The sequence below is a fragment of the Nuphar pumila genome, chromosome 14 (genome assembly GCF_984573655.1).
Source record: "Nuphar pumila chromosome 14, dmNupPumi1.hap1.1, whole genome shotgun sequence".
Lineage (NCBI taxonomy): Eukaryota > Viridiplantae > Streptophyta > Magnoliopsida > Nymphaeales > Nymphaeaceae > Nuphar > Nuphar pumila.
This window is the reverse complement of record NC_143262.1, coordinates 38,403,557-38,475,645: the sequence shown is the minus strand read 5'-3', so window position 1 is coordinate 38,475,645 and position 72,089 is coordinate 38,403,557. Positions and strand designations below refer to the sequence as shown.

The window sequence follows — 72,089 nt, the reverse complement described above, 5'->3', positions numbered from 1 at the left end:
GACTCATCAGTAGAAATGATATGGGGTTCATGAGTCGATTCCTGAGTAGGGTGACACGCCTTCCCATACTGAAGGGATGTAATAGATTTGACTTGCTCATGATGTGAAGTAGTGGGTTGCAAGTCAAATAACATGGAATCCTCTTCCTTGGATGTGACAACAGACTGACTATGAAGGTTCCTCTGACTTTGTCTACTCAATGTCTGAGCTAACTGTCCCATTTGAGTTTCTAGCTTGGCTATTGACTGCGTATGGGAACAAAGAGTGGCCTTGATATCAAAAAAGGCTTCTAACATCTTCTCTTGAAATGATGAACTTGGAATGGGCTCCTGAGGAGAAGGTAGACGATACTGGGGATGAACCTGTGGAAATATAGGATGCGAGTAACCTTGTGAAGGGTTACTAGGTCTATACTGTGTCTGAGAGGGCTGATGGGATGGGGAAATAAACTGGTTTCGCCAACCTGAGTTATATGACGATGTAAATGAATTGGGCATGGGTTTAGCAAAACCTTGGGCAGCATTCACCTGCTCCTGAACGAATTCAAGATATAATGGCACTGCCGGACAATCCGCAACACAGTATGCAGGGCTAGCACATAGCTTGCACACTCTTTCTACTGGATTTCTCGAGGAATTGGCTAGGAATTGATCTAACTTCCTAGTCAATTGGTCAACCTTGGTACGCAATTCTAACTCGGACCCAACTTCGGAAATCCCAACTTTCCTAGGACCACTAAGCAGAGATGTAGTCCTATCGAACCGTGAAGACAAATTATGATGCATCGTGTTTTCACTCAAGGTCTCAAATAGAGACCACGCCTCATCTTCACTCTTGAGCATAAAAGTGCCCCCATAAGAAGAATCAACCATTTGACGATGCTTTTCAGTAAGCCCGTCATAAAAATACTGCACCAACTGCCAACGAGGCACCTGATGATGGGGACACTTGCGGAGAAGATCTTTCAATCTCTCCTAATACTCGTGAAATTGTTCTCCCTCAATTTGAGAAAAACTGGTTATAGCTTTACGAAACTGGTTTGTCTTACCAATTGGGAAATATTTTTTTAAAAATTCTCTTTGCATTCCTTCCCAAGTAGTAATACGAACCGTCTCAAGAGTTTTTAGCCAGTGCTTGGCTTTATCTTTGAGAGAAAACGGAAACAAAGTCAACCTCATAGCATCGTCTCCAAAATTATTGATTCGCACAGTCGAGCAAATCTCAAGGAATTCGTTGAGATGACGATATGGGTCCTCATTACTAAGGCCATAAAACGAGGGTAACATTTGAATCACACTGGCCTTAATCTCAAAATGGCTCGCTCCTACATCAGGTCTCGTGATGCAGGAAGTGGGAGTATACGTATTTGGCATGAAGTACTCCCTCAAAGGACGGATCAATTGATGATCGTCAGCCATTGCGTACACCTTGGAGTAGACCGGTGTAGCACACGTCCTAACTTTGGGTTTTCTACCTAACTAACGCACTAAGCGGCCAAACCACGCAAACCACAAAGCGAGTGAACTAAAAACAACAAAAACTAAACAAACACCACGCCGTTACACATAACAGAGATTATGCATTAAAAATATGAAATCTATGTGTACGGTACCAATCGTACACAGTCACCTCTAAGGGGATCCTAATAGGTGGGCTGTGCAGAAAAGTAAGCTCGTCTCTAAGATATGCACATACGTGGTTCTAGACCTAAATGCACACAAACACTAGGCAATAAAGCGAATACTAATATTATGCCGTTCCCCGGCAATGGCGCCAAAAATTTGATGTCTTCTTTAAAATCGTTGTAATTTTGAAAAGATTTTTATATGAAAAGCATGTGAAAACCAGACATCAAATAATAAAAACCGGTTCTCACTAGTGGATGAGACCGGGTCGAACTCAGGGAACGGGAATATATCGTATTCAAGTACACAAATCTAAACTATTCTTTATTGCCGAATTATTGAAATGTAAAATGTTCAGAAAAGGTAAAAACAACTAACTATTACAACAAATGAATACCCTTCGCAGAGGGCGTAAAGTGCAATATTTACAAACCCAATCAAATTCCTAATTCTAAACTGAAAAGTACAATTCTTCTATTCTTGCACTTCGTGTTTCGTAATCAATTCCACTCCAGTCCTGTGCTATCCGTGAACCAGAAGAGGGATTAGGGAAAGAAGGGCGGCGGCTTCCTCCACCACTGCTGTCACCGGACTGAAGAGTCCACTACCACCGGCATGAAAGAAAGGGAAAGAGGAAGAGGGGAAGAAGATAGGGGAAAAGAGAGGAAAGAGAGTCCGGCGGTAGTGGAGAAGGGAGGAAAGAAGAAGGAAAAGAGGGGGAACGAAAAGAGCTCCAGCCGTGAATGGGGAAGCCCGGAGATTTTCGTTTTTTGGGTTTTTCAAAACATCAAACCGGTTCACCGGTTTGTACAAATTTTTTTTTTTCAACTTTTAAAAAAACTGCAAACCGGCTTGAACCGGTTCAAACAGAATTTTTTTTCAGTTCCAAGTCAAAAACCGTGTAAACCGGTTTAGAAAAATTTTCAAAAAGTTACAAACAAAATTTTCTTTCTTTATTTATTTTTTTTATTTAAAAAGAAACTAAAAATAAAACTATTCTAATAATAATTTTTTTTTCTTCTTTTCTAAAAAAAAAACAAACACTTAAAATGATTTTAAAAACTATTTTCTCTATTTTTTATTTTATTTTTAATTGAAAACTAACACTAGACTACTATGAATATAACAAAAACTAAAATATGTATAAAAATGTAAAATAAAACTATTTTTCATGCATTTTCTATTTTTAAATCATTTTAGCACATTTACTCGAAAACTAACATAAAATTGGGTTTTTGAAACATTATTTTATAAAATCATGCATATTTAAATGTTAATAAACCCTGAATTATATGCATGATCAATAAACAAATCTCTCATTTTACACACTTGTGCATTCATGTGCATCAATTTGCATTCATTTGCATCCAACCGCATCAACATCAATTTAAGCAGTATTGGGATTTCAACAAACAGTCCCATCACAATTCCTAATTGTTATTCAAAATTGAAAAACAATCATTAATACTGAACCAAAATCCAGTGCTCGAACTGGTATTATTTCAAAAAACCTGTGCTCGAACTGGTACATTTCAAAATCCAAATTTTAAGTTGGTCTATACTTTCCTTTAAGAAACCGAGTTCTGACTCGAGTTTTCTCTCAAATTATTTTTCCTTTGAAGATCCGAGTTCCGACTCGGGTTTTCCTTCAAATTATTTTTCCTTTGAAGATCCAAGTTCCAACTCGGGTTTTCCTTCAAATTATGTTCCTTTGAAGATCCGAGTTATGACTTGGGTTTTCCTTTAAATTATTTTTTCCTTGAAGATTCGAGTTCTGGCTCGGGTTTTCCTTCAAGTCATTTTCCTTTGAAAAACCGAGTTCTGACTCGGGTTTTCCTTCAAATTATTTTTCTTTTGTTGATCCGAGTTCCGACTCGTGATCTCTTTACTTTATTCGAGCTCTGACCCGAGCTCTTCATTCTTCTTTTTTGATCTGGGTTCCGACTCGTGATCTCTTTACCTTATTCGAACTCTGACTCGAGTCATTTATGCTCCTATGTTGATCCAAGTCACTTCGATCTTCAGGGTCAGTCAATTTCTCAAATTTGACCTTTTGTTCACCAATTTCCAATTTAAATCTTCGGATCATTCAATTCTCCAATTTTGACCTTCAGGTCACTCAATTTCCAATCTTTCAAATTCAATTTCTAATTTCGACCTTCGGGTCACTCAATTCTCAATTTTGACCTCCTGGTCGCCCAATTCTCATACTCTCAATTTTCAATTCTCAATTTTTGACCTCCGAGTCACACAATTTTGACCTTTTGGTCAACCAATTCTCAATTTCGACCATTAGGTCATACAATTCAAACCTTTGGGTTACCAAGTCTATTTCAATCATTTTCGACCTACGGGTCACATCTGCCAATCTAGGTCGTATTCATTTCGCCTATTGGCTCAATATCCAAATTTCAATCATTTTTTCTTGCGAGAGACACTTTTTAGGGAGAGTTCGAGGGAGCTCGTTCTTTTTGCATGCTATCTAATTCGTTCACTTAGCCCCTTTTTAGGAAGAGTTTGAAGGGACTCGCATCTTCGTGAAATGTTTGAAAAACAATTTTCAATTTCACACAAGGAACCTTTTTATAGGGAGAGGCTCGACGGAGACTCGCTTTTCTTGTGCCCCCCCCCCCCCCCAATTTTCATACTAGGCCATTTTTTTCATGGAGGACCTTCTTTTCAGGGAGAGTGTGATGGACTCGTCCCTTCATGACCCAATTTTCCGACCTCACTACTATCGCCCCCCTTTCCATAAGAGAAGCCTAATATTAGGGAGCTTTGACGAAAGCTTAATTTCTCTTTGAAAGTTCGTTTTGCAAACACCTCCTCTTCAGGGAAGAGAGGAGTATTTTCCATTTCCCATTCAGGTAAGGGCTAAGACTGAGTCTCTCTTTTTGGGGAAAAAGAGAGGAGAATTTTCGTCACAGATGTGTTGAGCCGAACTTTAAAATGCTCTCTTTCACCAAGGATTTCAAGAACATGTCAATTTGGCAATAAATTACTTGTTGATTTCAGAATCTTTATTTCATAATTTTTTACCTCAGTTTACCTTCAGCATTACTTCCAAAAGAGTGAAGCTTTTAAGAATAAAGATTCAAAATTCAAATTCTTTTCATGGGTCAACCAAAAGGATGAAGGATAAATCCTCGATATGGCCAGAAAAGAATGATTCAATGTTATTGCAAAGCCATGAATGATTGGTATTGATCGCAGTTATGGCACATCCCTAAAGATTATTCTTGCAAAGATGAGGCAGTGGAAATATCCTGAGCGCTAGAAAAAGAGAGAATTCACCCAAGCCTTGTCTCCTCAAAATCACCTAAGCTGCAATTAAATATCCGCAAAAGGGATCTCTCAATTGTCGTCGAGATAAAGGTGAATTAAGCGAGTAGACCCCCGGGACCAAAGAAGATTTGAAACATCTCCAAGATGACGGAGTTTGAGACGGATCCTTCCAGGGAAAGTCCAAAGCACTGTCGAGATGAAGGCAGATGCGATGAACACCCCGACAATTCCTAAAAGATATTTAATTTCAGCTATCATCCCAAGATTTCCAACCCATGAGCCAATATCATCAACATCACCTCTGAGGCAAAGAAGGATCGAAACATCTCCAAGTTGAAGGAGTTTGTGACATACTCTTCCAAAAGAGAGCAAGAGAGGGAAAAGAAATAGAGAAAAGTCAGGACATCTCCAAAATGAAGGAGAATGTAACCAAAAGCCCAAAAGAGCCCAAAAAGAGTGCAAAAAGATTATCATGAGAGAAGCTCCTAGGATATCAAACTGCCACGTCTATCAAGAATCTTCTTTAAATTTGTGAAATTCTATTATCAATATTCTTTCATCAATTGCTTTCATAATATCAAATTCTCTTTCTTGTTCCTATCAAGGAAATTGATAGCTTCCTTGAAGAAGGCCAATCACAAGTAATTTGGATTCTCAATCTTGATTCTACGAAGTAATTCTCGTTTGGAGGTAATGCTTCAGGTAAAAAAGGAGGAATAATCTTGCAACAATGCATATCATTTTCAAATACTTTGAATCAACAATAAAATTTTCAACATTTTGACAATATTTTCTAGCTATCTTGACGTGAAGTGAGAGCTTGATGTCCGTTTTTGATACACCCAGACACCAATTTTAAATCCCTCTTAAGGACTTGATTTCTTCCCTTCTTTGAGAGCGTGAGCTCTCAAATTTGCACACTTCCCTCCCCACTGTCCTACCATAGATAGTCCAATTTTGGTTCGAGGTCAAACCACCAATCATTTTCTCGCAAAAGGCAATTTCAAAAGCTAATTTAGTCTCAGCAATGAAACGCCCAAGATCAACCCCTTTTCAAGCTTTAGGGATCCCATTTTCCTTCCTTTTGCAAAACCCCTGTCGGATTTATTGTGCAAAATCCGAAGGTTCTATCATGGTCTCTTCTTTCGAGGATTTCATCCATTTTCTGCCCAATCAGGATAAGGGTACAAACCTGAGCCTCCTTTGATGAGGTATTTCATTTTCTGCCCAATCAGGTTAAGGGTACAAACCTGAGCCTCCTTTGATGAGGTATTTCATTTTTCGCCCAATCAGGATAAGGGTACAAACCTGAGCCTCCTTCGATGAGGTATTTCATTTTCTGCCCAATCAGGTTAAGGGTACAAACCTGAGCCTCATTTTGATGAGGTATTTCATTTTCCGCCCAATCAGGTTAAGGGTACAAATATGAGCCTCATTTTGATGAGGTATTTCATTCCCTAATCAGGTTAAGGGTCAAACCTGAGCTTCATTCCATGTGAAGCATTTTCTGTCCCATCCAGAATAAGGGCAAAACCTGAACTTCATTCTCGCAGAGTGAATCTTTCCTCTTCATTCTCCATTTCATATCTACCATCTTCACCAGGCTAATATCTCTATACCCAGTCAGATTCTTCTAACTGGGGCATTTTCTATAGCCCAAATTTGGTGTGTTTTCTTTGCCACTAAGCTTGGCCACAAGCCGGCTTAGTAGCAAAGAGGGGCATCTGTAAACACCCCAAATTTTCACTCACCTCCCCGACATTTCTACCAAACATCACAACTCTTTCCTTGAGATCGCCGGAGGGCAAAATGGTCATTTCCTGAGCTTAAAACTTGCAAAAGTCCAAACTTTATTTGTAACTCTCAAAATTTCTCTATTTTAGCTCAGATGTTCAAAATTTTATTCCTGACAGGAGACGGGAATCTCAAAATTCTGGTTCAAGATTACACTTTATAAGACATGTCATTGCATATCATAGCATGAGCATTTCATATCACTGCATTGCACAGCATGTCATTTCGAGGTCCAGAATTCTTGATTTCAAAATTTTCAATCCAGATTCGAATTTCAACTCTTTTCAAAATTTATTTCAAGACCTTGGGTCTTCAAATTTGTCAATTATTCTCATTTTACCCCCAGGACTCTGAATTTCAAAATATTTTCTCAGGAAAACGGTCTAGATATTTTCAATATGGATTTTAGCTTTGAATTTAATCATTTTATCTCAGATTTTGCCTTTTCGTCGGCAATTTCAAATATCAGTCTTTTACAAAATTGCCCTACATGGGCCACCTCTTTTCAAAATCTCTGTAATTAGGCCAGGTGTTCCTTATTTGCCAGTTAGTCTAAATTTTATGAAAATTCCAAAAAGCGGTCTCACTTTCTTGCCTTTATTTCAATAAAGAAGCAATGTGGGGTCCACCCTGAGGTGGTACCACATAGGATTTCTTTTTGAAAAAACTGAATTTTGAAAAACCCAAAAATATAGGAGCCTTGTCCCTGAATTAGCGCCATGTGTCACCTTCTCTCTCCTTTCATCCTCTGACACGTGTCAGTGTGAGGGCTATTTAAGATGGCGCCACATGTCATTAGCCACCCTCTTTATTCTATGCCACGTGTCAATGTCTACCACCTTCATCCCTTGCCATGTGTCATTCTAATGCCACCCTGAGATGCCACGTGTCATGTTCTGCCTTGTCTAGAAAAAGTAGATTTTGTCTCCCCTGAGGTGGTGCCATTTGAAGTATTTCTTCTGCAGGTGACACATGTCACTCTCTCCTTCCCTCAAAAAAAGCAGACTGACACATGTCTCTCCCCACTTTTCTCAGAAAATTAAGTGACACATGTCACTCTTTGCTTTTCTCAGAAAAACAAAGGACACGTGTCACTCTTTGCCTTCCTCAGAAAAAACAACAATTCAAAAGTTCAAACCCAGACTGAGGTGGCGCAAATTCTGATTTTCCTCCCTAAATTCATTTTTTTAATCCAATTTGAGGTGGCGCCACATGGCCCCTTTTCCTCCTTCTCTACCCTCCCGCCACGTGGCACTGCAGGGTCTCCCAAAGGTGACGCCACATGGCCACCCTCCATTCTTCCAGAGCCAACCTCATTTAAATTTCAAATTCTTCCCTGAGGTGGCGCCATTTGAAGAGACTCCTCCAACTAGCTGACACTTGTCAGAGGCAGAACCATCCTGAACTGCCACATGTCCAAAGCTCCTTTCATCAGAAAAAGTAGAAACAACTCTCCTATGAGGTGGTGCCTTCTGATTCCTCTGCTCCTGTCCTCTTGCCACATGGCAGTGTGGAGCCACCCTGAGGTGGCGCAACATGTCAGCCTCTGCTTCCTCCAGAAAAAGCAGAAATTTAAACATTCAAACTCCCTCTGAGGTGGCGCCATCTGAATCCACTACTCTGTCATTCTGACACATGTCAGTGTGGAGCCACTCTGAGGTGGCACCACATGGCATTCTCTCCTTCTTCCAGCTTTGAATTTCAAACTCCAAGGTAGCACCCTCTAAGGTGGCGCCATAAGGGATATTCCTGCAGAGAAAATCAAGCAAAATTTCGAAAAATTTCAAACTCCCATGCTGAGGTGTCTCACCCACAAAATTCACATTTTATTTATTTCAAAAAACCAAAATGGCAGGCTCTGAGATGGCGCCACATGGAAGGCTCTAATTAACCCTGTTTGAATTTCAAAATTTTCCAAAACCTCTACAAATGCCAGAGCCCACGCCTAGCTAGAGGGAGGCTTCTTTGGATTTCCAACTTCAATCAAAATTTTTTGTATGACTCAATTTTGGTTTTTTTTTAATTCACGCTCCCCCCTGGGCTCACTTGAGAGAGTGCATTGAAGCACTTACCTTGCTCATATCACTCCAAGCTCGACCTAGGAGCGTGGGTCGATTTTCGTGAATCTTCTGAAACCCGGGTCGAAGGATGAGAGAAGCCATTCATAGCCGCTCATTTCGAGAGTTCCAAAACTGCAAGAGAATGCAAGGTGAACCCCTATTACAATTGATTTTATCATAACAATACCTTGTCTTGATTCACATTGTCGTTTTGAAGAAAGAGCTCATCCGAAGGATGGATCGAGCTATTCTCATAAAATCACATATATCAAAAGAATTTTTTTATGCTTTCTTGATTCAATTTTTTGCATTTCCTCATGATTATGCATTAAAATAGGATAGATTTATATTTTGTTTCATTAAAATAGCATGTTTTATGAATTTATTTGGCGTTTCATGCATTCTACTTCATTTCTGTAATTCCCTATTTTTGTCAGTCAGTTCACTCATCATTTTATGTATTTATTTTTCTTTAAAAATGCTAACAAAATCACAGTATGCGCCCTTAGGTGTTTCTAACAATCTGCAAAAAAATCTGAGTGATTTGAATTCGTTTACTATGTTCAAAGTTCAAAATGCTAAGTCAGGTTTTGTGACCCGGCAAACGTTCTGAAGATTTAGTTCCAGCTTATAAAATCGAGATCTTCCTCATGTGAGATTCGATTTTCGATCCAAAAAATGCCTTGAACTTTAAATGATGTCTAGCATTTAACGTGATTTTATCAAATGTTTATAAATGCTTTTTATGTCTGACAAAAATCCGAGAGTTTGTGACATGTGTCAGAGCCGGCTTTGAGTCTCTGAGACTTTGGATCGACTTAAGTTGACTAGTTCTCTTTGGATATTGCTCTAAATCCGGATTGGTAAAAAGTGAAATTCATGCTCCAAATGTCCTCTGATTGATTCTGAAGTTTTGTGATTTTTGAAATAGTCTTCATACCAGTTTCATAATTTTCATCTCAGGCTTCTGTTTTTGCATTTTCATCTATTCTTCTAATTTAGGCATATATTGTCATATTTTTATTTCTTTTCATGTTGATCAAATGCTAAAGACATATAAATGAAAGTTGTTCCTGCGCATGTCAGTAGTTTCCCATTTAAATTTCAGAAGTTTCTATGGTCGGCTACTATTTTTCATTCAATTTTACATCAGAACAGGTTGGTTTTAGCCCCGTCCGAACCAAATCCCCATTACCGAACTCATCGTAGTTCAAATCCCGGAGCTGTAAAAACCAAAAATGTTCATTTGCATATAATTTAGCAGTCTACAAAATATCAGATGTTTCTATGGTGGAGATTTTGTATTATCACATTAAATGCTATATTTGGTTCGTGCTCGTATGTGAAATTCACCCATTTAGGATTTTCTGTAAATTTTCGCATCTAAACCATGTCATTTCATAAATTTTAGCATTCTAGGTTATTTATAAGAGTATAGGTATGCTTCATACCGAATTTGACATTATTTGAAAATCGTTTGACGCTCAGTTTAGCCGTATCATCAAAACAGGGCCCCGCGGAACCCTGATCCAAGCAAAAAACAAGCAAAATTCAATTTTGGATAAGTTGCAAAAGGTCAAATTCTGATTTTTTTTTTAGTCCCAACATGTTTAGCAGCATGTCATCATGTCTCATCATGCATTTCATCAGCATTTGGTTAAATTCAAATTTCAAAATCTCAAATTTTACCAAAATTTCCTTAAAAAAAACCCTGATTTTAAAGGTATAACTTCAATATTAGGGATATTTTGGTCATTTTGACCACAATTTCGAATTTCAAACTATTTCTTACTGGATTTTCTTGCATTTGCATCATTTTCAAGTATCAAGAAAGTGTGAAAATAGGGTTTATATCCAATTAAATCCAATAATCTCAAGATATTATTGGAAAATCTTGGAAAACCCCACATGTTTGAGCTAACCCCATTTCAAGTTTGGCAGGGACATTCAAAAGAAGGAGATGAAGTCTGCAATTTTCTTTTCTTTCATTTTAATTAGTGATGTAATAATGTAAATTTTGGAATAAGCGATTTAATTTTCTGCTTAGATTAGGATGCATATCATATAGTTTGAATTCATGAAATATCCTGATCATGTGATTCATGCATTTTATTTCCAACCCACTATGGAGGTACACGAATGGCATGTGCACCAACTCTTAGGGAGTTGATGAACTCGGTGGAGTCCATATTTACGGCCCTAGTCAGAATATGGACGAGACCCAGATTCAGCATCTTCTTATTAGTCACACCGAGCCTACACTCTTAGGCTATCTTCCAAATTTTCACCGCATATTTTCAATTTTACAAAATATTTTAGAATTAACTAAGCAAATTATAAATATATTTACGGCCATAGTCGGAATATGTGATAATTCTACTTAGTTTAATCCTAAAATTGCATATTTCCTAAAAAAAATGTGTTTTCTCAAAAGGACATTCATTCATTCAAGTCATTTGCATCATGAAATTATTTGTATTTTCTCAAGAAAATTTCACCCCATGGAAATTGATTTCTCAAGAAACTTCTGAAATTTTCAAAATTGGATTTTCCAAATCAAGTTTCCCATGATTTCCCCTGGAAAATGTTATTTCCTTAAAATTCCTTTCCAAAAGGAGTTTTCAATCTTTCTCCAGAATCAAAATCGATCTTCAAATATTTCAAGTCTAATACTCTCAGGATTTCAGTTTCCTGAGTTTTGCTTTTCTTGCCCCTAAGAGTTTTCCGATGAATTTCGATCATTTTCCAAAAAAAAAAAATCTCAAAGTTAGAATTTTCCTGACAAATATTTTCCTTTTCAAATGTTCATCTTTTCTCAAGAATTCTTTCCATTTTCACAGGATTTTCACCCATTCATGATTTTTTCCAAAATCTTTATAAGTTTTCCTGATATTTTAAATCCTCTTATCAGAATTTCCTGAGAGATCGATTTCCATCTTTTGACTAAGAAAGACTTTTTTTTCAATTCCAAAAGATTTCTAAGCATACACCATGTTTTTCCAACTTGCATTTTACCAAATTTCATAGCACATGCCTGAATTCTCTATGCATTTAGGATAGAACACGATTTTGATGATTTGGCTAAGTCAAGTGCACTTCTGGTCCTTGGTTTGATTACCCATGTTAAAGGTGGTAGGAATGGTCCCCATCCCATGGATTTTTCCGCTATTTTAAAAAATGGAGGCGAGTATTTCAAACAAATTTTCAAAACTCAGGTCAAGTTTGACTCGCGAAAGCATTTTCCCCTCTCTCCCGCAAGGGAAGGTAAGACGGAAAATTTTGCGACGATAACAGATAGCGAGCTGACTTCTGCGAATGCCCCGTACTGTCGGTAGATCTCGTTTAGACTCACATATTCATTCCCATTTTCTTCAATCAGGGGCCAAGACTTACGCCATGTCATGCGAGCTACAACATCTTTAGGGTCCAAACCCTTGACATTAATCAGAAACTATTGCTCTAATGGATCTCCAGGTTGACCGTCTGGCTCTGGCAATCCCATGATCTCTGAAGAATTGTCCATCAACAGGGTCATCTCGCCCCATGGAAACCAAAATGTGCAAGTGCGTGGATTCCAACGCTCTGCCAATGCATGGATTAGATTGTCGTTGACTGTCAACTTTCCCATTGCTGATGCCAGTTCCAACCTACAATTGCTCAAATGGTCCAGAAACATACGAGAGAATTTCTTGAACCAAGTATAGTACCATCGGGGAAAGAAGGGTCCGGTCCTAAGAGCTTGATGCTCGGGAAGACTTTGTCGCACCTCGTAGGAGATGTGACCCTTAGGAAAAATGGAGTCGAGCTAATTGGATGCAATTGAACAAAAAGATAGGAAGATTAGAATTAGACTTTGAAAAAATACAAGAATTTTGAAAATCGCAGGCAGGATAAAATAAAAAGCTAGAAATTTGAAGTCTAGAGGAACGAAAGAATGGAAAATCACCTGGAGTTTTGAAGAAAAGGTGGATAATTTAAAAAAATTGTCCAGGGTTTTTGAGAAAAAGGAGATATTTTACAAAAGATGGAAAATGAGGTATTTTGGAAAATTATCTCGTATTTTGGAAAAATACGAGAAAATAAGATGAAATTCAATCACAAACTATTATGCACATACAACATTCCCTAAGAAGCTGACTCTAAATGCATCAATTTTGAAAGAGCTTTAGGATCCTAATCTTGACTCTAGGCTCAGATCAGTTGTGTCCAATCATGCTATGCCGATATATTTAAGCCGAGGCTCAATGTACGTGGCATAAAAATTCATCTCCGGTTCTAGGCTTGTGTTTTCCCAACATCCTTGAGCACCTGCCGATATGTGTTGGACTATGGCCCTTGGTACGTGGCAAGGAGGGCGTTAGCCCAAATAAGTGGCTCAGTTGTGAGGCTTTGTCCCGAACTATGGTTCTGGAAGAGAGTCCAGCAACATGAAGACCGGGTAGACATAGGTGGGGTGGTTTTTGAAAACATGAGAACATGCAAGCAAACAGAGGGCTCTAAGTCATAAAAAGATAGAATTTTGAAAATTTTGAAGAAGCAAACAGTGTTTTCATACAAGTTCTAGATTGAGGAGTGTTGTATTTCAAACCTAAGTCTAAGTGAGCATGAATAATTCTCCTCAATATGGTCTTACCAAACCATGCCTAGTCTACATGCAATCCATGTCAGCTGGGTTCAAGTCTAGGCTCCTAGGTTCACATGATATCAGAAAAATAAAGCTAACATTTTGTAAAGCACGATTTTGACAATTGAGTTAAGTCAAAGCACATAATTGATCAGACGAAGAGAGGCCTCATCACGGTCACCAAACCTGTTATCATGGCAAAAAAAATTTCCTCTCCCTCTGCGAGAGTGAGTGAAACAATTTCGCTAGTCAAACTTGACCAAAGTTTTTGAAAATTGGTTTTGAAAATTACTCGCCTCCATTTTGAAAATTTGCGGGAAAAATCCGTGGAATGGGATCCATCTGTCGGTACGAGGTTCGAATGTTCCTGACGCCTTTACCAGGGGTAATCGAACCAATGATCAAATGTGTGCTTTGACTAAGTTAAATTATATAAATTATGTTCCATTTTCTAGAATGCATAAAGAATCAGGCTTGTGCTATGAAATTTTGAAAAGATGCAAGTTTGAGAAATATGTTGTTTGCTTTGGAAATTTGAAGATGTCTTTGAAAAATGATTGGAAAAGTACTTGAAAATTGAATTCCTAAGAAAATCATTGAATTTCATTGAAAATCAGAAATTGAATTGGAAAATGAATTCTTAGGAAAACTTGGACTTTGGGAAAATCGATTTGGAGATTTGTATTGCTTTTCTGAGGAATTGGATTTGAGAATTCTAAGAAAATCAGGAAGTTCATTGGAAAATGATTTTTGAAATAGAAAATGAATTCTTAAGAAAATCAAATCTTTGAGAAAATCGACATTGGGATTTGAAAATGAATTTGAGAATGTGGAAATCTTGGAAAATCATAATTTTGGACTTGAGAAACACTTCGGAATCTCATTTGAAAATTCTGAGTTCTGAGAAAATCAAATCCTGAGAAAGACTTAGAAATTCTTGAGAAAACTGATTTTTTTGAAATTGGAATTGGAAAATGAACTTGAAAATTATGGAATTTGAATGAATGAATGAATTTGAAAGAGAATTTCATTGAAGAATTGGGAAAACCTTTTTGAGTTTTGAGAAATGCAGTGCATTTTTTTTTAAGTTAGCCTAAGAGTGTAGGCTGAATGTGGCTAATACGAAGATCATAAATCTTGGTTTTCTTTGTATTCTGACTATGGCCATAAATACAAATCCCACCAAAGTTGTGAACTTCATAAGAGTTTGTGCACGTGCCATTTGTGTCAACCATAGTGATTTTCGAAAATGTGCATATGCATCATACATCAGATATCAAATTTTTCAGAAATCAAACTATATGCAATGCACTCTTATTCTATGCAGGAAATGTAAATTCTTATTCCAAATTATTACATTTGATATTACATTAAATTGAAATGAAATAAGAAAATAAAATCTTCTTCTTGAATGTTCCTGCAAAACTAGAAAACATGTTAGCACAGAAATGTAGGCTTTTCTAAATGTATCCAAAAATATTGGAAATTATCGGATATTATTCAGATATAAACACAAATTCATACCCCCTTTGATATAAACATGATAAATAATGAATAAATTTTGAAAATAAACTTGGAAATTCAAAATTTGGGTCAAAATGACCAAAATGCCCCTAATAACCTTGAAATCAGGGTTTTCTAAAAGAATTTTTATGAAATTTGGAAATTTGAAAATAAAATGAAATAAATCAAACACAATATGATAAAATATGATGATATGCACAAAAATTTATAGAATTATTAATTGAAATTTCAAAATTTATGTCAAAATGACCAAAATGCTCTGATAACAAGACTATGGCCTTAAAACTAGGGTTTTCTGAAACAAATTTTGCAAAAATGAGAAATTAAAATGCAAATGAGATTGAAATTAACTCTAATATGACATGAAATGCTTATTTACATGATAAAAACCCCAAAAGGGTGAAAATATCATAAAATATCAAATTTAATTTGATTTTCGTCTTATTTTCGCTTTTGAATTTTAAGATAAACTAACATATAAAGCAAACAAACTTGGAATTGAGCCAAAATTGGCATGGATACCTAGACTAACCTTAAAGACAGAATGGAGCTCGAAAATATATTTTTTTGTATTTTCTTAATATGGAAAATAGCTAAAAATTTAAAAAAATCAGAATTTTGCCTAAAATGTTGATTCTAAATGGGATTTAGGATATCAAACTTCCCTAAAAATTTCTCAAATTTTATGGGGTGACAAAGGACAGTTAGGCAAAGATTTTTTCCTTTTACACATTCTGATTTTGACCTATGGTCGGAGCTGTACAGCTATGAAAAGTCGGATCAGAATCGGGCGACTCTAGGATTTAGGGCAAACAGAAAGGTTTCGGGAGCAAATGTGGGAAAAATAGCAGACAGATGGGAAAATGGCTGAAATTGTGGGAAAATATCCTTGACAAACAGAGGCAATTTTCATCTTTTTACATCATTGGGATTAGGGTTACCAATTGGAAATGGGCACACTATTATCAAAGACCCAAATCTCTAGAATTTTTGGATATTGAAATCTGTCAGACAGAAAATATAATTTTGAAAAAAGTACTTAGACAATCCCCAAAATTCTCAAATTTTGGTAAATGATAGAGTAATAAGTTAGAAACAACTTTCATGTTGAAAGTTTTTGTGTTCGAGCTACGTGTTGAGAGGGCACAGCATGTTAGGGTCTGTCTATACCCTGACAAGGAAAAATCAAGATTTTCCCAAAGGCCTGGGAAAATCAATTTTTAATAAAGGTCAAATCTATTTATAAAGATCTCGAAATTTTTAGACAATTAGTAGATTCTACCGTGAATGTACTCTGATTTTAAGGGGAAAATCCGGATCTTCCATAGGGGTGAATTCGAGTTGACAAGTCTGCTAAAGCAGAAGTTGGAAATTCTGAAGGGTTCAAAACCCGATTTAGGTTCTGATTTTTTTAAATAAGGTTATAAAACTCGATTTGATTTGGGTTTTTTGAAAAGAATCAGGAACAAGCATACACAATCATCAGGAATTTTCCAAGATTTATAAGCACAAATATTTATATGAAATAACATTTGGATTGAGTGCGCAAATTGAAATTCACGAAACAATAGTAGAACCTTAATAAGACTTGCCTAAGTATATGAAATAAATAAAAAAAAGTGTTGTAAATCTAGATATGATGCTTGAAAACGTAAAAACTATATGAAAACTATAACAAAAATAAAAATGATCAGGGGGATATACAATTTATTTGATATAGGCTATAGGTGAGAGGGATCCGATCCATTTATCGGATGGATCACCTCACACGGTAGCACTTTGATTAGAATATCATACATTCAAAACGAACAAATATTAATGATATGGAACTCTTACCTCGGATTGGCTGAAGGGATATGCTACCAAGGAGGCCAAAGGTGTTGTTTCAAGGTTGATGTTGCAGGAAGGAAGCTTCAAGGGGCGCCGACTGAAGTAGCTTGGAGGTGGTTGATGCTAAATCGATGGAGGAGCTCTTGCTGCCTTGGTGGAAGGATATGGCGGCTGTGGAAGAAGTTGTTGTCTGTTGTGGAGAGGCTGGAAGAGGGTGCTCCAAGGTGGGAGGCTGAAGATGATGGTAAAGGTGAGAGAGAAGAGTTGTTGTTGTATGAGGGAGAGAAAGAGCAAGAGAGGGTTAGAAGGAGAGAGAGATGTGAAAGAGAGAGAGAGGCAGCCATGTATCCCCTTTCTCTCTTTTTTCTTTTTTTTTAAACCCAAAACTTCGGCTGTAATGAATTAGGGCTAAGGTTTTTAAAGAAAGGCTAATGAGAAGGAAAGAAAAACACGTGAATGGGCTGAAGAAGGGAAAGAAGAAAGGGAAGGGAAGAAAGAAAAGGAAGGAAGAAAGAAATGGGGCTGGAGGCTTGGTCGACCCCCTTGTGGGTCCCACCTCCTCTCACAAAAAAATATAAAATACAAAAAAATAACAAAAATAAAAAAGAACGAAAGAAAGCAAAAGATAATTTTTTTTTATTTTAAAATAAAAATGAAGGAGTTTTCAGAGTGGGCTCACTTTCCAAATTTGAAATTCATTTTGACAATTAGAGGGGTAAAATAGTCATTTTTAGAAAATTTCGGACAAAATGAGCTATTTTTGGCAGTTTTTGAAATGAGCTCAGATTTTGAAGTTCAATACCTCGTTGTGAAGCAAATTCAGTGTAAATTTTGAAAATTTGAGTTTGAAAGAAATCCTGATTGTTTTTCTCAAGAAAATATTTCCAAATTTAGACTCCCGTGGGTAAAAATGTTAATTTTGGAAACCTAGGGTTTGAAATTGCTTTCTGAAAACTTTTGAAACTCAATCTGGATTGAAATTTATAAAACTGGAGTTCTGGACTTCGAAAATGAAATAAAATGTGATGAAATGTTATAAAATGCTGAGAAATGATATGAAATGTTGAGGAATGATATGAAATGCTATGCGAAATGCAGACCCTGAATGAAGAATTTTGGATTTTAAACTCTGATTAACAGTTGTACCAGTTCAAAAAGTATTATTAAGTACAAAATTTGCAAAATTGTTCGAGAAACGGTTTTCAGGCCCTACCAAGCTAGAGTGACACTGGAAATTAGGGTTTGAGCTGAATTGAACTGAAATGAACTGGATTGAGCTGGGTTTTTAAGTTTCAAAACTCAACTGGACTAACAAGATACTGACTCAACTGGACTCTTCGACTAAATTTTCAAGAAATACTGCCATTTTTAGAGAAATGGTACGAAATGGTCACTGGAGTGAAGTGAATTACGGACCAGAGCTGGGTTTGAGCTAAAACAAAGATCAATAATACTGACATGAACTAAAATTGAAGCTCAAACACTAGCTCAACTGGCTGAACTCAACTCAATTTCAACTAAAAGAGCCGAAACCGGCTAAAATGGGCTCCTGGACTCTTGGAAATGGTTTTGAACTGAAATTGGAGCACTTGAACTTCTGATGAGCTCAAGCTAGACTCTGGGGAGTATGGTTGACTGGGAATGACTGACTCAGAGACAATTGGCTTGGATTTGAGTGAGAAATGAGCTCATTTCTAAAGAAATGATCCTATTTTGGCAAGAATGGTCAGAAATGAAAATGATATGTTCATTGTGAGCTCGGGTGAGCTTGAAATGACTGATATTCTAACTGTTCTGAACTGACCAATGAGCTTGGTTGACTCTGACTGACTGGGGTCCGGGATGTCCTAGGGGTAAAATGGTAATTTTCCTAATGAAAATGGGTAAAGTGATGATTTTCTGAAATTGACTCAGGGTTTGACTCCTACACTGACCTAACAGGGTTGGCACTACACAAGGAGGGTTGTTTGAGCGTGGGTGAGGAAAATTTGGGGTGTTTACATGCATAAGATGAATAAATCCACGTGACCGACCAAAGGAGGGATAAAAAGCAAAGTCAAAGTAGAAGGTAGCCTTGGCATCCTTCAGCTTGAAGAGTCTTTCTTCTAAGTGGATCATCATGGTCTTAAACCATATAACTTCAAACTAAACATGTTCCTATATGATTCATATTTCGTTATTTTTTGGCTTCACAAAAAAGTATCCTTCTATTTCGTTGCAAGCTCATTAATTTTATGCTTTCTCATAAAGAGTTCTACCTTCAAGTTTCATCTTCACAATAATAGAAAGAAACTAACCACTGCTAATGATGCAAAGAGTGAGATAGTTCATGTGAACTTCTCATAAATACAAATTTCTTTTAAATAAAATCCATTTAAATGATAATATCTTTTAAGAAAAATAATACTTTTTTTATTTTGATTTTTTTATGTTTTCTAAATTTTCTATTTGTTAAGATTTTTTATTTTCCACTTCTTGGGGGGATTTTTCAAATGACTATTTATAAAAGATGACCAAACAAGTCACTCACATTCTTAAAATGTGCGACAATGATAAATGCATGAGTTCAGGGTGCAAGAGGCTGAGGGCAAACCTGATCCTAATGGTACAATTTTACCTCGGGTCATTTTCTCATCACTTGGAAGAACTCTCCAACTTGGTGTGAAGAACATGGTGAACTTTGAATTTGCTTTGATAATAGACTTCAGATGTTGTGGGAATAGGTTTATGATATTTTTTTCTTGAGGTATAATGTGAACCATATTTCAATTTTGTCCTCCTCCTTTCTAACCTCGATCTTTTAAAAGATTAGGATTTTGACTTCTATTTTAATGTTTTTCTATATATAGCTCTATAAAATGGCAGATGATGTTAATCTCCCATGTGATTGAGAAATATTGTTGGTCTTTTGGTTCTTTGGACCAACATAAACTGGCTCTGCATATTGCATGTCACAAATGACTCTTCCATCAACCTCAACATTAGAGGTAGAAATTTTGATTGAACTTGTAAAGATGTTGGTTCTTCCTTGGATTTTATCCATGATTCGAGCCAAGATCACAAGATTGAGGACCAACATGAGCATAAGTATGATGAAGTTGCATTTTTCTTTTGCAAATTTTGAGTTGTCTGAAGGAATCTCATTAACAAAACTTTTATCTTCTTCAAAAGAGATATAAGGAATTTTGATCTTTGAATTTTTTAAGACATCATCTAGACAATTCATCTCAGTAAAGTTATAGCCCTCTGCCAAATTGGGTGAGCTAAAATTTTCTACACCGTCAACATATTCAAGCTCTTCTTCTTCTACAGAAATTTCAAACACCTCATCTTTTGTAAAAAAAATGGGAGTTACAATGGTTTATTCTAGCATAGTAGAAGTTTCAGTTTCTAGAACCTTGGCAGGACCTTCCTCTCTCTTTTATAATGATAGCCTTATTAGATGACTCAAGTACAATCTCTCTTTTCTTAGGATTTAGGTAAAAGCATTATGTTCTTTGTCCTTGACTTGAGTGTGAGCTGACTCTGGTGACTCAGACATTTGTAAAGTCGATTTCTTATCAACAAGGCCAATATAAGCTCTAAGAATTATGATAAAATTTATCAATACTAGTTTAACTTTACTAATTATGTGGACGTCCTCATTTTGAATGCAACTTAGTTTCTCTTGAACTTCTTCATTTTTCATGGTCAGTTCACCTTTATCAAGATAGTCGTGAATTATGTGCTTGAGAGGAATGCACTCTTCATAGTCATGACCTAATACCTGATAATATTTGCAATACTTTGTTTATTTATTTCCTCTCATTTGAGAAGGATTTGTGGCTTTAGGAAATCTAAGGTCATAACTTTACAACAAAACATCAAAAACTTGAGATTGGGTTTGCTGGATCTCGGTGAATTCTCTTTCTTGGGGTCAACTATGATTTTGTGTTTACCCCTGATTATGCATGGAAGACTTAAACATTTTCTTTGCTCTTTGAGAAGTAGTCACACTAACCTAGCTCTTGGGTGATTCTTTCTTATTAGACTTATCTTTTTCAAACCCACTATAAGTCAAAATCCCATTATACATGCATCTTTAAGGTTGCTTTTCATCAAGGTTGCAACATCAATTAGATCACTAAAGGTCTCACACCTTTGAGTAGCTAGGAAGCCCTTGAGAGGTTAATTGAAATTTTTCAAAATGATAATCTGTGTATGACATTCACGTATTGGGTCCTTCATGCGATGGCACATGACTTTCCATCTATTGATGAAGTCTTGGGCATTTCATCCTTCTTCTACATGAGGTCATACAAATGATTAATCATTGATAAGGCATATATCAATACCGCTTTATGAATAAATTTATTAGGGTATGGAAGTCCTTGATTTGTTGGATATCCAAGCAGATAACCAAGACAAAACCTCTCTTTCTTGATGAGAACCATCAGATCAAGGTCTCATCATTATTTAGACAATCCTCACAAACATCTAAGAATAGAGCCTTTTGTTTATGTAATCGTGCTTGCTAGATATTTCTAAACTTGGCTTTATGTTTAATGAACCTCCATTGAATTTCTCTCGTCAATATCCTTAGAGCAGTGTTCTCATTCTCCAAATCCTCATATGTGGATCTACTTGTAGACACTTGGGCTACCTCTTTTCCCTTATCTGGTGTTTGATGAACCAGCTGAATTTCATCTTCCTCATCATCTGGATTTGTTTTCACCCGTTCTAGTTGTTCAAAAGGATCCACTCTGGACAGAAGTGTCACCAACCCTTGATTGGAATTATCCCCTAGTTGCAGGTTTTGAAGATCCAAGGCAGCCTTGAGCTTCCTAGTAAGACACGTAGATAGTTCTTGGACTTGGAACTTAGGTTGCAAGTTTTGATCCAGGTTATCATAACTCTGACCCAATTTCGATTGACTAGAATTCATAGGAGTTTTTTCATGAGAATCTATCTTCATATCCTTGGCCATAGGTCTAGGTTCTACCCACAAACAAGAGTCCAAATAAAACACCTTGCACATAATTTAGATTTTCAAAATAATGGATTTCCTAGATCTCCTTGAATGCTCTGTGTGTAAAACTCAGAAAAAAAAATTAATGACCTTGGATTCGGGTCGGACCCGGACCCGACCCGAACCCAACTGAGACACCGCCTCCCTCGCTGTCTATTAAAGATAGTGATGAAAAGGGGCGGAGGTTCTTGAAACCTCCCTTTCCCCTCTCTCGCTCTCACAACTCTCTCTCTCCCTCATCGACTCTCTCTCGCTCGTCCACGGTCACCGCCATCGACAATCCTCTCGGGTGAGCCATCCCGGAGACCCCTGTCAACCCGACACCACCTGCGACCTCCCATCCGACCGTCGACAGCCCGAAGCTCCTTCGACGACCACTAGGTACGCCTTTTCTTCCCTTTTTCTTTTTCCTTCCGCCACCTCCTCTTTCCCTTTTCTCTTCTTCTCCTTGTCGTAGACAGACGAGGGAAAAACGCCCCTTCCCGTCAGTCGTTTACGACAAGGAAGGGTCATGCAGCATGGGCTTTAGCCCCTACCAGTTGTCGACGGATCGACAGGGGTAAAACCCCTGCCGCCTGTGAGAAGGGTTCCGGCAGGAGGTTGTGGGGCCTCTGTCTGCCCTTTAGTATCTACCAGGGAGGGTCGGGACCCCTCCCTGCCTCCTTTTTCCTCTCAGAAACGACAAGGGCCTTTGGCCCCTGTCTCGTTTTCCTGTTAAGCAAGTAGACAGGGGCAATCACACATCCATTCAACTCAAGTAAATGCATTGACCACTCAGGGTCGCAGTTCGCAATAATGACACTCAAGTTTCTATGACTTAGCGTATATCGCAAGAGCCTCCTCAGGGCTATGAGTTCAACATCTGCTCAAGTCTTCATTACTTAGTGCAAGCCTCTTCAGAGTTGAATACCGTGCTCAAGTCTTTATACTTGATACATTTGTATCCTACACACCTAAGGACAACTCCTCGAGCTTCGCATAGTAGTGTGAATACAACATGGGTATTTGCCCAGTCGGTCCAGTCGTATACCGATCATGACACCATCACAAAGGTTATGCAGGACTAACTCAACAACGTCCATCCACTCATACATTCAAGCATCGTTCAAACCTAGAGCTAATGCATTGTTTTGATATTTAACCTCTTCCACCCTTTGTACACGAGCAAAACATTGTCTGGGCATCAACTCGACGTTCTAGGAGTTGATTATTCTATGTATTTTAGATGCCCCAGAGGCCTGTTGACCTTATCCATAGTAGGGCAGTGTGTTTCAACCGGGAGAACCCTACTAGGCCCATATTCGGATGCATCCTCTACTTGTAGTAGTTGGGTTCAATCCTTAGATCTTAAGGATAACCACGACCCCAAAACCCATGAGTGACGGAGGTCATCGTGGACTCTATCAGGTCTAAAGTAAATATATGTCACTCAAGGTTGTACCATCACTAGGGGTGGCAATCGGGTCGGGTTGGCAGGTTGGCGTGTCAGCATACCTCAACCCGAACCCGACCCGTTTATTAAACGGGTCGGCTGTGGCAAACACGAACCCGACCCGTTTAATAAACGGGTAACCTGACACGACCCGCCAACCCATTTAATAAATGGGTTGGGTCGGGTAAACGGGTTTTCAGGTTCGCGGGTCAGGTTGGCGGGTTGACGGATCGAGTTGGCAGGTAGTCAGGTTGGCGGGTCGGGTTGACGGGTCGGGTTGACGGGTCGGGTTGGCGGGTCGGGTTAGCGGGTTGGCAGACGGGTTGGAGGGTTGGCGGGTTGACCCACCCGCCTAACCCGTTTATTAAACGGGTCAGCCGGGTTGGCGGGTTGGCATACCCCCAACCCGAACACCGGCCTGTTTAATAAACAGGTTACGCGGGTCGACCCGTTTATTAAACTGGTTGGCTTAAGCCCAACCCGAACCCGCCTAATTGGCGGGTTAGCGGGTTGTGTCAGAAATTGCCACCCCTAACCATCACTATCATTCCACAGTGAGCATAATTCTTGAAAGGGTCTGCTAGTCTTACGATTACTTTGTCAGATATTGCATGCCATTTAGGCAGCCCGTGCCTCAGTACTACGAGAATATGTACCCGGTCTCATTCAGTATGCCCCAATCACGGTCATCAACCGAGGGGGATACCCCTAACACGATCATCAATCGTGGGGTATGTGCGACCTTAAGTTTTATTCATATGCATGATTAACTCTGCTCTCGGCACTGCTGCCATCACGAGCATATCACCTCTTTCAGGTGGAAACAACACTCTGGCTCTGCAAACCTTACGAGTCTGGTTGTGTAACAGTTCTCAATGAGCATGCATATGACTCGATCTCAATAAATCGGTTGCTCGACGTATTTTTACGCAACGAGTCCAAACCTTGTCAAGGCGCAACCTCTACTCTGGCTCAGCGGCCCTTACGAGTAAGGTGCCCTTATAGGTATCTGGGAGATGAGTCAGTCTGGCATCGTTCCAACAACGGGCATCATTATGTCATTTAACCGGTTTCGGCAGCTCTTATGTCAACCATTTCGTCAGCACCTCTCATGCTCTATAGGCAGTGGTGTGATGATCCTTTCTATATTGTGGAAAGTGTTTCATGAACTGGGTAGCACTCTGCTATATGATGAAGTATCCTGCTACATTCTTTCTGAGCTACTTTTAGCTTCTTCAGAAATTTCTACAACACTTTCTCTCTTTGATGGAGAAAGTATGCATTTCTTTTATCCATTTTAGCGACATCTCCCCTCTTTGGCAGGAAATCGCTACGCTTAACTCGGGAAATGAATGCGCAACGTTGTGCATACCTTGCATCTATCAAGGTTGTTTGAAACCCTAAGTCATAGCTAGGCCATACGTAAATGACTTAGTCTTTACGTAAAGAGCAGTTTTTCCAAAAAGTGAAGCATTTTCAATAGAGGCTTCATTCGTCAAGTAGAATCTTGAACGAAAAGCGGTAAGGGAATCACATTGGCGATTTGGAGTTTGATCTCCATTTGAATGCTCACTTATGCGCCATATATTTAGTATAAGCAAAAGCTTGTGCCTTATACAGCGGTGTAAAGAAAATGCATATAATTAGTGTTCAGGGTGTGTAACTGAACGAAATATTTTACATATATATTTGCAAAAAGCAGAAGCCTTGGCCTTATTCAATGCGATGGCATAATGTAAATGCATAATCGGAAGTGCATAATTGGAAATTGCAGAAAGTAGGGAGCTTTAGCATCATACGACGCGACAACAAAGGTAAATTATATGAGCCTTGGCGATATAAGACGCGAGGGCCAATTCCAGACGATATACACCAAGATCTGTATCCAACAATAGTTATGAGGCGAGCGAGTGAACACTGAAGTGTCCTAGAGGGCTCAACCAAAAACTAGGGCGAGATACCATTTTTAAGAACGCATATACTGCGTACTCAAATATATATATCTAACAATAGTTATGAGGTGAGCACGTGAACACCGAAGTGTCCTAGAGGGCTCAACCAAGAACTAGGATCAGATACTACTTCAGAAAGTATATGCTATATACAAACAAGCAAATACTTGAGAGAGATGGATCAACGAAGCAAACTTACTTCAAATCATGGAAGAAACAACTCCAACTGCTTCAAACGGAGTTTGATCCTTCCTTCGAGAGGTCAGACTAGGTCTGGGTTTAGAAAAATCAAACCAGAATCTGGGACCAAAAATGACCTTGACTTTGACTTCAAACCCAACTAGGTTCAAGTCAAGTCAACTAGGTTTGGACCAGGTCAGGTGAGCTAGGACCAGATCAGGCTGACTCAGACCTGGTCAGGCAGGCTCAGGTGGGCTAGGCTAGGTAAGGGAGGTTTGGAAAAGGAGGAGAGAGAGAGGGCTAGACAATTTTTTCAAAGGGGAGGGCTCCTCTATTTATAGATTCTGAAACTTGAGCCCCAAGTTTAAGAATTTCTTTTTTGCCCTTGGCTTTTCTAAAAATTTCATGTTGATCTTATCGAGATGACTCACTGATCTTATCTAGATGACTCACTGATCTTATCCAGATGACATATTTGATCTTCAAATGACATATTTGATCTTATCTTGTGGGTCCCATCAAATATTTTTATAGAATATTTTGTGGGTCCCACCGATATTTTCTGACGAATATTTTTGTGGGTCCCACCAACATTTCCGTTGGTCTCATAAAAAATTTGAGTTTTCGATAATTTTTTTTTTAAAAGTTCTGAGTACGTCATTCCCTTCGTATTGACGTAACTAAGAAAGTTGGCTCGTGGAAATCTCTTGATTTCATTCAGGTAGAAAGTTATGACTTCTAGAGTGTTTGAGCATATATTCACGAAAATACGAATATTTTAAGTATATCTGGCTCGCAGAAATTAGTTTGATTCACATTTTGAGTATAAATACTATTTTCTTCTGAAAATGCCCCGTGAATTTTATTTAGAAGTTATCTAAAAAAATTGTGGGTCTTACATCCTTCCCCCCTTAAAGGAATTTCGTCCCAAAATTCAGTTAAGAATACTAAGTGCGTAACTCGGGATATTTCTCCCACGTGTTAGATTCATAATGTTATTCACTTAGTTCAACATCGTATTTGTTTCAATCATAACCTCATATTATGATTCATGATCGATGAGGTATGCTTCTCATATCTGAGTTCAAATTACGCCACTGTCGTGACAGTTTTGTTGAATCAATGTTCTTTCAATTGGCTATCAACATAGCCATCTTGTGTAACTATTTCGTACATACAGATCATTCTTATTAGGATTTAAGTATTTTAGAATAAGTCCCCCATCAGACTACCTGGTATTGGAAACGTACCTTCTCAGAGGTTCGCCCTCGTCAGACTTACTTGATATTGAATCAGTACACCCTCACAGAATCATACTAGTCATGCTACTGGTTTTAAAACATATACACTGGCACAAAGCTGTATACCCTCACAGGCTTGCCTTGGCTAAATTATCTGATCTTGAATATGTAAAACCTCACAGGACTCTCTTCTTGGGAACATTTCCTTAATGGTTTATTTTATTAAGTGACTTTTAGCGTTCTAATTACGCAAACTTACTTTCTCAATCATGAGATCTATAGCCATCAATTTTGGGCATAAGCACTTAAGATTTAATTTGACAAATCCAAAATTACTTTAGAGAGCAAGGATACATATCGATCCAGATGACCATACACAAGGTCATAAGCCTCTTGTATCATGCATTCACTGGATCTTGTCTTTTGATCGCTTTTTACCCATTACAACTCTATCTATCAAGGTATTTAGATTCCTTGATACGATCATTATCCGTGAGTTGTTCGGTTGTCACTGCATAGACACGACCTGCCACAGGTTTCTGCTTTGCCTTAGGTAGTGGCAGTCATTGTTGTTGTGTTTGTTGAGAGGGTCCTCCAGATCTCATATTTTTTCACTGAAGATCTGAGGCCTTCTTATGACATTCACTTATACGATGCCCTGGTTTGCCGCAATATAGGCAATCTCCCGTATCGCGAGGACAAACCCCTCTGGGGTGATCTAAGCTACACCTCGAGCATCAGATATTAGACTGTTGGTAGGGTTGATTGGCTTCTACCATCTGCAATGGCCACTCGGCCTGTGGAGTAAAGTTTTTTTCTTGAAAATCCCTCTTATAAAATGGTGGTCGTGATTTCTGGCCATTGGGGAATGTCCTCTTGTTGTTCCCATTACTTGTTACCAGTCTCTTTATTATGACCCCTTTGAATCGCTCCCAGTCTGCGCTAATCTTTGAAGCTACCGCCACAGCGGGCATGCTAGTTATCACACGAGACCGTAGCTCTTCCCGAAATTCGTTGATATATTTATCGGACCTCTCCTGGTCAATATCAAACAACATGAAGCAGTATCGCTCAAGGTTCTGGAACTTGGTAGTATAGTCGATGAGACTCATACCACCCTACTCTAGTTCCAGAAACTCCATCTTATTTTTATTCCTGAAGTGTATCAAGAAGTAATTATCCAAAAATGCTCTCTAAAAATCATTCCAAGGGATGACTTTGTGATGTGAGAACTGAATAATGTTAGTGGTATCCCACCACTTTCGTGCATTATCCATCAGCCTATATGTGCCAAAGTTGGTCTTTTTATCCTCTGGTACTCCCAATACTAGGAATGCATGCTCTGTTTCCTCGATCCAGCTTTCTGCAAGCTCTGGATCGGCACTGCCAAAGAAAATCGGTGGGTCGAGTTTGATGAACTTTCATAAGTTATTCCTTCAAGGTTCTCGTTGCGAGGCGATGGTGGTTCTTGCCTTGATTCATGAATGGCAGACACAAGCCTGTTGAGTGGCTCTAGTAGGAACCCCTGTGTATGGGACTCCTCGCTCGGCATGGTTCTCCTTATCGTAGGAGTCATTTATCTATTCACACAGATGCACCCAAATTAGAAAAAAAATATAAAATTTATACTTATAGTGCGATACCGTGGACATGACAGATCTTGAACTAGGTTTCTTAGACACATGCTCTGATACCAATTCAGTAATGCCCCAGATTTTCAAAACAAAACTAAGTTAAAATTTTTATGAATTTCTTTTTTTTTTCTTTGCAGCGGAACTTAGAAAAGCTTTTAGCAGCAAAATCAAATGATAATGACTGGTTAGTTTTAGAAAACTCTGAGCACATTACAGGTATGTGGTCAAGCAACTCATTGACCACCAAAGTGTTTCATTTTATTGAAAATCACATGTTTATTACAACATCACTGCTTGGAAAAGCAACATAAGTTCAATAAAAGGAAGCGATACAACTCTGTCTAGAAAAATCCTGAAACTCGATGTCGCCTTGCTCTACATATCGCAACGCAGGTCCAACACCTAAAATCTCCATAAAATGGGGTCAGAACCACTAATGGTCTGGTAAGCAAGCAATCACACATCCATTCAACTCAAGTAAATGTGTTGACCACTCAAGGTCGCAGTTCGCAATAACGACGCTCAAGTCTCCATGACTTAGCGTATATCGTAAGAGCCTCCTCAGAGTTATGAGTTGAACATTCGTTCAAGTCTTCATGACTTTGTACAAGCCTCTTCAGGGCTGAATATCGTGCTCAAGTCTTTATACTTGATACATCCGTATCTCACGCACCTAAGGACAACTCCTCGAGCTTCGCTTAGTCATGCAAATACAACATGGGTCTTTGCCCAGTCGGTCCAGTCGTATACCGATCATGACACCTTCACAAAGGTTATGCATGACTGACTCAACAACGTCCATCCACTCATACATTTCAGCATCGCTGAACCTAGAGCTAATGCATTGTTTCGATATTTAACCTCTTCCACCCTTGGTACGCGAGCGAAGCATTGTCCGGGCATCAACTTGATATTCTAGGGGTTGATTATTCTATGTATTTTAGATGCCTAGAGGCCTGTTGACCCTATCCATAGTAGAGCAATGTGTTTCAACTGGGAGAACCCTACTAGGCCCATATTTGGATACATCCTCTACTTGCAGTAGTTGGGTTCAATCCTTAGATCTTAAGGATAACCACGACCCCAAAACCCATGAGTGACTGAGGTCATTGTAGACTCTATCAGGTCCAAAGTAAATACATGTCACTCAAGGTTGTACCATCACTGTCATTCCACAGTGAGCATAATTCCTGAAGGGGTCTGTCAGTCTTACAATTACTTGGCCAGATATTGCATGCCATTTCGGCAGCCCGTGCCTCAGCACTACGAAAATATGTACCCGACCCAATTCATTATGCCCCAAGCACGGTCATCAATCGAGTGAGATACCCCTAACGCGATCATCAATCACGGGGTATGTGCGACCTTAAGTTTTATTCATATGCATGCTTAACTCTGCTCTCGGCACTACGACCATCACGAGCATCTCACCTCTTCCAGGTGGAAACAACACACTCTGACTCTGCGGCCCTTACGAGTCTGATTGTGTAACAGTTCTCAATGAGCATGCATATGAATCGATCTAAATAGATCGGTTGCTCGACATATTTTTACGCAACGAGTTCAAACCTTGTCAAGGCACAACCTCTACTCTGGCTCAGCGGCCCTTACAAGTAAGGTGCCCTTACAGGTATCTAGGAGATGAGTCAGTCTGGCATCGTTCCAACAACGGACATCATTATGCCATTTAACTGGTTCTGGCAGCTCTTCTGCCAACCATTTTGTCAGCACATCTCTTATTCTATCGGCAGTGGTGCGACGATCCTTTCTACATTGTAGAAAGTGTTCCATGAATTGGGTAGCACTCCGCTATATGACGGAGTATCCTGCTACATTCTTTCTGAAATACTTTTAGCTTTTTTAGAAATTTCTGCAGCACTTTCTCTCTTTGACGGAGAAAGTGTGTGTTTCTTTTATCCATTTCAGCGGCATCTCCCCTATTTGGCGAGAAATCGCTACGCTTAAGTGAGAAAATGGATGCACACCGTTGTGCATACCTTACATCCATCAAGGTTGTTTGGAACCCTGAGCCATAGTCAGGCCATACGTAAATAACTTAGTCTTTACGTAAAGAGCAGTTTTGCTAAAAAGCAAAGTCGTTCCAATAGGGGCTTCATTCGTTAAGCAGAATCTTGAAAGAGGAGCGGTAAAGGAATCGCATTGAAAATTTGGAGTTTGATCTCCATTTGAATGCTAGCTTACGCGCCATATATTTAGTATAAGCAGAAGTTTGTGCCTTATATAGCGGCGGCGTAAAGGAAATGCATATAATTAGTGTTCAGAGTGTGTAACTGAACAAAATATTCTACATATATATTTGTATAAAGCAGAAGCCTTGGCGTCATTCAACGCGATGGCATAATGTAAATGCATAATCGAAAGTGCATAATTAGAAATTGCAGAAAGCAGGGAGCTTTAGCATCATACGACGCGACGACAAAGGTAAATTATATGAGCCTTGACGAAATAAGACGCGAGGGCCAATTCCAGACGATATACACCAAGATCCGTATCCAACAATAGTTATGAGGCGAGTGAACACCGAAGTGTCCTAGAGGGCTCAACCAAAAACTAGGGTGAGATACCATTTTTAAGAACGCATATATTGCGTACTCAAACATATATATCTAACGATAGTTTTGAGGTGAGCGCGTGAACATCGAAGTGTCCTATAAGGCTCAACAAAGAACTAGGATTAGATACTACTTTAGGAAGTATATGCTATATATAAACAAGCAAATACTTGAGAGAGATGGATCAACAAAGCGAACTTACTTCAAATCGTGGAAGAAACAACTCCATTTGCTTCAAACGGAGTTCAATCCTTCCTTCGAGAGGTCAGACTAGGTCTGGGTTCAGAAAAATCAAACCAGAATCTGGGACCAAAAATGACCTTGACTTTGACTTCAAACCCAACTAGGTTCAAGTCAAGTCAACTAGGTTTGGACCAGGTCAAGTGAGCTAGGACCAGGTCAGGCAGGCTCAAGTGGGCTAGGCTAGGTAGGGAAGGTTTGGAAAAGGAGAAGAGAGAGAGGACTAGACAATTTTTTCAAAGGGGAGGGCTCATCTATTTATAGATTCTGAAACTTGAGCCCCAAGTTTCAGAATTTCCTTTTTGCCCTTGGCTTTTCCAAAAATTTCATGTTGATCTTATCCAGATGAGTCACTGATCTTATCCAGATGAGTCACTGATCTTATCCAGATGACATATTTGATCTTATCCTATGGGTCCCACCAAATATTTCCATGGGATATTTTGTGAGTCCCACCGAATATTTTCTAAGGAATATTTTTGTGGGTCCCACAAAATTTTTGAGTTTTCGGTGTTTTTTTTCTGAAAAATTCTAAGTACGCCATTTCTTTCGTATTGACGTAACTAAGAAAGTTGGCTCATGAAAATCTCTTGATTTCGTTTAGGTAGGAAGTTATGATTTTCAGAGTGTTTGAGCATATATTCGCGAAGATACGAATATCCTAAGTATATTTGGCTCGCAGGAATCGCCGATTCGCATTTTGAGTATAAATGCTATTTTCATCTGGAAATGCCCCATGAATTTTATTTAGAAGTAATCTAAAAAAATTACGGGTCTTACACGCGGTTTCACGATCCTTGTCCATTACTTTCTGTCATGTCTTTACTTTGTCGTCGTGCATTGCGTCCAGGTTTTGCGTTGCACTTCTGCTTACAGTCTTTACTTTGTCATCACGCTTTGCACTCAGGCTCTTGCTTTTGCAAATGCTTTGTTACTGCCTTGCTATTGCAGATGACGCTCAGGTTTTCGCTCATTGCATACGCTTTAGAGGCATCCTCATGAAGGATGCAAAAAGGCATTTATCACTCTCCCCCTTGCGATGAGAGTTGAGTCGGGAGCTAGCGATACATCCTTGTCTAAGGAGAGGGATACATCACACGGATCCTTGCTCTTCGAGTACGCAGTCCTGCAGACGAGTTGGGGTTTGAGCGAACTTCTTAGCAAGGGTTCTATTGCGAAATATGTATCCCATCTATCGAGACCGGTATCGAGTCATGTGAGGCATGTAGATACCCCGATAGCGGATAAGATTCTAGAATGTCGCATGCCAAATGTTATCAAAAGCTATTGGTTGTTTCAAAAGATAAAGAATGTCAAAAGTAAAGTTTGAGAAACGTTACATCTTTGTGAAACATTCTGTTGAGGCTAATATTGAGGAGCTATACCCCCTTCATCTTAGAGTATTTATAGTTGTGCACTACACGTTGGTACTACGATGATCGGATGAGACGGTCGTGCGACCTCGAATAGTGCTAAATGCATAATGTTGTAATCACTTAAATGGTGACTGATCGCCTTCACAGGCTAGATGCTCGAGTGGTTTAAGGACCACAGCATAGGATGGGTCCTTAGTTAAGCAACCCCTAACACACCCATTCGCTTCATGTTGTTTGTCAAGGAAGACGACAGAGCGGTACAAAACTCCAATAGACAGGTTGTTAACAACCACCCCACATGCAATGATTCGGCCTCCCCAGTCATTGGAGTTAGGGGAAACGAGCTACAATAGTTAGCTCAACACTTCTGTAGAAGTTGGATGCATCCGTGGCACTGCTTACCTGCCTTTGGAGAATCCTCTCTTGGCTATAGTCGTCCTCTTAGGAGCGGACTCAACTAGCTATTCAAGTTATTGAAAATACATAGAATAACGGATGTCGAAACTAGTCTCAGTTGTTTCTACGTTTTGCTTGCGCGTACCCACATGCCAGTAATATCGAAACATAAAGTCTATTCACATTGGTTGATTGCTCGCTTGGTCGATAGTTCAGTATGCTACTCGTTGAGCTATGCACGCTTGTCAAGGCATTACTCTATTCGGTTAAACTGCTTACGCAGGTTTTTTGCTGAGTAAAGACGGTGAACTCCTGTGATGAAGTGTACGATCTAAGACCAGGTATACCATCTAGGGCGGTGTTTCCTTGTGAGGTTGTACTTTTCCAAGATCAAGTAACCTGCTAGAGCGGTAGATTCTCTATAAGGATGTACACTGTCCACGAACGGGTAGCCGCAAAGACGGTGAACTCCTGAGAGGAAGTGTACGATCTAAGACCAGGTATAGCATCTAGGGCAGTAATTTCCTTGTGAGGTCATACTTTTTCCTAGACCTAGTGATTCGACGTGAAACTTGTGTTTTTTATTACCATAAAAGGTTATGGTGAGCTGTGATGATCTTCTAAGATTGTGCTATGGTTTTAGCTTTGTGCTTTAGCATGATTACATGCTGAACCCTGATGTGAGAATCAAAACTTTAGGGATTTTAGATCATAATCATGTTTTCGACCTTTTATGGAAGGGTGGGTTTTTTTGAGAAAGTATGACGCTTTAGGTGAGTCATAATAGGTGATAGTTGGTCGCGTAAGGCCTTAAGAGATTGGAATAAATTAAGGTTGTTCAGGACAAAGAGTTTGTTAGAAATAGTGAGAGCGACAAATAATGTCCTGATAATGATTAAATGTAGAGACCCTGTTCTAGGAATGAAAACAAACTTGTTGCATGGTAGTTTACAACTTATGATCAAATGAATCATCATGCTGCGTTTGACAGTTGTGTTGCTTACTTGCTTTGAACTGCTTACCGCTTGCACCGCTTACCTACTTGCAATTCTTACCTGCTTGCACTGCTTACCTGCTTGCACTGCTTACCTGTTTAACTGCATATCTGCTTTAAACTTCTTAGCATATTGAATTAAATGTACTTAATTCGGTTTTTTGTAGTCTCTCTTGTGCACCGCACCTACTAGTTTTTTGTGAAACTAACCCATTCTACGGGTATAGGTGATGATTAGGTACACCACGGGCGATGGCGCGATGGCAAGATGGCTTCAAGACTTTCTTCTTCCTGCTCTTAGCTTGCATCCTGGACATTTTGGGTTTGTAACAAATTTTCTTTATGATATCCGAATTTTGTGATTTTTGGTTCTTTTAGCTAACGTGCCCAAAGTTGTCAGCTTGCCTTCTGAATTAACAAAAGAATAGTTTTTCGCTGATTTTATGAACAAACTCTGGCGAAAAGAGATTTTTTCTAGTCTCTTGCCTGTTTTGTGAAAGGTTCGCAAGTTTAAAATTTTGGGGCATTGCAGATTGGTATCAAAGATAAGGGAAACAAGGATTCTTGACCATTGAGCATTCGCATCGTGTTGTGAGTATATAATGTTTTTTGCTTTATAGATGTTTTTAACATTGTTAAGCTAAGTGGTTTGACATATTCCGCTTATCTACCAACATTGCTCGATTTTTGTAAACTACTCATGTTACGCATGAGTAGTACAGATGTTTTTAGCTTCTATGCCGAGTTTTCTGAAGTTTCTGATATTTTGTATTCTTTGTTTACTTCAAAGATGGTAAGAAACTCGAACGACGATTCTGCTGACGAATGGTCAGATATCAGGGACAAATACCCTGACTTGTATTTTGACTAATGAATGCTATAGAAATTTCATGGACGAAATTATTTTTAAGGAGGGTAGGATGTAAAAGTCAGAAAAAAAAAATTTATGACCTTGGATTCGGGGGACCCAGACCCGACCCAGATCCAGTTGAGGCGCCTCCCTCATTGTCTCTTAAAGATAGTGAGGAAAAGGGGGGGAGGTTCTCAAAACCTCCCTTTCCCCTCTCTCGCTCTCACGACTCTCTCTCTCTCCCTCACCGACTCTCTCTCGCTCATCCACGGTCACTGCCACTAGCGATCCTCTCCGATGAGCCATCCCGAAGACCCCTGTCAACCCGACACCACCTACGACCTTCCATCCGACAGTCGACAGCCCGAAGCTCCTCCGATGACCACCAGGTATGCCTTTTCTTCCCCCTTTATTTTTCCTTCCATCCCTCCTCTTTCCCTTTTCTCTTCTTAACCTTGTCGTCGACAGACGGGGCAAAAAGCCCCTTCCCATAGGTTGTTTACGACGAGGAAGGGTCGTGCAGCAGGGGAATTAGCCCCTATCAGTTGCCGATGGATCGGTAGGGGTAAAACCTCTGCCCCCTGTGAGGAGGGTTCCGGCAGAGGGTTGTGGGGCCCTTGCCTGCCCTTTTGTCTCTACCAGGGAGGGTCGGGACCCCTCCCTGCCTCATTTTTTCTCTCAGAAAAGATAGGGGCCTTTAGCCCCTATCTCGTTTCCCTGTTAAGCAAGCCGACAGGGGACTTTGGCTCATGCCTCCTCTCCCAAGAGCCGCAAGGGGGCTGTTGGCCCCTGTGCCTCTCTCTTTCTGCTCATTTTCTAGCAGGGGCCATCGGCCCCTACCCTTTTTATTATTCTAGCAGGGGCTGAAGGCCCCTGCCCCTTTTAAAATTTCCTGCAGGGGGCGAAGGCCCCTGCCCTTTTTGTTGTTCCAACAAGGGCCGAAGGCCCCTGCCTTTTTAAATAACTAGTGGGGGCCGATGGGCCCTGCACCTATTCTTTTGGCGGCAAGAGTCGTTCGGCCCTACCCCAGCCCTATGTATCAGAGAAGTTTAGTCTTCTCCTTGTTTTTGCTTTAGTCTTGGTCGCATGTTAATATCACATATTTGCAGTTACGGCAGATCTCGCTCCTGCTTCGCAACCTGAGCCGTCAATCGTTTACACCCGCAGACGCCATTAAGCTTGCAACTCTTCGAGGTAGGGGAAGATTGCACAAAGGACTTGGACAATTGAATTAAGTTCAATTAACTAAAAACGACTATTAAATAAATATATATATATATACAAATATGTATATTTATATGAGTATGCACTTAACTCAAGGATGCAGTTTCGTGATCCTTGTCCTTTACTTTCTGTCATGTATTTACTTTATCGTCGCACATTGTGCCCAGGTTTTGTGTTGCACTCCTGTTTACAGTCTTTACTTTGTCATCGTGCATTGCACCCAGGTTTTGTGTTGCACTCCTGCTTATAGCCTTTACTTTGTCGTTGCGCTTTGCGCTCAGGCTCTTGCTTTTGCAAATGCTTTGTTACTGCTTTGCTATTGCAGATGACGCTCATGTTTTTGCTCATTGCATTCGCTTTAGAGGAATCCTCGTGGAGGATGCAAAAAGGCATTTATCACTCTCCCTCTTGCGATGAAAGTTGAGTCGGGAGCTAGCGATACATCCTCATCTAGGGAGTGAGATGCCTCGCAAGGATCTTGGCTCTTTGAGTACGCAGTCCTACAAACGAGTTGGGGTTTGAGCGAACTTCTTAGCAGAGGTTCTATTGCGAAACCTGTATCCCGTCTATCAAGGCTGGTATCGAGTCATGTGAGGTATGTAGATACCCTGATAGCGGATGAGATTCTAGAAAGTCGCATGCCAAATGTTGGCAAAAGCTGTTGGCTGTCTCAAAAGATAAAGAATGTCAAAAGTAAAGTTTGAGAAACGTTACATCTTTGTGAAACACTTCTGTTGAGGCTCATATTGAGGAGCTATACCTCTTTCATCCTGGAGTACTTGTAGTCGTGCACTACACACTGGTACTGCGATGATCGGATGACACGGTCGTGCGACCTCGAATAGTACTAAATGCACAATGTTGTAATCACTTAAATGGTGATTGATCGCCTTCACACGCTAGATGGTCGAGTGGTTTAAAGACCACAACATAAGATGGGTCGTTAGTTAAGCAACCCCTAACACACCCATTCATTTCTTATTGTTTGTCAAGGGAGAGGATAGAGCGATACAAAACTCCAATGGACAGGTTGTTAACAACCACCCCATGAACAATGATTCGGCCTCCCCAGTCATTGCAGTTAGGAGAAAGGGGCTACAATAGTTAGCTCAACACTTTTGCAGAAGTTGGATGCATCTGTGGCACTGCTTATCTGCCTTTGGGGAATCCTCTCTCGATTAAAGTCGTCCCCTTAGGAGCGAACTCAACTAGCTATTCGAGTTATTGAAAATACATAGAATAACAGATGCCCTAACTAGTCTCAGTTGTTTCTACATTTTGCCTGCGCGTACCCGCAGACCAGTAATATTGAAACATAAAGTATGTTCACACTGGTTGATTGCTCGCTTGCTCGATAGTTCAGTATGCTACTCGTTGAGCTATGCACGCCTGTCAAGGAGTTACTCTATTTGGTTAAACTACTTATGCCTTTTTTTTGCTGAGTAATAACTAGCTTCTCATTCTAGTTAAGTGCATATAATAATAGCATTATCCAAGTTGTTGCATATTAGCATGTGACTTGCTTTACCCCTTGGTCAAACTGCTTGGTGCTTGTTATAATGTAGCATTTGTTGGCTTGCATCTCTTATGACTGATGTGATTGCATACAACTCGTAATCTACAAACTAGTGGCAACTAGGACTGATGTAGCCGCTTGTCTTATAAGCTGCTTACATATTGTGATATAACTACTACCGTATGATTGCTTTTCATGTGTAGCTTATGAATTACTTACGATGCAATAGCTTGTGTCTTATTTAATTACTTACTGATGGACTGAGCCATTTGATGGTAGTTGTATGTTTTGTGAGCATTGTTATCAGTGTTTGTCTTATTCAGTTGTTCTGTTTGGTTGTCGGATAGAGTTAGTTACTCTTCGCCTATAGAATCGGCTTGATTGCCATATCTGCATGTTATCATGTGTCGTTTACGCATGCTTTGAGGTCCTATTTGAGCATTGCAATATTCCTTGTGGCAATAATACAATGCGTAGTATTATATGCTTCTGTGTGATGTGATTGATATGCCACATGATAAGAAATGTTGGTAGTATGCGATAATATGTTCATGGATATGAAACCTTATTAGAGGAATGGGTGATCTTGTGTTTTGTTTTACCATGTGAAGTGATATGATTCATATTGTTGATATACATGCTTGTGCCCATATTGTGGCTACTGACCGCAAGAGCGGTCAATTGTTCGGAGCAGTCGATTGTATTGATGCATGTATCACTGAGTATGGTATATGTAGAGGACCTGATCTCCAAAGGATTATCTGCGAGGATATGTATAATCAAGATCTGGTAACCGGCTAGAGGGGTAGATTCTCTATGAGGATATACATTGTCCAAGATCGAGTAGCCGCAAAGACGGTGAACTCCTGTGCGGAGTGTATGGTCCAAGACCAGGTGATCCAGTGTTGATCTTGTTGATTATTATAGTGGTTATCGACCCTGAGAGCGGTCATTTGTGTTGATGTGTGTATCGCAATAGTTTTTATTGCATATGGCATTTGTTGGGGACCGGGTTCCCAAAGGATTCTCTGTGAAGGTATGTATGATCAAGATCAGGTAACCAGCTAAAGTGGTAAAATCTCTGTGAGGATGTACACTGTCCACGAATGGGTAGCCACAAAAATGGTGAACTCCTGTGAGGAAGTTTACGATCTAAGACCAAGTATACCATCTGGGGCGGTGTTTCCTTATGAGGTTGTACTTTTCCCAAATCAGGTAACCGGCTAGAGTGGTAGATTCTTTGTGAGGATGTACACTGTCCACGAATAGGTAGCCGCAAAGGCGGTGAACTCCTATGAGGAAGTGTACGATTTTAGACCAGGTATATCATCTAGGGCGGTAATTTTCTTGTGAGGTCGTACTTTTTCCCAGACCTTGCGATCCGATGTGGAACTTGTGTTTTTGATTACCATAAAAGGTTATGGTGAGCTGTGATGATCTTCCGAGATTGTTTGGGATAGCCATTTATGAATCTATAGTTTTGGCTTTCTGCTTTAGCATGATTACATGTTGAACCCTGATGTGAGAATCAGATCTTTAGCGATTTTAGATCATGATCATGTTTTGTACCTTGTAAGACCCGCAATTTTTCAGATAACTCTGAATAAATTCCTGAGGCATTTTTCCAGTGAAAAATATCGTTTTTACCGTAAAGCGAATCGAACTGATTCCTGCGATCCAAATATACTTAGGATATTCGTATCTTCACGAATATATGCTCAAACGCTCTGAAGGTCATAACTTCCTATCTGAACAAAATCAAAGGATTCCTGCGAGCCAACTTTCTTAGTGGCATCAATACGAAGATAATGGCGTACTTAGAATTTTTCGGAAAAAAATCGCCGAAAACCCGAAATTCTTGCGGGACCCACGAAAATATTGGTGGGACCCACTGAAATATTTCTCAGAAAATATTCTAGAATATTCTAGAATATTCCAGCACCTTCCAGCATCTTCCAGAGCCTTCCAGCATGTTTCAGCATCTTCCATGGAAGGGATTCTCAGAAAACCCAAGGGCAAAATGGAAATTCTGAAACTTTGGGGCTCAAGTTTCAGAATCTATAAATAGAGGAGCCCCCCCTCCTTTGAAAAATCGTCTAGCCCTCTCTCTCTCCTTCTTTTCCAAACCTCCCCTACCTAGCCTAGCCCACCTGAGCCCACCTGACTTAGCCTGAGCCTGCATGACCTGGTCCTAACCCACCTGACCTGGGTCTGAACCCACTTGACCTGGTCCAAACCCAGTTGACTTGACTTGAACCTAGTTGGGTTTAAAGTCAAAGTCAAAGTCCTTTTTGGTCCTGATTCCGGTTTGGGTTTCTGAACCCAGACTTAGCCTACTTGAGCTGAGTTCGAACCTGTTGAACCCAGTTGACTTGGATCGAACCCTGTTTGGTTCAAACCACTTAGGTTGAGTAGCTTGACCTGCTCTACCTCTTTCTCAACTAAGTCAGCTTCATTTGACTTAGTCTGACCTCTCGAAGGAAGGCTCGAAGCCAAAGAAGCAACCCGGAGCCGTTTCTTCCACGATTTGAAGTAAGTTCGCTTCGTTGATCCATCTCTCTCAAGTATTTGATTGTTTGTATATAGAATATACTTTCTGAAGTAGTATCTTGCTTTAGTTCTTGGTTGAGCCCTCTAGGACGCTTCGGTGTTCACGCGCTCGCCTCGTAACTATCGTCGGATATATATGTTCGAATACGCAGTATATGCGTTCTTCAAAATAGTATCTCACCCTAGTTCTTGGTTGAGCCCTCTAGGACACTTCGGTATTCACTCGCTCGCCTCGTAACTATCGTTGGATACAGATCTAGGTGTATATCTGCTGATACTGCCGATGCGTCTTATATCGCACAGGCCATGTAATTTACCTTTGTCGTCGCGTCGTATGATGCCAAGGCTCCCTGCTTTCTGTACTTTCGATTACTGCACTTCCGATTATGCATTTACTTACGCCGTCGCGTCGAACGATGCCAAGGCTCCTGCTTTCTGCAATATATTTACTTACGCCGTCGCGTCGAACGATGCCAAGGCTCCTGTTTTGTTATATATGTAGAATATTTCGTTCAGTTACACACCCTGAACAATAGTATATGCATTTCCTTTACGCCGCCGCTGTATAAAGCACAGGCTTCTGCTTATACTACATATATAGCGCATAAATGAGCGTTCAAATGGAGATCAACTCCAAATCGCCCATATGATTCCTTGACCGCTCCTCGTTCAAGATTCTGCTTGACGAATGAAGCCCCTATTGGAAAGGCTTCGCTTTTTGGCAAAATGCTCTTTACGTAAAGACTAAGTTAATTACGTATGGCCTGGCTATGGCCCAAGGTTCCGGTAACCTTGATGGATGCAAAGTACGCACAACGGTGCGCATCCATTTCCCGAGTTAAGCGTAGCGATTTCCCACCAAAGAGGGGAGATGCCGCTGAAATGGATAAAAGAAAACGCACGCTTTCTCCGTTAAAGAGAGGAAGTGCTGCTAAAATTCCTGAAGGGCTAAGAATAGCTCAGAAAGAACGTAGCAGAAGTGCTACCCAGTTATGGAACGCCTTCTACGATGTAGAAAGGTTCGTCGCACCACTGCCGGTAGAGCAAAGAAGGTGTTGACAGAATGGTTGGCAGAAGAGCTGCCAAAACCAGTTAAGTGGCACAATGATGTCCTTTGTTGGAACAATGTCAGAATGACTCGTCTCCCTGACACCTGCAAGGGCATCATACTTGTAAGAGCCGTTGCGCCAAAGTAGTGGTAGCGCCTTGACAAGGTCCTGAGCTCGTTGCGTAAAAATACGTCGAGTAGCCGATCCGTAGAGATCGAGTCATGTGCATGCTCATTGAGAATTATCAGACAACCAGACTCGTAAGGGCCGCTGAGCCGGAGTGAGTTGTTTCCACCGAAAGAGGTGAAGTGCTCGTCAAGGCCGAAGTGCCGAGAGCAGAGTTAAGCATGCATATGAATAAAACCTTTGTTCCACGGTGAAAACTGTGTGGTTGATTGGGGTCGGGTACATACTTCTCAAAGGTTGCCCTATAGGCATGCAATGTTCGTCAAGTAATTGTAAGACCGGCAGGCCCCTTTCAGAATTTCTCACCGAGGAAGACGGTCATGGCGCAGCCTTGAGTGACATATATTTCACCCGAACCTGATAGAGTTCATTGATGGCCTTCGTCACTCAGAGGTATGGAGGTCGTGGTTATCCTTAAATATCTAAGGATTGAACCCAAATACTGCAGTAGCAGAATGCATTCGGATACCTAGTAAGGATCTCTTCCGGTATGCTGTACCGTCCTACTAGGGGGATGGGGTCAACAGGCCTCTGGGGTATCTAAAATACATAGAATAATCAACCCCCAGATCGTCGCGTTGTCGCCCAGATATGAGTCCCCTAAGCCCAGGGGGAGGTGCAATTATCGAAATAAATCATTAGCTTAGGTACAGCGCTACTTTGAATGTATGAGTGGATGACGTTGTTGAGTCAGTCCTGCATAACCTTTGTGAAGGTGTCATGGTCGGTATACTACTGGACCGATTGGGAAAGAACACCATTGATATCCGTACGACTAAGTGAAGCTCGGAGAGCTGTCCTTAGATTCGTAGGATACGGATGTGCCAAGCATAAAGGCTTGAGCTAGACATCCATTCGTGACTCTGAGGAAGTCAAGGCTAAGTCGTAGAGACTTAAGAGGTTATTCTAACTCACAGCCCTGAAGAGGCTTATGCGAAGTCATGACGACTTGCGTGGATGTTCAACTCATAGCCCTGATTAGGCTTTTGCGATATACGCTAAGTCATGGAGGCTTGAGCGTCGTATTACAAACTGCGACCCTGAGTGGTCTATGCATTTACTTGAGTTGAATAGATAGGTGTTTGCCTACTTACCAGACCATCAGTGGTTCTGACCCCGTTTTATGGGGATTCAGGTGTTGAACCTGCGTGGCGATATGCGGAGCAAGGCGGCATCGAGTTCCAGGGTTTCTCTAGACAGAGTTGTACTGCTTCCTTTTTATTGAACCTACACTGCTTTTTCTAAGCAGTAGTGTTGTAATAAACATGTGGTTTTAGATAAAATTGAACACTTTGGTGGTCAATGAGTTGCTTGGCCACATACCTGCAACGTGCTCGGAGTTTTCTAAAACTGACGACTCATTATCGTCTGATTCCGCTGCTAAAAGCTTTTGTAAGTTCCGCTGCAAAGAAAAAAAAAGAAATTCATGAAAAATTTTAACTTAGCTTTGTTTTGGAAATCCGGGGCGTTACAGAATTGGTATCAAAGCATGAGTCTGAGAAACCTGGTTCAAGATCCGTCGTGTTTGCGGTATCGCACTGTAAGTATAAATTTTATACTTTCTCTGATTTGGGTGTATTTGTGTGAATAGATAAAATGGCTCCTAGGACGAGGAGAACCATGCCGAGCGAGGAGTCCCATACGCAGGGCTTCCTGCTGGAGACACTTAACAGGCTTGTGTCTGCCATTCATGAATCAAGGCAAGCACCAGCCCTACCTCGCAATGAGAACCTTGGAGGAATAATTTATGAGAAGTTCCTCAAACTCGACCCACCTGTTTTTGTTGGCAGTGCCGATCCAGAGCTTGCAGAAAGCTGGATCGAGGAAACAGAGCGTGCATTCCTGGTATTGGGAGTACCAGAGGATAGAAAGACTAACTTCGGCACTTATAGGCTGAAGGATAATGCACGGAAGTGGTGGGATACCACTAAGATAATCCAGTTCTCTCAGCTTGAAGTCATCCCTTGGGATGATTTTCGGAGAACTTTCTTGGATAATTACTTCCCGATACACTCCAGAAATAAGAAGAAGATGGAGTTTCTGGAATTGGAGCAAGGTGTTATGAGTCTGATGGACTATACCACTAAATTTCAAAACCTTGAACGATATTGCTCCACGTTATTCGATATTGACCAAGAAAGGGCCGATAAATATATAGATGGATTTCGGGAAGAGCTACGATCTCGAGTTATAACTAGCATGCCCCAAACATTTCAAGCCGCTGTGGCAGCAGCTTCAAAGATTAGTGCAGACTGGGAGCGATGCAAAGGGGTCGTAGTAAAGCGACCGGTAGCAAGTAATGGGAACAACAAGAGGACGTTCCCCGGTGGCCAAGAATCACGACCAACTTTTTATAAGAGGGATTTTCAGGAGAACAACTTTACTCCACCGGCCGAGCGGCCATTACAGATGGTAGAAGCCAATCAGCCCTACCGACAGTCTAATTTTTGATGCCCGAGGTGTAGCTCAGATCATCCCGGAGGGGTTTGTCCTCGCAATACAGGGGGTTGCCTGTATTGCGGCAAACCAGGGCATCGTGTAACAGAATGCCGCAAGAAGGCCTCAGATCTTCAACGAAGAAATATGGGATATGGAGGACCCTCTCAACAACAACGTCTGCCATTACCTGGGGCAGAGCAGAAACCCATTGCAGGTCGTGTCTATGCGGTGACAGCCGAACAACTCACGAATGATGACCATATCAAGGAATCTGGATACCTTGATAGATAGAGTTGTAATGGGTAAAAAGCGATTGAAAGACAAGATCCAATGAATGCTTGAGACAAGAGGCTTATGACCTTGTGTACGGTCATCTGGATCGATATGTATCCTTGCTCTCTAAAGTAATTTTGGATTTGTCAAATTAAAATCTTAAGTGCTTATACCCAGAAAATGATGGCTATAGACTCCATGATTGAGAAATTAAGTTTGTGTAATTAGAACGTTAAAAGTTACTTAATAAAATAAACCATCGAGGAATTGTTCCCAAGAAGAGAGTCCTGTGAGGTTTTACATATTCAAGATCAGATCGTCTAGCCAGAGTGAGCCTGTGAGGGTATACAGCTCCGTGCGAGTGTATATGTTCCAAAACCAGTAGCTTGGCTAGTATGACTCTGTGAGGGTGTACTGATCCAATATCAGGTAAGTCTGACGAAGGCGAAACTGTGAGGAGGTACGTTTCCAATACCAGGTAGTCTGACAGGGGACTTATTCCAATATGGTTAATCTCTAGAAGAATGATCTGTGTGTATGAAATAGTTACACAAGATGGCTATGTTAAATAGCCGGTTGAAAGAACGTTGATTCAACAAACTATTGTGGTTGTAGCGTAATTTAAACTCAGATATGAGAAGCATACCTCATCGATCATGAATTATGATATGAGGTTATGATTGAAATGAATACGATGTTTAACTAAGTGAATAAAATTATGAATCTAACATATGGGAGAAATATCCTGAGTTACGCACTTAGTACTCTTAACTGAATTTCGCGGACGAAATTCCTTTAAGGGGTTAATGATGTAAGACCCGCAATTTTTAAGATAACTCTGAATAAATTCCTGAGGCATTTTTCTAGTGAAAAATATCGTTTTTACCGTAAAGCGAATCGAACTGATTCCTGCGATCCAAATATACTTAGGATATTCGTATCTTCACGAATATATGCTCAAACGCTCTGAAGGTCATAACTTCCTATCTGAACAAAATCAAAGGATTCCTGCGAGCCAACTTTCTTAGTGGCATCAATACGAAGATAATGGCGTACTTAGAATTTTTCGGAAAAAAAACGCCGAAAACCCGAAATTCTTGCGGGACCCACGAAAATATTGGTGGGACCCACTGAAATATTTCTCAGAAAATATTCTAGAATATTCTAGAATATTCCAGCACCTTCCAGCATCTTCCAGAGCCTTCCAGCATGTTCCAGCACCTTACATGGAAGGGATTCTCAGAAAGCCCAAGGGCAAAATGGAAATTCTGAAACTTGGGGCTCAAGTTTCAGAATCTATAAATAGAGGAGCCCCCCTCCTTTGAAAAATCGTCTAGCCCTCTCTCTCTCCTCCTTTTCCAAACCTCCCCTACCTAGCCTAGCCCACCTGAGCCCACCTGACTTAGCCTGAGCCTGCCTGACCTGGTCCTAACCCACCTGACCTGGGTCTGAACCCACTTGACCTGGTCCAAACCCAGTTGACTTGACTTGAACCTAGTTGGGTTTAAAGTCAAAGTCAAAGTCCTTTTTGGTCCTGATTCCGGTTTGGGTTTCTGAACCCAGACTTAGCCTACTTGAGCTGAGTTCGAACCTGTTGAACCCAGTTGACTTGGATCGAACCCTGTTTGGTTCAAACCACTTAGGTTGAGTAGCTTGACCTGCTCTACCTCTTTCTCAACTAAGTCAGCTTCATTTGACTTAGTCTGACCTCTCGAAGGAAGGCTCGAAGCCAAAGAAGCAACCCGGAGCCGTTTCTTCCACGATTTGAAGTAAGTTCGCTTCGTTGATCCATCTCTCTCAAGTATTTGATTGTTTGTATATAGAATATACTTTCTGAAGTAGTATCTTGCTTTAGTTCTTGGTTGAGCCCTCTAGGACGCTTCGGTGTTCACGCGCTCACTTCGTAACTATCGTCGGATATATATGTTCGAATACGCAGTATATGCGTTCTTCAAAATAGTATCTCACCCTAGTTCTTGGTTGAGCCCTCTAGGACACTTCGGTGTTCACTCGCTCGCCTCGTAACTATCGTTGGATACAGATCTAGGTGTATATCTGCTGATACTGCCGACGCGTCTTATATCGCACAGGCCATGTAATTTACCTTTGCCGTCGCGTCGTATGATGCCAAGGCTCCCTGCTTTCTGTACTTTCAATTACTGCACTTTCGATTATGCATTTACTTACGCCGTTGCGTCGAACGATGCCAAGGCTCCTGCTTTCTGCAATGTATTTACTTACGTCGTCGCGTCGAACGATGCCAAGGCTCCTGTTTTGTTATATATGTAGAATATTTCATTCAGTTACACACCCTGAACAATAGTATATGCATTTCCTTTACGCCGCCGCTATATAAAGCACAGGCTTCTGCTTATACTACATATATAGCGCATAAATGAGCGTTCAAATGGAGATCAACTCCAAATCGCCCATGCGATTCCTTGACCGCTTCTCGTTCAAGATTCTGCTTGACGAATGAAGCCCCTATTGAAAAGGCTTCGCTTTTTGGCAAAATGCTCTTTACGTAAAGACTAAGTTAATTACGTATGGCCTGGCTATGGCCCAAGGTTCCGGTAACCTTGATGGATGCAAAGTACGCACAACAGTGCGCATCCATTTCCCGAGTTAAGCGTAGCGATTTCCCACCAAAGAGGGGAGATGTCGCTGAAATGGATAAAAGAAAACGCACGCTTTCTCCGTTAAAGAGAGGAAGTGCTGCTAAAATTCCTGAAGGGCTAAGAATAGCTCAGAAAGAACGTAGCAGAAGTGCTACCCAGTTATGGAACGCCTTCTACGATGTAGAAAGGTTTGTCGCACCACTGCCGGTAGAGCAAAGAAGGTGTTGACAGAATGGTTGGCAGAAGAGCTGCCAAAACCAGTTAAGTGGCACAATGATGTCCTTTGTTGGAACGATGTCAGAATGACTCGTCTCCCTGACACCTGCAAGGGCATCATACTTGTAAGAGCCGTTGCGCCAAAGTAGTGGTAGCGCCTTGACAAGGTCCTGAGCTCGTTGCGTAAAAATACGCCGAGTAGCCGATCCGTAGAGATCGAGTCATGTGCATGCTCATTGAGAATTATCAGACAACCAGACTCGTAAGGGCCGCTGAGCCGGAGTGAGTTGTTTCCACCGAAAGAGGTGAAGTGCTCGTCAAGGCCGAAGTGCCGAGAGCAGAGTTAAGCATGCATATGAATAAAACCTTTGTTCCACGGTGAAAACTGTGTGGTTGATTGGGGTCGGGTACATACTTCTCAAAGGTTGCCCTATAGGCATGCAATGTTCGTCAAGTAATTGTAAGACCGGCAGGCCCCTTTCAGAATTTCTCACCGAGGAAGACGGTCATGGCGCAGCCTTGAGTGACATATATTTCACCCGAACCTGATAGAGTTCATTGATGGCCTTCGTCACTCAGAGGTATGGAGGTCGTGGTTATCCTTAAATATCTAAGGATTGAACCCAAATACTGCAGTAGCAGAATGCATTCGGATACCTAGTAAGGATCTCTTCCGGTATGCTGTACCGTCCTACTAGGGGGATGGGGTCAACAGGCCTCTGGGGTATCTAAAATACATAGAATAATCAACCCCCAGATCGTCGCGTTGTCGCCCAGATATGAGTCCCCTAAGCCCAGGGGGAGGTGCAATTATCGAAATAAATCATTAGCTTAGGTACAACGCTACTTTGAATGTATGAGTGGATGACGTTGTTGAGTCAGTCCTGCATAACCTTTGTGAAGGTGTCATGGTCGGTATACTACTGGACCGATTGGGAAAGAACACCATTGATATCCGTACGACTAAGTGAAGCTCGGAGAGCTGTCCTTAGATTCGTAGGATACGGATGTGCCAAGCATAAAGGCTTGAGCTAGACATCCATTCGTGACTCTGAGGAAGTCAAGGCTAAGTCGTAGAGACTTAAGAGGTTATTCTAACTCACAGCCCTGAAGAGGCTTATGCGAAGTCATGACGACTTGCGTGGATGTTCAACTCATAGCCCTGATGAGGCTTTTGCGATATACGCTAAGTCATGGAGGCTTGAGCGTCGTATTACGAACTGCGACCCTGAGTGGTCTATGCATTTACTTGAGTTGAATAGATAGGTGTTTGCCTACTTACCAGACCATCAGTGGTTCTGACCCCGTTTTATGGGGATTCAGGTGTTGAACCTGCGTGGCGATATGCGGAGCAAGGCGGCATCGAGTTTCAGGGTTTCTCTAGACAGAGTTGTACTGCTTCCTTTTTATTGAACCTACACTGCTTTTTCTAAGCAGTAGTGTTGTAATAAACATGTGGTTTTAGATAAAATGGAACACTTTGGTGGTCAATGAGTTGCTTGGCCACATACCTGCAACGTGCTCGGAGTTTTCTAAAACTGACGACTCATTATCGTCTGATTCCGCTGCTAAAAGCTTTTGTAAGTTCCGCTGCAAAGAAAAAAAAAAAAAAATTCATGAAAAATTTTAACTTAGCTTTGTTTTGGAAATCCGGGGCGTTACAGTACCTTCTATGAAAGGATGGGTTTTTTGAGAAAGTATGACGCCTTAGGTGAGTCATAACAGGTGATAGCTGACCGCGTAAGGCCTTGAGAGATTGAAATAAATTGAGGTTGTTAAGGACAAAGAGTTTGTTAGAAATAGTGAGAGCGACAAATGATGCCCTGATAATGATTAAATGCAGAGACCCTGTTCTAGGAACGAAAACAAGCTTGTTGCGTGGTAGTTCACAGCTTACGATCAAATGAATCATCATGCTGCGTTTGACAGTTGCGCTGCTTACTTGCTTTGAACTGCTTACCGCTTGCACCGCTTACCTGCTTGCACTGCTTACCCGCTTGCACGACTTACCTGTTTAACTGCATATCTGCTTTAAACTGGTAAGCATACTGAATTAAATATACTTAATTCAGTTTCCTATAGTCTCTCTTATGCACCTACTAGTTTTTCGTGAAACTAACCCATTCTATGGGTATAGATGATGATTAGGTACACCACGGGCGATGACGCGTTGACAAGATGACTTTAAGACTTTCTTCTTCCTGCTCTTAGCTCGCGTTCTGGACGTTTTGGGTTTGTTACGAATTTTCCTTGGGATATCCGAATTTTGTGAGTTTTGGTTCTTTTAGCTAACATGCCCAAAGTTGGCAACTTGCCTTCTGAATTAACAAAAGAATAGTCTTCCGTTGATTTTATGAACAAACTCTGGAGGAAAGAGATTTTTTCTAGTCTCTTGCCTATTTTCTGAAAGGTTCGCAAGTTTGAAATTTTGGAGTGGTGCACTGTGGATCAGTGAGGTCACTCCATATGGGTTCTACTAGGCAAGGCTTACTCATGCTAGACCTTTCGATATATACTCGAGCTAATGACTCTTGGTATGTGTGAGCAGGTAGTCGGCTTCGTTAGACCACCATTAATATACCCGAGATGATGGCTCCTGGTATGGGTGAGGGGATCTGAAGATCCAAAAATAAAGATAGAATTGGTTTTTGAAAATTCATGAGTCTCTATAATCAAAGTTTGAAGAAAAAAGATAAATGAGAGAGAGAATCACAGACGATGCAAGCAAGGCCTCAAACAAGCTTAAAGACTAACTTGTTAGAGATTTTATATTTTCTTAGAAATTCTATGTGACAAGATAAGCTCCAACAAGGGTTTCTATTTTAATTTCTTAGTTAAAAGCAATCAAACAATCAATTCTAACTAGGATTTCTACGTAGGAAAAGCAGAAAAAGTCACTCACATTTTTTTCCTTTTTCTTACAAACTAAGGAATTTGGAAAACCAAAATTCTATTTTCTCATAAGAAATGGCTTTGTCATGAAATCTGGTAGAAAAAATGTAGATCACATTTGGAGGGTTAGATGCGAAAAAATAATAAATAAATAAAAATTATTATTGTTTTTCATTAGGGGATTCCTTACCCATGAGGGTAGCTGTAATACCGATAAATTTTCTAAAATTATTAAATAAATAAAAATAATTTTTTATGTCTCAAATTTGGGTCGAATTAGAATTTAATTTGAATGAAAATTTGAATTTGAATCTCACATTAATTTGAATCTTAAATTAAATTTGAATTACAATGCGAATTTAATTTGGAATTGAATCGAATATGAATTTAAATTTAATTTGCAAATTAATTCGGATTTGAATTGAATGTGAATTTGGATTTGGAATTTGAATTTGAATTTAGAATTGAAATTCAATTTAAAATTTAATTAGATTAGATTTTAATTTGAAATAAGTTGATTTAATTAAGTAAGAGGAATCCATAGGGTCCCCCCCCCCCCCCCCCCCTATATGGGCCTCTTGAGGTTAGAAACAAAGTTGAGAAAGATTTATTTTGGATTCCAAAAGTTTTAAAATTATTCTAGAATCAAGTTAGCAAATATTTTCTAAATTCATTAGAAGACTAGTTAGCTATTGGGCGAAATTTTTTCTAAGTGCTTTAGGACTTCTAAATGAATTAAGATAGAAGTTAAGGAGTTACTATGTGGTATTGGGAAACCCCACATGGGAATTATAAAAAAGAGTCTTTCCTCCATACACCTACACGCCCCTCCCTCTTGGAGCTCCTTCTCTCAGGTCCCTATTTTTCTCTATTCACACTATCTCTCATATTATTCTTCTCCATCTCACACGCCCTTTTTGGGTGAAGACTTTTATTGAAGATTGGTGGTGGAGGTGCATATCTAGGAGAAACCACTGGTGGTGCATTCGTAGAGGCCAAAATTTGGTGATGAATCCAATATAGGTGAGTACCCTATCTATATTTTATTGTATTTTGGGATTAAACGTTAGTTTCAAATTTGAGCTTTGACTTAGATCAGATGTTTTACAGATTTCTAGCCTTTGTTTGATCACGTGCAGTTTTCGAAAGTCATTTCAGACATGCGAAGCCATAGAACTTAGATTTTAGCAAAAAAGGTATAAAAAATCTATGTAAATAGGTTCAGATTTAGGATTGATTCATGCTAATCTAGATCTTGATTCAAGATCATAGTTTAAAACCATGGATTGAATCTATGTATTGGTTTTGTATCAATTTTTTTAAAAACTATAGAAAATGACACCGTGTAGATATGCGGTTTGGGATTTTGGATTATCCCAAATTCGAATATGGTATTCTTTGGTCTGTTTAGCATGCTGGAAATATTTATACTTTGTTTGAATATGGTTTTGATGGATTATAAATCTCGTTGAAAGTTTTCATAAACATGAAAATATTTTTGAAAATTGGTTTTGAGAAAAACATGTTTTCTTATGTAAAAGTGTTAGATCTTATGTTTGATTCATGATATAAATTAGATCTATGTGTTTTTAGCATGCTTAGATGTGTACATACATGTATATATTGTATTTATGTTGAATCAAAATTATTAGATGCATGTTATTGGTGTTTTATTTATGAAAATCACAAAATTCTTTATGTGTTTCTTGAAAATGCATGTTGCCCTGTTATTTTATTTCGACCAGCCTTAAAAAAAAATATGGTTCTCCAAAACAGTGAACCTATAAATCTCAAAATTTTAGAGGATTGATTTAGACATATGAAAGCAATCTAAAAGAAAATTGGGCTTAAATGAGTTCATGATTAGGAGACACGACCTCTGTAAGTTAGCACAAAATTTTTGTCCCGTCAAAAATTCTGTGTAGGTTGGATAATTTTATAAAATTTATTGCTCCTAATTTATTTAGAATTTATAACTGATATTTTTTTGTTTGTTAGTTGGTATAGTGAAGAACACAAAATAAAAATCTTGTCATTGATTCAATACAGTTTGGAAATTAAAAATTATGAAAATATAAAAGTTACTCATGCATCAAAGAGATATTCAATGATTTTGGTAAGTTCATGCATTGATTAATTGTTCACCCATTGATTAATTATTCATGCATCAAAGGTGATATAAATGTGTAAATTATTGAATGTTATGTAAATGTCATTCTTTAGATGTACATATGTTAATTGTTACAATTATATTCAGTTCTGATCAATGCATGTTATATTCGAGATATTAAATGACTGAAATTACTCGATGATATCTTAGTCTGTGTACTTTTTCACACTTGGAGACGTTCTCACCCATATAGGTGATGACGTGTGATGAATTAGTTTTTTTTCGGACTTGGACAACTCGACTGTGGTTGGACATTGTTTGAGATGTTATGGGGGTTTTTGACACTGGACTCTAAGATTGACTTATTGGTTTTGAACCTGGCCTATTATGAACATTTTAATTTAATTAAGTGTGCATGATGATTTTTAAATTTATGAAATTTATTGGATTAGTTGTTGGTTTGATATGAAGTCTGTAGTTTAGTTTAGCTCATGCCCACAAGTGCTTCATGTTTCTAAGGGCGACCATTGTTTGTCACTTAGGCTGCACAACGAGCCGATCTAGATCAAGCGTGACTAGTTTGAGTAAGTAAAGAGCCGAACTTGATTAGGCATTCGAGTTCAATTAATCTCGCCGAGTTCAATCAAGGATATGTAGAAATTTTGCTCATTAATAAGCATAAAAAGTGTTCCACTAAAGTGGGTAGGGTGTTGATCACTTGCTATGGTTCAAATCTTGTTGGATTTGCATCCTTTGAACTTATTCATGTTAGATTTTTAAATAAACAATTCAGCTCGAAGCTCAGCTGAAGCCCGGGTCGTGTGCACCCCTATTTGTCACTTAACATTGGGTTTGAAGCACATTAAGGATATCCCTTGCTACAGGGTCAAAGCTCGATTGATATTTGGCGGATCTCAAGGACAATAGCAGCAGGGGGGATCCAACCCGAGGCCTGACAATGTATGGTTGATAACGGGGGAGGGGGGGTCGTTGAAAAAAAAAGCAGCTTGGCTCTCTGGAAAGTCATCTACTCAAAGTGTGGCTGGATTTGGATACTGCCCCAACATCACCAACTATGGACGCAGGAAGGCGCGGGGTTAGCTCGAGCGGGGCAAACTCCCGACGAATGGTCCGGACCCACAAGGCGGCGAGAGAACCGGGCGGGCCACCAGCAGGCAAGCCGCGCGGCGTGCAAGGCGTGTGTCTCGCACGTGCCGACCACCCTCTCTCCACACACACACTCTCTCTCTCTCTCAATATCAAGTCCTGTTGGCCGCCACACGCTCGCCGTCGTCTTCCCTTCTCGCTTCCCGTTCCTTCTCATTTTCCTCCTTTTTTTTTATATTTTGGTTTTACTAATTAAAGAAAAAGGAAAAAAATTAAATTCCTTCAGTCTCTCCCCTGTCACGTTCTTCGGATCGATGGATCAACAAATTCGGAGGTAACGTCCTTACTCCTTTTTTTTATTAGCGTGGTTTTTACCCTTCTTTATTGCAGTGGATCTTATGTTATTCCTCTATTTTTCACGATTTTTTGGGGATTTTAACTCTCTCTTCTAAGTTCATATTTGCAATTATTGTGTTCTTTCTTATTATTATGGTGTTTTTTCGTTATTCGTTGAAGTCAATCTGAGATTATTTGTCTGTCCTTTTTATGTTTTTTTTATTGTTTTTCGGGTTTTTTTAGGGCATCGGAGATTGAGGTTTTTTTTTCTCTCTATTGGATGAATCTCTTCTTCTGAGTTTATATTTGCATTTTTTTTTATTTTTTTGTTATTAACGTGGCTTTCCTTCTTACTTGAAGTTAATCCGAGATTATTTGTCTGATTTTGGTTGTATTTTCTGAGTCCTTAGGCATTGGATTGAATCTCTTCTTCTGAGTCCATATCGGTGTGTGTAGATCCTTCTTTTTCTTCTTTTCTTCTTCTATTTCTTTCTATTGAAGAACTAGTTTTCCGGATTTGGAGTTTTTTTCTCTCTAGTTTTTGTGGAAAATTGCGTTTTTTTACTATTAAGATTGCCTTGGTAAAATGAAGCCGTTTGTAGATTAAAATTCTGCCCTTTTATAGGCTTTCGATCATTGGTATTTTGGACGGGGAACTCTGGTTAGGGTGCGCGTCCAGATTTTATTCAAGTATCTTGTTGTTCAGGCAGGAATTGACTCTTGTTTTTTCTTAATTTTGGGTGCTATTTCCTCGTTTTTTGTGTATGTGTCATGGTAATTTGGGTATCAATTTCCTTCTATTGTTTTTTTCTTCTCTGTTTTTTTATCCTCGCTTTGATATGTATATTCCTCCCTTTTTCTGTCTCATCATAAAGACGCATTGAGTAATGTTCTTAATGCTTATTGTTCTGTTTATTGGGGCTATGTTCTTAATACTACTAATTGTTCTGCTTTTGGGGTCTTTGAGTACCTCACAGAAAGAAAAAGAGGTCTTGAGGATCTTGTACATGTCTTTAATTTTTATCAAATTGGTAGGTGTTCCAATGTATGGGCTGACGTATCTAGGTATCCGGTGATGCTCTGAGGATTTCTTTTTAGAATCTCATTGTGGGTTTTTAGCCTTAGGAGAAAGGTCTCTCTTTTGCGTCATGTTCTTTTGAGTTTTGTTATGGTTTTTCAAACACTAGGAAAATGTTATCTCCTGTTGATTTGTTTGTTTGTTTATTTATTTATTTTCATGTTAATAATATGAATACATGGATGGCCTTTATCTCTAAGTGTTTTCTCGTTAAAGATTGAGGAAAGTCTGCATTTTGTTTAGCCAAGCTGGGGCATGGCCTCCTGATGTGAGTTAAAACCTCGGTTAAATACTCTTGTTGTTGACTGTGTTTATGAACAATATGAGCATTGTCTGCTTGGGAATGATCTTATCCTTGAAAATCATTTTATTCTGTTAGCTTAACCCAATGCATGATGTTCCATGCAAGTCCTTTTTTCGTAAAGTGGGTCCTCATTTTTTGTTTGCTTTCTCCATGGACTATGCAGTTGAACCTGTTGGAGGGACAAAGTATGGTTTCAGATTTGCGTAAACCAATGGCTAACCGGGCAAACATAGTAGACAAAAATTCAGTTGGAAGGTCTGTTCTTGGGGTTTTTTCTGGCTCTTCTAATATTCATGTAAAGAGTTGGTTCAATGGTCTGTTATGAATTTAATTAATCAGGAGGTTTGGAAACACTTTCTGCATTTGACTTGTCACATGGTCTTCCCCCAACATTTCTACTAGGTTTTCAGCAGTTGAGATGAATGTCAAGCATGTAGAAGCAGAAATTAATAAAATAAAAGCTATATCATGACATGTCCTGCCTTATCTTGCTGTATTCTCTGAGCTCTTGAATCTAGCATTAATATGTAAACCAAGATTTCACCTGTATATAAAGATTAAAATGGATCACACAGATTAACAAAGTTACTTTCAGTACAATGCAGTGAATCATATGGTAAGCAAAATCTCAGATGCTCTTTATTCATCTTAGACTTCCGCCCTATGTCACACAAATACTCCGTTTTGGCTCCCGTTCCAAACCCCCTTGTGTGCTAGCCATAGTGATATCCATATGATATAGCTTCAGCCTCAAGCTTAGATGCCTATATGATGTTCAGATATTGTTAATGCCATTTACTGAATATCTTATTTCCTTATGTAAAGAAGAAAATCTTTTGCAAATGCACCTTTCTTCTATTAGAGAAATAGGCACTCCATTTGTAACCAACTTTTGGAAAATGATGTGGATTTTGATCTTTTGCATGAAAACAATCTTCTTACCAGGCAAATTATACTTTTAGTTATGAAGGGTATGCATATTTCATGCAAAAATGACTGCTTTATAACTTGCTCACCAAACGAACAATATGCAATGCCGAAATTGAAAAAAGAGGAGAAAAAAAAATCTCATTGACCATCTGAATCATGAGAAAGCAAAATAGTAGAACGCTGCAGTTTTGATTTCCCATGCAGTTTTTCCAATGGAAGACCTGATTTATGTATATCAAGTTTTTTAATAAGTGCAATATTAGCTTTGACCCACTTTACAATGGTCAGCAACACATTGATTTCACGTGAAAGTAAAACCTCATGTAAATATTATTTTGTACTGAATGGTTATTTCTTTGATTCATCTGATCATTAATAACTCGATTCTTTATAGATATAGCAGATGCAAACACCTATCAAATGGAGTATGGAAACCAAGAAAAAATAGGCCTGCCTGCCATTGAATGTTCTCAGTTCTGGTTATTGACAAAATGAGACAATGCAACTAACAGTCACATACGAAGAGGGCTCGTGGCATCTTCATATTCTTCCTTGCCTGGTCCTTCTGTAGCTATCATAATTGAATTCTTTGCCTCAAAGCCCTTCTCTAATAGTAATCTTCTTTTGAGGATACATTGAACTTTGCTTTTGCACTTCTATCTGCAGAGTTTTCCTGATCTCACCAAATGGTGTCTGTTGTCTGTTGTTGACAACTGATTTGCATGCCATAGGTGCTGTCAATAGGTTGGTTCACTGGTTGACCTGGACCTGCATAAGGTTCTGTTTGGTTCGAGGCTTCAAAATCAGAATTTTTAGAATCCTGTCCTTTCAAAGAATCCTATGCTTGATGAATTTTGAAGTACCAAATATATGATTTGTCAAAATTCATGGGATTTTAAGAATCTCATTATGACAATGAAAAGAGGAATTCTTGATCCTTTTCTAATTGGATGGGATTTCCAGAATCTCTGCATGTACTCTGTCAGTTGAGTGAGTCCACTGGAGAAAAAAAAGGTATGGATGTGGCACAATCTTGTGTGCCCCACCCCTCCCTTCCCCAGTACTCTATTGCATCCAAGGCTATGTCACACGGGTACTCTATTTTGGCCCCATATCATGTTCCCTTATATATTAGTCATATTGGAAACTTCATAAAAATGGCTGCATCCCCGTATCAGCAGCCATATCCATATGATCTATGTCACATAGGTGCGGGTGCAGGTGCGGGGATGCAGCAAAAATATAAAAAATTATATATATATATATATATATATATATATATATATATATATATATATAAGTCCAAAAGTTGGACATAAATGACCTTGGGTGCGTTGACTGCACCCAGGGGTGCGGCACCTAGTTGGAGAATCCCTGTGACATATAGGGCAAAAAAAAATTTCTTGGCAAATTTTGTTTTAAGTCTGAAAAATTGGACCAAAATGACCTTGGGTGCGTTGACCGCACCCAGGGTCTGGTTGACCGCATCCACGTCGCATCGACGCGGGTGCGGCACCCTGCTAGCCGAATCCCTGTGACATAGCATATGACATAGATCCTGCTGCTCCCTCTTGATGCATAATCTCTCTCTCTTTGTGACATCCACAATGGGCAAGGTGAGTCTCGTTTCTTGTAGTGCCTCATGATGAATAGTGTATTAGTAAATTCGATCTTTAAGGCTTCTTTTTTTATGTAGTTTCAAAATCAACATCAAAATCAAGCTCTTCTGCATTGGGATTGAACCATACCACTTCTCTGCTTTCCCTTTTCATCTCTGCTTCACTGATATTGAATTGCACCAAGAGAGATGATGATGTCACAAAGTACATTTCTCCCCTTCCATTCCTTGATAACCCATAAAGCATCCATCTTTTGTTCTCACTCTTTGTAGACTCAGTTATTTGAGTGGAGAATGTGTCCGTATAGCTGAGGAGTAGGGGATCCTCAATATTCAGAACCACAAAACTGACATTGAGAGGCTGTTGTTGCTTTCAACCACATGCTTCTTCACCACTCATTCATTGGTGTGCTTGTAAGAAGGGGCAAGTATGAAGATGGGTTCTCTGTTAACTTTAAAATGTCTTGTGATGCTTAACAAGAATAGAAGACTCTAATGAAGCTATTGAAAGCTTCATGTAATATTTGGTAGTTTGTCTTCCAATATGCATGACATAGTCACATGCCTAACATCTTCATTATGAAAATTAAGTAATGACATCTGAGTGTCCTGTCACTAGTGTATGAAGTAAAGAGTGATGCATGTTGTCATATCCTTGTAGGAAGTGATGTTTCATGTATTAGTTTGAGCACTAATTTGTGAAACAATTTAAGAGGACATATAGATAATACATGTGTGTGTGTGAGAGAGAGAGAGAGATATAGAGAGAGGTGTTTCATCAAAATATTTTCTTTGCTGCCCTTCAAAGTAACTTAGCTTACCAAGCTAGCTTACTAAGCTAAGCACGAAGGAATTGTTAGTTTTGGATCATGGATCCGACCCGCACCACATTCCAAGGATCCATCTTGGGATGCGTGGGCGGTGGCATGTTTGTAATTTATTTTTATTACTTGTGTAATGTTATACCCTGTACAACACTTATAAATAATAAGTGAAAAGGGAAAACCCTATGGCCGCCGACTCCTCTCTTCTCTCTTCACCTCACTTTTATCTCTTGCAGGTTGATATTTCTCACATGGTATCAGAGCACAAGCACGGAAATCAATCATCTAGAAGACCTATAAGGACCAGCACGTGCTTCTAAAGGACGTAGGATTTATTTTTTGTCTCTTTTCCTTAATCAGATTTATTTTTTTCTCTTTTTCTTAATCCTCCTTCACGTCATTCTACTTTCTCTTTAGTTCTTTTCATCTTTAATAATTTTTCTGGTACACACGTTCTAATATTACATTCCAGTCTGTCGAATCTTTGTTTTTTTCCCCAAAAATATTTCTGTCAAATATTTTTCCGGTTCGCACTTCACTATTCTTTTGTGTGACGAAGGCATTGATATCATTTTCAGCACACAACATTGCTGTTTTTTCTCTCAATATATTTTCTGTTCAATATTCTTCTGGTTCACACGTCACTACTTCCTTGTGTGACGAAGGCACTGAGATTATTTTCAGCACACAACATTGCTGTTTCTTTTTCAGCATTGCTGTTTTTTCTCTCAATATATTTTCTGTTCAATATTCTTCTGGTTCACACGTCACTACTTCCCTGTGTGACGAAGGCACTGAGATTATTTTCAGCACACAACATTGTTGTTTTTCCTTCAATACACTGTCAGAACAGTCAACATTCTATTTTGATATCATCCCATTCCTATTTCCTATCTGTTATTGCATCTCATTCTTCATATAATCCATGGACTCCAAGTTGAACCCTAGTTTTCTTACTCACCTCATGACCCACAAGTTATCCCATGATAACTACTTACTTTGGAAGCGTCAGATTGTGCCCTTTATTCGCAGTCATGGTCTTTATGGACATCTAGATGGGCGATCACCCGCCCCACCTACACATATCATGCAAGAAATAACAGGTGAAGATGGGAAGTTGAGTCAACTTCGAACCACCAATCCTGCTTATGACATATGGGTACAACGGGATCAGACATTAGTTGCTTACATAACTTCCACACTTTCTGATCGTGTTTTACAAACTATTTCTGATGATCAATCTGCTGCCGAGTTGTGGAATGGACTAGCTTATTCCTTTTCTCAGGTTTCCGAATCTCGGGCTTTGCAACTCAAGTGGCAATTCCAATCCATGCGAAAAGGAAACAAATCTATTACAGAGTTCATGGGGGATGTCAGGGTGATTACAGATCAGTTAGCTGCCATTGGAAGCCCTGTATCAGATAAGGATATGGTACAACAAGTATTAGGTAGCCTTGGACCTGAATATCGCATGTTTTGCATGGCACTCCAGGTTGTCTCAGTTCTTCCATGTTTTGATGATCTTTAATCTAAGCTTTTGCAATATGAGGTCAGCTTAAATCAGGAACACACGTCAGATGATGCTCATCCTGTGATGATGGCACATACGCCTATTCAAACATGAGTCTTATTTACTCTTCCTTGTCCCAATGGAACACCTATGAACAAAGGAGGATTACTACCTACACCAGGTGGAGGGGGCATTGGCTCAGGCAGTGTACCATGAGGGGGACGTGTTCCTACTTGTTTTCTATGCAATAAGCGGGGACATGTTAAAGCAAATTGTTGGTACAATCCTCAGAACCAGAACAAAACAGGGAGGCCAGATAGTAGGCCAGGGCAGAAGGCAACTCAGACGTTTGCACGCACTCCTCAGGGACAGGTTCTTCCACAGAACGTACAAAATATCCTTATGACTGCTTTCAATCAGATGAACTTGTGCCAAAATGATGAAGGTATATGGTATATTGATTCAGGGGCAGCAGCACATGTTACTTCTGATGCAGGTAAATTTTCTCACTTGACTCCTTACACTGGAAATGACACTATAGTCATAGGAGATGGATCTCACCACGCCATCTCTCACACTGAAAATGTCTCCCTTTCTTTGCCTGAATCTCAATTACCCTTGTCAAATGTCTTACTCACACCTGCTATTCAAAAGAATATTCTATCTGTGTCAAAATTAGTTGATGAAACAAATTCTTCCGTTGAATTTACTCCTTCTGTTTATCTTAAGGATCTTCACACCAAGAAGACGCTCGCTAAAGGTGAACGGCGCGGGAACATGTACGTCTCTGAAGAATCTCATGTGCCTTTGAAGACGTCGTCTTTCGTAGCCGTGGCTTCCTCAGCTTCTTCCTTTCCAACATTTTTGAGTCGATCTACAGATCATAGTTCTTCATCTAGAGTCTTGAATCTTAATAAGTCAGACTTATGGCATCTTCGTTTGGGTCATTGTAGTCAAGTTTTTCTTGACAAGTTGTCTGCTAAAGGTTTGATACCCGCAGTCGGTTTAGAGTCAAAATGTCCAAGTTGTCATTTATACAAAAGTCATGTACTTCCTTTTCATAGTATCAATAAAAGAGCAACAAAGCCTTTTGAGATTATATGCTCAGATGTTTGGGGTCCTGCGCCCACTGCCTCTCTTTCTAGATCTCGATACTATGTACTCTTTCTTGACTCTTACACTCGTTTTAGTTGGATTTACTTCATGAAAAACAAACATGAAGTTTTCAAGTTGTTCAAACAGTTTCATGCACTAGTTCAAAACCAATTCAATACCAATGTTGTATATTTTCAGTGTGATGGGGGGGGGGGAGAATACATATCCCATGATTTTAGTGAATATTTGAAGGAGCATGGCATTACACGTAACATTTCTTGCCCTCATACCCCTCAACAAAATGGAGTAGCTGAGAGAAAACACAGGCATATTGTTGAGACAGCCTTGAGCATGATGCATACTATGGGTATTCCTTTCTCTCTTTGGACAGAGGCTTTCTATACAGCTGTTTACGTTATCAACATGTTGCCCATGCCCATCCTTGAAGATAATTCTTCGTATTTTGTTCTTTATAATTGTCATCCATCATATGAAGAACTACATCCTTTTGGTTGTGTATGTTATGTTCATATTGATCATTCATTGAGAAATAAGTTTCAAGACAGAGCTCTACAGTGCAAGTTTCTTGGGTATGCAGATGACTATAAGGGATACAGGTGTTATGATCCTCATATAGGCAAAATTCGGGTATTTAGAAATGTTGTTTTTGATGATGAAAATTTTGACACTCTGGGTTCATCTTCCACAGATACACAGGACAATTATGATCCTTGGCTCAGTGACTCACTTTTATATAACTCGTTGCCTTATGAGGATTCATCTTTATTGACAGACAATGAACCTTATACTTTCGATGTGGAACCGCATATGGAAGACATTCCTCCTACAACAACATCCTCACGTTTTTCTGGTCTTGTTTATTCTCGTAGAGCTCATCCAGTCAATGATGAGACTCCTCTACGATGTTCCACTCGGATTAGACATCCTATAGATCGCTGGGTAAGTTATAACAATTTCTCTTTGGATTTTCAAACATTTCTAACTAGAGTGTCCAAAGAAACAAAACCTTCCTCTTTTCATGAGGCTGTACATTCTCGTGCCTGGGTAGAGGCGATGAATGAGGAAATGGAAGCATTGCATGAATGCAATACATGAGAAATTGTACCAAGGCCAGATAACAAGAATGTTGTAGGATCCAAATGGGTGTACAGGATCAAGCACAAACCGGATGGCAGTGTTGAGCGCTATAAGGCTCGTCTGGTTGCACGAGGCTTTACACAACAATATGAGCAGGACTACGATGAAACGTTCAGCCCAGTAGTAAAATTGGGCACCGTCAGGATTATCATTGCATTGGCGTTACAACATGGATGGTCACTCAGTCAACTTGATGTTAAAAATGCTTTTCTGCATGGTGAACTAAAGGAAGAAGTTTACATGGTTATAGCATGCATGATTCATCCAATTGGGTATGTAAACTTCGACGCTCTCTTTATGGCTTGAACAAGCTTCTCGATCTTGGTTTGAAAGTTTTTCCATGGAGATCCAGCATCATGGGTTCACTAAAAGTGTTCTCGATCATTCATTGTTCATATTCAAAAGTGATTCAACTATTGTTTGGGTGCTTATATATGTTGATGACATCATTATTACCGGGAGTGATGAGGTTCACATATCTTGGGTTAAGTCTATGCTGATGGCTAAATTCAAGATGAAAGACTTGGGTCCCTTGCGATATTTTTTGGGTGTGGAAGTTGATAGTAGACATGAGACTATTACATTGAGCCAACATAAGTACACTATTGATATTTTACTTGCTACAGAGATGGAGAATTGTAAACCAATTAGCACACCTTGCCTTCTAAATCATAAGCTAAGTGCTAAAGAAGGCACTACTTATCATGATCCTACTTTGTATCGTCGAGTTGTAGGGATGTTACAATACTTAACATTCACTAGGCCTAACATAGCATACTCTGTCAATCAGGCTTCACAGTTTATGCATGCTCCTACAGATGTACATATGGAAGGAGTAAAAAGGATCCTTTGGTATATAAAGGGTACGATTGGAGATGGCTTGATGTATACCAAGGACACAACTTATACGTCAGGGCATCGACTATTCACCTACACAGACGCGGACTGGGCTGGTGATCCTGACGAGCGCAGATCAGTTTCGGGGTATTGCATTCTTATCGGCAATAATATTGTAACATGGAGTAGCAAGAAGCAAAAGACAGTGGCGCGATCTAGTACTGAAGCAGAGTATCGTGCAATGGCAGCAGGAACAACCAATGTTACATGGGTGAGACATCTACTGCAAGAATTACAAGAACCGATCTCGTCCTCTATGCTTCTTTGCGATAATCAGAGTGCTATTAATATTGCCTTCAATCCCATCCTTCATTGTCGCACGAAGCATATCGAGATCGATCAACACTTTGTTAGACAAAAGGTGGAAGAAAAAGAAATTGAACCTGCATATGTTCGGTCAGATATGCAAGTTGCTGACATCTTTACCAAGGGATTATCCACTCATCAATTTTGGGCACTCAAAGACAAGTTGAGCATGATCAAAGACCATACTCAACTTGAGGGAGGCTGTTAGTTTTGGATCATGGATCCGACCCACACCACATTCCAAGGATCCATCTTGGGATGCGTGGGCGGTGGCATGTTTGTAATTTATTTTTATTACTTGTGTAATGTTATACCCTGTACAACACTTATAAATAATAAGTGAAAAGGGAAAACCCTATGGCCGCCGACTCCTCTCTTCTCTCTTTACCTCACTTTTATCTCTTGCAGGTTGATATTTCTGACAGGAATGTTTCTAAGATTACACGAGCTAGCCAGAAAGTAGCGTAGCTTGCTTCTAGAATTGGAATTCTTTGGGTTCAAAGAAACAAAGGATTTTGAGAGCTTAAAACCTTTAGGGTACCAATAAAACAATATCCGGACCGATGATCACAGGAAATCAAAATTTTTCGATTGTAACAAAATTTTTCACTTGGCCATTCTCAACAAAAGCACCATTCTTGGTCAGAAGATCTTTCTCAGGCTCGAAGACCATCTTAAAGCCGTGCGTGGACAAGAGGGATCTGGAAGCTGGGTTATTTGCTGGATTTAGAAAATCACTGCATTGGAGGCTGTATTGGGAACACTGATAACAGTCATGATCCATTGTAAAGAGAACCCAATACTGCAGTTTAATTCAGCATAGATGAACCAATCCACTGTGCAAATAATTTTGGGAAAGGGTGCTTACTGAGATAGTGCTGTTTTTCCTCATGTGTACCTTTTGATGCTTGCAGATGTCAAGAAACACATTTGTTACTTTGCATGAGGACCATCATCTGAATATGCCTGCTTGGAGTTCTTTATCTTTCTTCAACAAAGATGACTGTTTTTATTTAGATTAAAATATAGACTAATGTCTTTCCTGATATTCTTTGACATGAACTTCACAGTTATGGCATATAAACCTGTTAACTTTTTAGATTAAAATATAGACTAATGTCTTTCTTGATATTCTTTGACATGAACTTCACAGTTATGGCATATAAACCTGTTAACTTGCCGTAAATATTGAAGTTGAAATCTTGGTGTAATGCAGAAAAAGCAAGAACAAAGATAAGGTTGCAAAGAAAATTCACAAAGCTGAGAGGGAGAAGCTAAAGCGAGACCATTTGAATGAGCTTTTTTCTGACTTGGGCCAGGCCCTAGGTAATTTAGTTTCTTCTTTCGTGTTCATGGTCAATTTTTGTATGATGATGCAGTATTTTTTTAGATAGGTGATGCAATAGTATTTGCTTGCACGGTGTCATCACCTCTGCCAGTTAACTATTTAAATTTTTTAAGTGTGCTCTATTCTACGTGGACATGGGAAAACCTTATGTGATAATAGCGTTAAAGAACAAATTAACTTGGAAATTACAGACACACTTCTAATTTGGAAAAAGGGCCTAAAAATTGTTACTGGAGGAATATTTTTGAGAATTGAGATCAGAAACTCAATCCTTGCCTTTATGAAAATAGATTTTCAGATGTCTATGACTTCCATGTCAAGATTATCTGAAATTTTATGGAAATGGTTTTTCAGATGTCTACTGACTTCCATGTTGAAATTATTTTTGAAATTCTTAGTTTTTCAGTTTTGAGGTTTAGGACATTTAATGGTGGCTGGAAAATTGCAAAATGATTTGGGTTATCTTATTGTGGCTTAGGTATCCTATCTTTGTCATGTTTTCCATGAAGACTTAAAAGGTGGTACTCCACAAGGATCCATGTATTTCAATAACTAATGCAGTTTAATTGATACCATGACTATGAGCGACATGTTCACTAACGGTGTCTGTTATTTTCAGTTCCAAAGTCTTTATAGTCTTAACTTTTATTACTTTATCATTAATACCCAGTGTATGCATGTTCTATTTTAGAAAGATATTTTCCATGAGTTTAGGAAGCAAAAGATGCTCGATAATGCTTTAAACATTTTTTTATTGGTAATGTATGGGAGCAAGACAATCCAATGGACTATTGACGTCTATGTCGCAGTGACACGCTCAAACAGACCTGTGTCATGGATATGTTTTGCCTCGCGATACGTTAATGACACTCCAAAACACATCGGACACAATTTGAGTGTGTTTGAGGTTTATTTTGACCAAAATGAGCCCTTTGAAGACAAAAAGGAAGGGCCCTTCTTTAGGTGTGAGGAGTCTTAACCGGTTCAGAGAGAGAGTGAAAAAGATGAGAGAGAGAGAGAGAGAGAGAGAGAGAGAGAGAGAGAGAGAGAGAGAGAGAGAGAGAGAGGTGACATGTCAAAACATGACAATGACATGTCATTTTTTTGTTATTTTTTTATGAATCACATCAGAGAGAGGGAGAGTCACTCTCATCTCAATTGACATTACAAAAATGCCCTTGTATAAAATATTTTATATTAGATGTATTATATTGATATATAAATGATTTTATAATTATTTATTATAAAACACAAAAAAACTTTTAAAATTTTAAATGAACAATACAAAATATTTTATATGTATACAGATATATATTTATTACAAAACATAAAAACTCTTTCTAAATTTTAAATGAACAATACAGAATATTTTATATTAATATAAAACACCTTATGTCTATATATTGTTTCAAAACTGGAAGCAATAATATTTGAACTCTAAACCCATTGCTTGCAAACCACACACTTGTACCATTTGTTTTACACTATTATGTAACGCAAAATATATCTAGAATATATTTATTACTACTTAACAAGCCTGCACAAACCAATTTAAGCCAAACACCTGTTGTTTTTGTTCGGCTCTCTGTGCCTATTTTACAAATTCAAATAACCTCTTCACAGCCCGAGCACAAGCTGAGCCACAAGCTGGTCGTCTCATTTTCTGTCCTAGTTTATGTATGTATCAGGTTAGCTTGTTACTGCGGCCGATCTAAAATCTACGTATTCATATGGCTACTATTCTGTGCTGTGACTTCAATATCTTGTTATATTGGTAAATTAAAAGTCCGGTTTTATTTTTGCAGAACCACTGCAACAGAACAGTGGCAAAGCTTCAATATTGACAGATGCTACAAGAATACTGCGGGATTTGCTCAGTCAAGTGGACCATCTTAGGAGGGAGAATGCAGCACTATTGACAGAGTCTCACTATGTAAGCTCCTCGAACAAAAGATTCTTCTCTTTGTAAGTCGTTTTGGAAATTAAGGGTGATACAGAAATCCATGCTCTTCTAAACTGAAGATGCTTTTTCACATTTTTGGTGATTAACCTGGTTTTTCATTGGTATCAAAGAATTGAAAGTCTTCTCTAGGGCCAAGAAGCAACTATTCTGCACGATCCTGTTACCCAGTCATAACATGATTTTTCTGAAAAATATAAATTTGCCAATTAGTTCATTTTTGCTTTTAACTTCGAGTTTTCATTGGCTGAGCTCAATATGATAAGACAGCATTTCTGTGTATGAAGGGGAATATCTTGGGTAGTCTATTTTGTTTCTTTAATCTAAGAGAAAAGTGGGGTTGAATTGGAGCTGTAAGAGAAATCTTATCAACAGCTTCAGTGTGAAGATCCTATTTTCCTAGAGAATCTAACATACAAACAAACACACATTTGACCTTCTGGGTGTTGAAGCATTTTAATTCATCTACTTATCCTATGGTTCTTATATAAGTTAATATGTGTTGGTTACTTTCATTTCTTCCCTACCTTGTCCTACTTTGAAATATGTTATAGAATGTCAAAGGTGCCAGTTATTTCATTGAAGAGTTCAAGCGAAACACATATCAAATGCACAATAACTTATTTCTGAAGCAGATTACTGAAGAGAAGAATGAACTAAGAGATGAAAATACCATCTTAGAAGCTGAGATTGGTAAATTACAAACCCAGCTACAAGAACGGACACAATCAAAAGTGATGTGGGCCAATTCCGTGGAGGTGCCGCTATCTTTACAGTCACATGTAGGTCCAGCGGTGCTGTCATCAACAAACAATCAGTTGGTGCCACCTGTTGTGGAAGCACTTCCACATGCAATGAGGCCTGAGACGTTGCCAAGCAATCAAATGATGCCATCTGTTATTGGTTCTGCAGTGTTGTCTACTGATCAAGTTGTGCCTCCTGTTATAAGACCTCTCCTTGTCTTCCCTCTCCATCCTGATCTACAAACCTTTTCCAAACCTAATGATGGAAGTGATACCGATATGCTACAGCCTCGCCCTGCTAAGCCTCCTAGTGTGAGAAGACCACACGCACGGTATCCCACCCCTTTGGATTCATGGCCATCACGTCTTCTAACCCAGAATCCAAGAACAGCTTCTGAGGAGGAACAGTCGAGTCCATGCAGAGCGGAAGGATCTGGTAATAATGATGATGCTAGTGATGGACACAGTTCTGTTTGAACATCAAGAGTAATTATTGAGGTGCAGTTCCTATACACGAGAGTGATTCCTCTTCACATTATCTTGAAATGTTTGGTGGCTTTGTTTATCAGTGGTTGAAGCTGAGGAAGCAGATCAACTTGAGAGCGTGATTGGTAAACTGATACACGCTCTTGGCAATATTATGCCAGGTCTGCCTTTGCTCCTGGTGATGGTGATAGTGATAGTGATGATGATAATGAAAACGATGGTGTTTGTAGATGCGATCATGGTGATCAGCTGAGTAAATGACCAGGTAGTAATAATGTTGGACAAACCCTTTTTGGGGTTCTCGGTTGTTACAAGAACACTAATCCAACTTAGCTTAGGTAAATGTGTTAGGATCTTCTTGTAGTGTTCCACTAAGCAGTTCACCATGGACGCAAACAGGATGTTTCATTCTCCTATTCTTGTAAGTAAATTCATTCGTGTAATTTCTGATCCATGGTGTTTTTTCATTTGCAGGTGTGTGTGTGTGTGTGTGTGTGTGTGTGTGTGTGTGTGTGTGTGTGTGTGTGTGTGTGTGATTTAGGCTGCATGCAGATGTCATACGAAATATGAACAAGTCCAAACTCCAGTGTATTTTGTAGTAGGAATTTATAGGGTGCATTTGGATACTTGGAGGAGAATTCTCATGGAAAAGTGAATTCTCAATCCAAAGACATCAAGAAAGGGAATTCCCAATCTCTAGATTTTCATTTTTTGGGTAATTCAAGTTTGATCAATGATTTTCTTAGAGAATTCTCATGTTATTGTTTGGTTTCATTATGTAATTCACCACTGGAATTCTCACTTTTTTCGTTGGATACCTTTGAGAACTCTACCTGAATCTTTTTTCTGGATATTCAATCGGATAAAGGTAATATGGTTTCAAAACTAATCATTGTCCAAATTGTTTATATTTGAATCAATTGAGATCTGGATTTGCATTTGGGTTTGGATTCAGTTTGCGGGTTCAAGTCCATGAAAGTCTACTGCTCTCGGTGGGTGAGCATTTCGTGTCCTAATACGACCAAGCTGCATCCAGATAGTTGGGGTCAGGGTCCTAGCTACCCTAGGCATTAGGCAGTACAAAAGCACACTTCAATTTGGCTTTTCACCAATAAACTGCATCTCTTGAAAGAGAGCTCCAGTGCCTCTGCTAATATGCCCATCATCACAAAGCCTATAATCATCACACTCTACAAAGCTGCCCCTCTTGGGCATTTCATCAAACAGTTGGCACATCGGCACCCTCATTGCTTTTCGCATAACGATCAACCATCTCCATCCAAGGCGCAACTTTGCTCTCTCATAGATACCATCAAACAGTTTGCGAGGATAATAGATACTCTCCTAACGAAAGCATCAGAATCATTCACGCCATATGTGATGTGCGCATGAACCTGATGCCTGAGTTTTCTGGTGGGATTGGACCGAGCACAGGCTTTGATGATTTGATCAGTGCCAGAAAGTGAGATTGTGTTGACTATGTCCTCCAATGGCCACTGGTTTCCTACCATCTCGGGTTCTCTGATCACTGGAAAAATATGAGAGAGAGAGATGAAATAAATAGAGGAAGATAGGAGGAGATGAATCACTTGAGCGACTCGACTTCCTCAGGATGTGGAGGCTGATACTTTGGGGATTCTAATGCACTCTGCGTGTGAATTTTGGGAGTTGTAATCTCACCTGGATAGGTGGGAATTTGAAATAGAGAATTTGGAAATCCTGAATTCTCAAAATGAATTTTCATGTGTATCCAAACATGAGAATTCAATGATGCAAAAAATGTGATTTATATTTCTCCAGAATTCGGCTGTATCCAAACACATTAACGACACTGAAATTCATGAATCACTATTATTTGAAATTATTGAAATTCATGAACGTGGTTATGTTATCGTCGCAAAATTCTCCCGTCTTCCCTTCCTTGCGGAAGAGAAAAAGGAAATACTTTCGCGATTCAAACTTGACCTGGTTTTGGAAATTGTTTTGAAATACTCGCCTCCATTTTGAAAATTGTGGGAAAATCCATGGGATGGGGCTCGACTTGTCGGTACGAGGTTCGACCGTTCTTGCCGCCTTTAACAGGGGTAATCGAACCAAGGACCAAAATTGTGCTTGATTTAGTTAAATAATCAAAATCGTGTTCTATCCTATATGCACAGAGAATTCAGGCATGTGCTATGAGACTTTGGAAAATGTAAGTTGAAAAATATGATGTATGCTCAGAAAACCTTTGGAGTTAAAAGATATTTCTCAGGGAAAAGGTCAATTTCTCAGGAAACTCAGATGAAAAAGGGTTTTTGAAATCACGAGAAAGTTCATAAAGATGTGGAAAAATCATGAATAGTTGAAAATCCTGGGAAAATAGAAGTGATTCTTGAGAAAAAGGTGAACATTTGAAAAGGGAAACACTTCTCAGGAAAACTCGACTTTGAGAATTTTCTTTGGAAAATGATAAAAAATTTATAGGAAAACTCATTGGAGAAGAAAAACTGAACTTGAGAAATTGAAATCCTGGGAATCTTACCCTTGAAATACTTGGAAATCGATTTTGATCTTTGAGAAAGGTGAGAGACTTCTTTTGAAAATCTTGAGAAAATAACCTTTTCCATGGAAAACTATGGAAAAACTTGACTTGAGAAAACCAATTTTGGAAAATCCTCAAAGTTTCTTGAGAAATTGATTTCTTGAGAATGAAACTTTCTTAAGAAAATCATGAGAAAACCAATGATTTCATGATGCAAATGATATGAGTGTATGAATGCACTTCGAAAGATTTTCTAAGAAATTTGTTGGAAAAATGTGTATTAAGTCAAAATAAATCCTTAACATATTCTGATTGTGGCCATGAATATGTTCAGAGTTTAATTGATTTAATGCACAATACTTTGAAAATATTAGAAATATGATGTGCATTTTAAGATAGCCTAAGAGTGTAGGCTCAATGTGACTAGTAGAAAGATGATGGATCTGGGTCTCATCCATATTCCGACTAGGGCCTAAACATGGATTCCACCGAGTTCATCAACTCCCAAAGAGTTGGTGCACGTGTCATTCGTGTACATCCATAGTGCTTTTGAAATAATGTGCATGAATCACATAAACAAGATATTGCATAAATTCAAACTATATGATATGCATCCTAGTCTAAGTAGAAAATTAAATCTCTTATTCCAAAAATTACATTATTACATCACTAAATAAATGAAATAAAAGAAATTGCAGACTTCAGCTCCTTCTTTTGAATGTCTCTGCCAAACTTGAAATAAGGTTAGCTGAAATATGTGAGTTTTTCCAAGATTTTCCAATAATATTATAAAATTATTGGACTTAATTGGATATAAACTCTATTCTCATGCTTCCTTGATATTTGAAATGATGAAAATGCAATAAATTCAGTAAAAAATAGTTTGAAATTTGAAATGGTGGTCAAAATGACTAAAATACCCCTAATATTAAAGTTATACATTTAAAATGAGGGTTTTTGAAGGAAATTTTGGTAAAAATTGAAATTTTGAAATTCGAATTGAAACAAATGATGGTGAAATGCAGTATGAGGCATGATGACATGCTGCTAAACACATTAAGACTGTAAAATCAGAATTTGACATTTTGCAATTTATCCAAAATAACGAATTTCGCTTGTTTTTCGCTTAGATTCGGGCCCCGCGGGGCCCTGTTTTGATATTATGACTAAACCAAGCCTCAAATGAATTCCAAATGCTGACAAATTCGGTATGGAGCATCTACCTATCCTGACAAACATCCTAGAATACTAAAACTCACGAAATGACATGGTCTAGATACTAAAATTTAAAGAAAATCCTAAAATGGACGAATTTCGCCTATGGACCCGAACCAAATACAATGCTTAATATGATAATGCAAAAATTACACCATAAAAACCTCTGATATTTTGTAGACTACTAAAGGACCCGAAATTGAACATTTTTTGTTTTTACAGCTTCGGGATTTGAACTATGGTGAGTTCGGTAACGGGCATTTGGTTCTGACGGAGGTAAAATCGACCTAATCTAATGTAAAAATGCTAAAAAAATAGAAAACGGCCATGAAAATTTCTGATATTTAACTGAGCTACTCACGACACATACCGAAACAAATTTTATGTTTATGACTTTGGCATTTGATCAACAGAAACATGGATAAAAATACAACGTTTCATGCCTGAAGCAACAGAACAGACAAATGTGATAGAACAGAGGACTGACAAGAAAAATCCGAAACAGATCTTAAAACTATTCTAAAAATCAGAAGCTTTCAGATGAAAACAGAGGACATCCCGAACATGACATTTACTTTTTACAGATTCGGATTTTGAGCAATACCCAAAGAGAACCCATCTCCTTAAGTCGATCCAAAGTCTCAGAGGCCCAAATCAGGCTCTGACACATGTCCCAAACTCTCGGATTTTTTTCAGACATAAAAAAAAATCAGAAAAATCTGAGAAAATCATGTTACAAAACTAGACATCCTTTCGAGTTCATAACATGTTTCGGATCGAAAATATGACCTCCCACGAGAGAGATATCGATTTTACAAGTCGGAAATGAGTTTTTAAAACGCATCCCGGCTAACAAAACCTGACTTATCATTTTGAATGTTTACCACAGTAAACAAATTCAAATCCTTCTGAATTTTTGTCACATTTCTAGGGACACCTAGGGAGCATTCCATGATTTG

At 39.3% G+C, this 72,089-nt stretch overlaps 1 protein-coding gene across 1 annotated transcript; it reads left to right on the top strand.

Moving 5' to 3' along the window:
• The first annotated feature begins 52,958 nt into the window (after window positions 1-52,958).
• Window positions 52,959-67,854, top strand: LOC149816773 (protein IRON-RELATED TRANSCRIPTION FACTOR 3-like). The gene is made up of 5 exons (XM_089987369.1): window positions 52,959-53,132; window positions 54,680-54,771; window positions 64,071-64,180; window positions 66,008-66,135; window positions 66,798-67,854. The coding sequence occupies exons 2-5, from the start codon at window positions 54,704-54,706 to the stop codon at window positions 67,380-67,382; spliced, it is 891 nt and encodes a 296-aa protein (XP_089843495.1). The 5' UTR covers window positions 52,959-53,132; window positions 54,680-54,703; the 3' UTR covers window positions 67,383-67,854.
• The last annotated feature ends 4,235 nt before the right edge of the window (window positions 67,855-72,089 follow it).

Excerpts from the sequence above, each read along its gene's own strand:
- LOC149816773 (XM_089987369.1), top strand. The coding sequence starts at position 54,704 with ATGGTTTCAGATTTGCGTAAACCAATGGCTAACCGGGCAAACATAGTA. Across the intron at positions 54,772-64,070 it reads GACAAAAATTCAGTTGGAAG|AAAAAGCAAGAACAAAGATA; the intron begins GTCTGTTCTTGG and ends GGTGTAATGCAG. Across the intron at positions 64,181-66,007 it reads TGACTTGGGCCAGGCCCTAG|AACCACTGCAACAGAACAGT; the intron begins GTAATTTAGTTT and ends TTATTTTTGCAG.